General features: G+C 33.3%; 4 protein-coding genes and 1 long non-coding RNA gene across 6 annotated transcripts; 2 read left to right on the top strand and 3 right to left on the bottom strand.

Annotated features, from left to right (window-relative positions):
• Positions 1-4040: 4040 nt before the first annotated feature.
• LOC132713878 (deacetylase EF_0837-like) lies at positions 4041-24669 on the bottom strand. Of its 2 annotated transcripts, none has more exons than XM_060696584.1 (6): positions 24169-24669; positions 23345-23461; positions 22039-22189; positions 5730-5809; positions 5019-5252; positions 4041-4460 (listed from the first exon to the last, which is right to left on the bottom strand). In XM_060696584.1, the coding sequence occupies exons 1-6, from the start codon at positions 24443-24445 to the stop codon at positions 4078-4080; spliced, it is 1242 nt and encodes a 413-aa protein (XP_060552567.1). In that variant the 5' UTR covers positions 24446-24669; the 3' UTR covers positions 4041-4077. The 2 variants fall into 2 exon arrangements, with proteins under 2 accessions (XP_060552567.1, XP_060552566.1); XM_060696583.1 differs by lacking the exons at positions 4041-4460; positions 5019-5252; positions 5730-5809 and adding exons at positions 19334-20007; positions 20518-20751; positions 21252-21331 and having other exon boundaries at positions 24169-24663.
• Positions 24670-37652: 12983 nt separating this feature from the next.
• On the bottom strand, positions 37653-39736 carry LOC132713884 (uncharacterized). Its single transcript, XM_060696588.1, has 3 exons — positions 38869-39736; positions 38269-38374; positions 37653-37860 (listed from the first exon to the last, which is right to left on the bottom strand). The coding sequence occupies exons 1-3, from the start codon at positions 39734-39736 to the stop codon at positions 37653-37655; spliced, it is 1182 nt and encodes a 393-aa protein (XP_060552571.1).
• A 4668-nt stretch (positions 39737-44404) lies between these two features.
• On the top strand, positions 44405-46821 carry LOC132713879 (uncharacterized). Its single transcript, XR_009623500.1, has 3 exons — positions 44405-44699; positions 45355-45471; positions 46731-46821. It is a non-coding gene; the product is annotated as an uncharacterized LOC132713879 (long non-coding RNA).
• A 4430-nt stretch (positions 46822-51251) lies between these two features.
• On the top strand, positions 51252-52623 carry LOC132713885 (uncharacterized). Its single transcript, XM_060696589.1, has 3 exons — positions 51252-51395; positions 51916-52148; positions 52478-52623. The coding sequence occupies exons 1-3, from the start codon at positions 51252-51254 to the stop codon at positions 52602-52604; spliced, it is 504 nt and encodes a 167-aa protein (XP_060552572.1). The 3' UTR covers positions 52605-52623.
• Positions 52624-58922: 6299 nt separating this feature from the next.
• On the bottom strand, positions 58923-68714 carry LOC132713886 (deacetylase EF_0837-like). Its single transcript, XM_060696590.1, has 7 exons — positions 68569-68714; positions 66392-66684; positions 65599-65715; positions 61785-61935; positions 61091-61203; positions 60060-60293; positions 58923-59565 (listed from the first exon to the last, which is right to left on the bottom strand). The coding sequence occupies exons 1-7, from the start codon at positions 68712-68714 to the stop codon at positions 59183-59185; spliced, it is 1437 nt and encodes a 478-aa protein (XP_060552573.1). The 3' UTR covers positions 58923-59182.
• Positions 68715-72089: the final 3375 nt, after the last annotated feature.

Below are 72089 nucleotides of genomic sequence, written 5' to 3' on the forward strand. Positions count from 1 at the left end.
AGACTATCAAGACGATGACCTAGTAGACATGGTATTATAAGGTAACAAAGCACATTGTTCCAAAAATATTTTAAGTACTAATGACCCTGGATATTTCATTATATTTAACCAGTATTTAAGAGCACAATCTTTACATATAACAGATAAAGGAAAGCGACCAAGCTCACCAAACACAGCGGCATTGGAAGTCGGAGGACGAACACCAAGGACTATTTTACAAAAACGGAGATGCAATTTGTCGATTTCTCTGCAGTTATATATTCCCCAGACTTCAGAGCCATACAATAGTATTGGAACAACGCGAGAGTCGAATAGGGACAATTTAGTTTTAATGTCTAGTTTTATTCTACTAAACATGGACAACAAATTGTTATATGCCTCCAGAGCTTGATCGCTTAAAGTTTTTACAGCATTAACCATAGAACCAGTATAAAAGAATTGTATAACAAGATAACAAAATGAATCAACTATTTCAATAGGCTCATTATCAACAAACCAGGTATAGTTATGTCTAGATTTTCTCTTTTCAAAAATACATATTTTGGTTTTATTTAAATTAATTTTCAAACCCAATTTTCGTGAATACTCATATACCTGGTTGAGCTGGAGTTGTAGACTTTCAGGATTGGTAGTAAATAGTATTTATGATAAGGCATTTTTTCAAATTGTTTTCGCTGCCGCAAAAAAAAAAGATATACAAAGACATCCAATGTTAGAGGCGGATTGTAGATTTCATTTCATTAATTATCTTTGTTTATATTTTTCATTGTATTTATTTATTTAGTTTATTTTATTTTATTGATTCCATTTTTTTGCTACTGGGAATGTTCGTTACCACTGCCCATTGGAGCCTATGTGAAAAAGAAACTACATTGATATATACAAGGTGTGAAAAAACTCCAACCGCTATATAGCAGTCGAGTTTTTGTTCCTTTATGAAACAATGAAAAAAATATACTGCTATATATCAATACAGTTTTTAAATGCTCATTGAAGTGTACTGAGTATAATGGGTTAGTAAGAACAAAGAAAAAGTTCCAAACCATGCGATAATGCACTTGAATGCCCTATATGTTTGATAGGGAAATAGTATAATATATAATAGAAATAAAACAAACTAATAGTTGACAAAATGTTTGACAATGTAAAATTTGTCATCTCACTTTGACATAATAATGACCCTAAATTACATCATGTAAGATAATGTGTATTTTCTGTTTAACAACATTACCATGTACGTGTATAAATCAATACATTATTATATATAAGCAATGTGGTGTATGAAAACAATTAAAAACAATCAGCATTTTCTTCTTTACAAGGTCAAATACTGGTCACGCCGGGCGTTTCTTGTTTTTTTTTCTTTTTGTATAATTTGTATTGTAAATTAGGTCAAAGTTCAAATTGTGTACTTTTTTATTAAAGTTTGTAGCAACTTGAGCGATTTACCTTGATGACGCGATAATTAATGTCCTCTTTCATATGTATATGTATATTTTCAGTCAATTGCAACTTACATTTGTTCCCTTTCAGAAAAAAACAACAACAACAGATAAAGAGGTTTTAATTTTATTATACTATCAAAAGTATGGTTCGAAACGTGTTTATGTTTGATTTTGGATTTTGTCATTAAGTTTCGTGATGTATATTTAGTGTAAAAAATATCAAAAGAGCTTAAGAAAAATGGAATCCCTATAGAACGACGCCCAAAATGGCAAAATTTAAATGGTACATTTTTGGTTTGAATAAGCCAGTGTTAACTTTATTGTACCGTCCATCTCCCCCTAGTACCGTCTCAAATGAAAATGGTGAAATAAACAATTTTAAAAGATGTGTTCAAGTTACTATAACAAAAGTAATCAGGTGTTCAGAGCTGTATTACGAAAATTAATTTTACAAAAGCATCATTAAATCGACGATGTATTGGTACGTTATGACTGATTTTTATTGCTAAAATGAAACAAATTTTGACAGATAGAAATCGCGTAAAAATAGACATTATCATTGCTTAATATGATAAAGATTATTTAAAATAATTGATATTTATAGCAGTTTTTATGTGTATGTGTAGGACTCTTCGTTTATTTTCCTGACTTACCTTTATAAATAATTGTTTTTGAACGCTCGTTCTTTGATTAATTCTGACCACCGTTAACGCGTGGGATGTTATAACAATGATAATTATAACAACAACAACAACAACAACAACAATAATTACAATAATAAAGTGAATTGGATAGTAATAGTGAAAACAACATTCGAAATATTACTATTTATACATGACGTATATGAAACGTTTTTTTTTTTTTTGTTTCGAATAGAATTTTACTTTTTATTAGTTTAATTATAACTCAATAGGAAATGCTTCGAAAAGGAAATACATGGTGAGGCGTGGTTACTCAGTGATAATTGATTTCGGACATTTGAGTGAAATGGTCACTTGTCACACGGTGTTATTAGTCGGTCACTTTGGGAAAAAAAATGTTTTTAACCAAATATACTTAAATGTTATTTCATAGATCTTATTGTAAATGTTTTATTGAAAATACAGATTATATCAATAGTCTTAAACATTACTAATATGTGATTAAAAACCGCGGTTTTAATCACAACTGTTTTTCTTTGCATATAACTCTTATGGGATGATAATATATGGCTAAGTGTAGATAAAATAAAACACATTTGTTTTACTTTATATTTATTGATTTAAAATTAAACAATCATCTGGAATAAAAACTTTTAACATCATTAAATTAAAAATTGAAAAAGACATTACTACTTAGAGGGTATTCCAAATTGTTTTTTTTTTTTTTTTAAATATGAAAATTAACATATCTTATACCACTTGAAAATATTGAAAATAAATCCCGTATTGATAGAAGAGAAACCTTGGATTTCTGGTCATTGTATTTTTCTTTATTTTTATTTATTTACTTTTTTTATTTTTTCTTATCTTTTTATTTTTCGTTTATTAATTTATTTTTTGCAGGCTTACTGCGGAAGATATGTTTTACTGCAGTGAAGAAAGTGCTTACAGTGAAAATACGGAAAATGAAATAAGCATTTCATAAAAAATCATGAGTAAATACAAACAAGAGCAATCAGTAATCACATGTGTCGCCTCATGATGGCCAATTTCATGTTGGGACAAAATTTGTGACTGACAGACAGACAGACAGACGGACAGTGCACAACTAGACTTGGTACTGGTCATTCCTGTTAAGTTTGGATAAAATTGCACCAGTAGTTTATGAGGAGTAGTCCGGACAAACTTTTGTGTATCTGGCAACACACAGAAAAAAACACCTTTTTATCAAAGGGCTATAACTCGGCCAAAAATCATTTAACCAGAAAACCCGTGCAATATGCGCAAGGACTTGAGCTACAGATCAATCCTGTAAAGTTTCATTGAAATTGCATTAGTGGTATAAGAGAAGTAGTCCGGACAAACTTTATTATTAAAAAATATATAAAAGGGCCTAAACTCTGACAAAATCACTGAACCGAAAAATGCTGACAATATGCACAACTAGACTTGGTACTGATCATTCCTGTAAAGTTTGGATGAAATTGCACCAGTAGTTTATGAGGAGTAGTCCGGACAAACTTTTGTGTATCTGGCAACACACAGAAAAAAACACCTTTTTATCAAAGGGCTATAACTCGGCCAAAAATCATTCAACCGGAAAACCCGTGCAATATGCGCAAGGACTTGAGCTACAGATCAATCCTGTAAAGTTTCATTGAAATTGCATTAGTGGTATAAGAGAAGTAGTCAGGACAAACTTTAAAGTTAAAAATTATTAAAGGGCCATAACTCTTACAAAAATCATTGAACCGAAAAATGCTGACAATATGCACAACTAGACTTGGTACTGATCATTCCTGTAAAGTTTGGATGAAATTGCAACAGTAGTTTATGAGGAGTAGTCCGGACAAGTTTTGTGACGGACGGACGGACAGACGGACAGACAGACAGACAGACGACGGAGAAGTGATCCCTATATGTCGCCACTACTCCGTAGAGGCGACACAAACAGATCAGCTTGGTTGAAAACATTTCCGTCGAGGTATATCTTAATCTTTAATCAATGCCCTCTCTAAGTTCCCTAGACTGATTTGTGTAGTAACTGGTTTCGAACCAAATCCTGCTATGACAACAGGGTGTTCCTTACCCCCACGCCATACTGAAACAGGGACTATCCGCTTCTTAACGTGTCTCATTTGTCCGATACAATCTTCAATACTGACGTCACAGTCATCAATTCTTAAAATAGAAACGTCTGCGTCGTTTCCTTTCAATAATGATCCAATGGAGTTTAGCATGTATGCGCGCGCAGGTGATGACGTCACACTTTTTATGATTTCGTTCAGTGGCATACCGAGGTGAAGAAACTTTGTCATTATCATGGGAAGGTCGTATGCAGGTCCTTCTTGGTTCTGAGTGTGAAGATCACTGCCTGAAAATTAAAAAAAAGTGAATATTAGAATAATGATTAGATTTCTCTAAATAAAATCCATCGGCAAAAAGTTTTGTAGAGTAAAGCATGACTAAAGTATCCATATTTCGACACCTTAAGGTAAATTTTCGTTTTTTATTGTATAATTTTATACACATCCTAATTTCGACTGTCCTACATTTTGGGGGCTTTTGAATACAACTACTTAAACAACACCTAAAGTATGCCATGTAACACATTACACATCTAATTCCTTCTGAATCCGTTATTCCGACATGGTGACCCTAACTTCGACACCCTTATTGTGTTTAAAAAAAAAAACAGAAAAAAAAGGAATTTCAACACTTTTGTTAAAATTTTACGGCCCTACCATATGAACGAATAATTAAACTTATTTGCTTGACCAGACGAATATTACTAGCTGATTTTTTTCTGCCATAAATGTGCATGCTACAATATATCCTATAAACAGACTTCACAGTGAAATAAAAATAGACGTTTGTAATGAAACCTGTAATGAAATACTTAAAACGTTACAAACGTCCTAAAATCTTATACCCAAAAGATCTGGCCAGAAATTCTGTTTTGTAGCCATTTCAGCCACAGTCCAGTTGAAAGCACCCGCACCATGCCCGCAGTCAAATAATACACCACGTGACCTAGCATCTATGACGTCACTATGAATTGTTTTAGTTTTAGAATCCAAGATAGTGCTTTCATATCCGTGGTATGTATGTGTGAAAATGTCGCCAGCCTGGAGGTCCTTGGGGCAGCCTAGTTTGCCGGGAGATGCTGTCAAATTTAAATAACAGATTTCATCGACAATTCATCGTCGGTTACCCATGGTATATATTCCGTACATGTAGTATGTACGGAATATAATTATACCTTGGCTTAAGTATGTCCGGAATATTCACCGTAGGTAAAACCAATTATGCTTTTATCTGATTTAAGACAGGCATCAAAGAAAGAATTTCTATGAAAATGTATTTAGATTTTAAGAAGAGTGAAAAGATTCAAGTAACTTTGTACATTTTATGTGCGAATAAGGAGTAGTTTTGTATGTTTATCACAATATCTCTTCTGTGTTACTAACGCAGTATGTTAATTGCAAGTGTTGTTTATGTAAAATGTGTAAAACTTTCTTTTTCTTTCTTTTACTTCACAAAATTTTACTTTTAATAATAAGCATGAATATGGTGTCGTGCTGCTTTAGGGAACAGCGATAACTATATAATTAGTATTCTTATGAAATTAGAAGTAGTTTACTTGTTTGTGTGGGTACTGTTGAGTCACAATGATGCACCATCAGTGGTAACCCGCAACGTTTGGCTGCCGATAACGCCCTTCTGTATATACCAATAAAACAAAAAATAATATTATAAGCCGGGTTATACGGTACACCAACATAGTTCATGTCCCATGGCGAGTTTGCAGCTTTACTGGTTGAGGAAGACCTCAGTTGTCTCTATGTATATTATTTCAGGCACAAGCGGGCGCCCGAGTAAAAGAACATTACAGAAGTCTCTTAACTGGTCATATTCTGAATAATTATCTAAAAAGAACGGGAAACGCCGAAATGAAATACCAAATACTTCGGCTCGTCGGGACTTGCAGAACATTTCGTTTGCAAATGGAACGGGCTCGTTTGGTTTCTCGTTTGTTCACGTTACATAAAATGTGCGTTTAAGAAAAGTTCGAACTTTGCAAGTATTCGTAAATGTAAAGATTAAACAACAATATTGCTTTTTAATATAAAAATGACATAATTGTCAGTAAAGGGAGGTAAATATATATAGAATTTTAATTTTTTTAGCCGCTTATGTCTCCCTTTTTCTTTCTTTCTTTTTTTTTAGGGAAGGGTTTTCCGTTTCAAACAAATAGGTTTTGTAATTTATTTGACAATAGAAAATAACAATTTTACTTCTTGCTTCATGTAAATCATAAAAGTCCATTTTTTTCACGAAATATATGACTTTTTTATTTTCAAGTTATTAAGAAGAAATTTCAATATCAGAAGGCATACCTATATGCTTCTTCTTCTAATTTCGTCCCTTATCACATACCGAAGACTGTAATCTGACCTTGACACCAACGATGACGTCACGATTGGCTTCTATACACTCAACGCAAGCGTCCTGGTTAAGAATTGCGAGTGTGTCCGACTCTCCTCCGGGCGCTGTAGTAAATACATAGAGGATATTGAATGAGTGTAAGTTCAATACTGAATTTATTGCACGAGTTGAATAAAATTATATTATGCGAGCCTCTGGCGAGCATAATATTATTTTATTCAACGAGTGCAATAAATTCAGTATTGAACTTACACGAATTTAATATTCTATTTATCACATACCCAAAATAAAGACCGTTTAAAGTAAAATAAGAGTCATTTTTCATTGACGCGCCCATAGTATAACGCTATCATTTAGCTTGTCTTTACACTATGTTTGTTAACGCTAATGACGTCACGTCAAAATATATGCACGACCGTTCAATACCATATTTACGGAGTCGCAAAATCGGCACGGGTGTGTGATAAAAGATTTTACTAACACTGATGAGCTTGAATATGGCATGTGAAAAACGCCATCTCTCGTGCAAAAAGGTGTCCGAAAACTACGGAGAAAAGGCAAGAGCGGTTTTGTTTTTTTATTGGGGGCGGGGGAGGGTTGCTTATCTTTTTTTTCTAGAAAATGGTCTAACTAAGAAAATGAATCCGAACACCAATATCTTTAATTCAGTCGTTAACGCTTTACAGACGTTTAAAGTGTTGTTTACGTGACGTCACAATGTAGCGCCAAACAGCACGTGCAAAACAATCAAATCAAGTACGCTATTTAAATGTCACAATCGAGTTAAGTTTTACATCTATTTCACTTTTTATAATTTGTATTTCGCTTGAAATATTTTAGAGTGAAATATATAAACAAACACAAACAAAGTTTTATCAACGTTTTCAAAATTCGTTATTCTCAAAATGTTTTTACACACGGTAGATTTAACGACAGTTTTTTCAACCCACTTGAACAGCCTATAAAGAACGTTTCTATGGGAAACTCTGAGGCGAAAACAAATTTAACCACCAAACATGAAGTCCAACTTTATAATAATAATTATATTTTTCTTGACGTGTTAGAATGGAAATAGATACTAATTATTCGTGCATAATTGTATAATAATGCACATTTTTCGTTCAAATGTTTTGTAGTTAATCACTCAGGCCTGTTTCTTCTTTTGTTCGGATCTTTAGTCTCACTAACACTTGAAAGGTGAAGGTCATATAGCGTGACCTTCCCGGCAGGGCCGACAAAATTTAATTTTGACTTACTTGTCCGTTCTTATTTGAAATATATCTTAACTAGTCTAGTCCTTATGATATCTATATGAGCCGCGTCACGACAAAACCAACATAATGGGTTTGCGACCAGCATGGATCCAGACCAGCCTGCGCATCCGCGCAGTCTGATCAGGATCCATGCTGTTCGCTTACAAACCCAATAACAAGTAAAGAAACTTATAGCGAACAGCATGGATCCTGATCAGACTGCGCGGATGCGCAGGCTGGTCTGGATCCATGCTGGTCGCAAACCCACTATGTTGGTTTTGTCGTGACGCGGCTCAAATAGTAAATTTTTGAAATGTTACACTTGTGCGTGCAGTCTGTGGGACAACCTTGGCACTACGACAATTGATTTGTGCCGTCTCTGATTCCTTGCATTGTTTCGGGGTCGGGCGAATGAACTACTTAGTTGAGCCACCGACCTCCCTAGTGTTATTCAAGTTTGCTTCCTCACGTGTGAGAATCCAAAGTCCTAAGTTAGTTTCATAGCAACAGCGGCTAGTGACAATTGATAGTCAAAGTCAGCGACTCTAACCAATCGACCGAGAGGCCTTTGTTACAAAGAATATTGGTAAGAATCAAAGCACTGAATGTACTGATGGGGAGGCTATGACAGAATGTTTCAGACTTATAGTTTCTTTTCTTTTTGCTTTAAATGTGCTGTTATTTCAATTATTACCAAAATAAGAAGATATGCACATTGTGTCATTTATCCATACTGTTGTGTTCAACCATTCATATATATGGTTAATATGGTTGACTATTCATTTTGTTAATATTCCAGAACATTTCATTGAGGTCTACATTCGGACTGCTAATCCTGCAAATTTTGAAAACCTAAACTGTCAATAATAAATGACATACCAGAAAGTATGACGACTGTTCATTATAAGATAACAATAACATTTTACAACTGACTGTTCCTTATCAAAATATTCTAGGACTGTTCATCATAAATACTTAATTTCATTTTAATATCATTGAATGATAATAACAACTGCAAGTTATGCAACATTTTTTATTGAACATAAAAATTATACATATTTACATGTCATGTACCATAATTGAGATCAATAAGATACTGTCTTGTGATGAGTATTAATATCCATGCTCTACGGACAGAAAGATGTCTTCTTCCGAAGCAAATCTGGAATAGAATCACGTGTTTCAGAAAATTATTCCCATTTCATTACTCGTCGCTGACTTTGACGGCTTCGGATATTTATTAAAACTAAATATTTCTTGAAAAAATACATATCTGCAAAGCTTATTCAAAGTTGAATCAACCTAAGTGAAAAAATTGATCAGGAAGTTATTATCTTCTCTTTTTTACCGCCAACACTCAACCAACTTATGGCAGTTAATAAGATAGATTCTACATGTATTTTATTAAACCTCACTAGCTTGAAATATAACTGCGGAAAATCTATTGTTAACAGGGTGTGCGGTTATTACGTAGGTTTTCCCTGTCGACCATTTTCCGCAAATAGATGAGAACATCGAAGCGTCAGTGCTATGAATGGTGTTATAAATAGCGTGTTTTGGAAGTTTTTTTTGTTGATAAACTTCTCCATAATCCCTCCAGAGGCGTGCACGTCGCGGAGAATGCACACGGCAGGTCAAGGTCAAGTCATCTCAAGTACCAGAGGTGATTGTTGTCCTTTTTCGTGACTTACTCTGGAGGTTTGGCGCTAAATGAATGCCGTTTTTGTTGTCGTCAGTCAGAAAGTTTGATGCCTTGCCAGTATTGTCCGTCTCCTTTACCACCAACGAACGAAGAATGGGCTACCAGGAAGATTCGGCTTGAATAAGACGTCCTCAATTCTATAATCTCGGACATATGGTTATTCCGGCCCCGAGTATAAATAAACTTAAAACACACACACTTTTGTTGAAAACAAAACAAAAAAAAACAACACATTTCTGTAGTATTTTTTCAAGTGTTTGTAAAATGAATACGAAATTCCTCTTATGTCGCCGATTATTTTTAGAAACATAAACATATAAGTTTTTTATTTGATTTATTCAAATAAACATTAATCACTTCAGCGCCCGCAAATATCGTTTTCAAATTAAAGTTTCGTAAGATATTGTTGATGAATTCCCGATGCTAAACTGTAAGTCATTCGTATATATATATATATATATATATTATATATATATATATATATTATATATATATTATATATATATATATGCGTTTTTTTGTTTGTTTTTTAAGCCTCTTATTTTTTAATTTTTTATGTATCTCATAATCTGTATTTGAAAAATTTGAATTTTATTACACATGGACTAGCAAAATTATTAGATGCGTTGCCCTAGAATTGAATAAACTTTCTAATTAACACAATACGGATCATTCATTGATTGAAGACTGATCTTTGCGTCTTTCTTTGAAATAAATAATTTCCTTGTAAAAACATATTTGACCACATATTTCTGTCATTTAACTGTTCACTTTACAGCTATATGATATGGCGGTTTTATGAAGCGTTTTCCGCGTACAGCCTCCTAGGGTGTACTAATAATTTTAGTTTTCCTTAGTTATCACGCAAGCACGATCCATGTCTCTGATGTAAGCGACAATTACCATTATTTGTCTTTTAAAAAATATTAAGGACTATAATGGTTAATATCAACAAAAGAACATGCATGATATTGAGGACTACGGTGTTGCAACGTTTCTAGTTAATGACCCGTCATAAACAGTTTGGTCGCTGCGTAGTAATTGGAAAATTGTTATCAAAAATAATAAAAATATTTGCAAACCTAATAAAAGCATTTACTTATTAATTTTCATTTATGCTTTTGTTAAAAAATTATTGATAAAATTATTATGTAGAAGGGTTTTCATACCAGAACTATTTATTACAGACGTACGTATGCCTTAAACCTGATTACCGCGGCAGTATGACGTCACGGATAGTTGATTTTTGAAAAATAACAAACAAAAATCAAAGAATTTTTCAGAGAATTTATTATCTGATATGAAATTAAATGAATGAAAATATTTCATATTGTAAATGTCTGTGATGAGTGAACAGTCAGCTTAGAAAAAATCAAGGTACTATTTTTTGACCTGATTACCGCGGCAGTAAGATTTGACAGATGGTATTAACATTGGGTCGGCATAGCCTCCCCAAAAACGTATAACTCGGATGTAAATTATCACTTAACTGTTCTTAAACACATATAAACACACATATAACAATAATTAGTACCTGCCCCTGCGCATCCTGCCGCAGCAAGGCCGTGCATGGCGATGTGTAACAGGCATCGAACCCGCGTCTTTGACCGATCAATAATGAACTTCCGTAGCCCAAGAAATGTCGTGGCCCCTAATTGAGAAAAAAACAAGACACAACCTGTCTTTTTTAAATCCTCTCCTCTTTTGTTAACGTTATGAATTGAAATCGGATTAAGCAAATGAAAGTAACGTTTCTCTTTGTGACTGACGTGAATTTAAATAAGTATAGTAAGAATAAGTCGATATTTTAATAAAATAGAGAATACGTATGACTGTAACATTGGTTCTATATACATCAACTCATTGCATAAAGAATACAGATCTTAACTAAAATTTACTTATCCTCAAATAAAATATGTTAATAACAGAAATTTATTGACATCTAAGCAATTCTTACTGAATATGTCTAATTTGAATAAACGAATGAATAATCTATTTATGGGAGGCTGCGTTCCCTATTACGAATCAAGTAAAATTGGTCTTTTATTTACAAAAAAACTGACAATATATATTCATGTTATGACCACATATAGTGTGTAGAATTTTGAATATAACATTATTTGCTTTGTGTTAAGTCAAAACATGTTTATTCTATATTTAAAAGAGACTGTGGATTTTAAAGCACATCTTTAAATATAGAAAGAGAGCCATATGTTGATTAATACATATACTATGTTAAATATGTTATGAGTTATAATAATTTATTAAATTCCAATACATTTCAATTTTTCAAAAATACATTAAAACCTATCTATACCTGAACTTCCAGCGTCAATTATAGTCGTCACACCACGTGACAAACACGCTTCATCCGGGTTAATTCCTAATGGCGTAGCGTACTGGTAACAGTGCACGTGCGCGTCTATTAAGCCTGACGTCACTATAAGACCAGTTGCATCATACGTTGATTTAGAATCCAGCTTAAGGTTTCGCCCCACATCAAATATCTTACCATCTTTAATAGCCACGTCGAGAATGTCATCTATTTGATTTCCAGGATCGATAACTCGTCCGTTCTTTATTATAATATCCATGATATTTAATGTATACCTAAATTAACACTACCACTGTGTAGACACTAGGCGTGTTTAAACGTGAATTTGTTGTCTTATCTCTACACGGTCATATCAAACGAGATTAGAATCGTTACAAATTTGAAATTTAACTGACCTCTGTGCTTAAAATCAAAATAGATCAATTCATGAACATGATTTAAAGTTAAAAACTTTACAATGTTTAAAGTATGAACTTTGTAACTTACGTTTACTGCACACACATAAACACATTAAATGCCTAGATTTAGTTTTGTAAACATGTTGGTTTGAATGTTTATAAACAGGGCAAGTAGTCATAGTTATTTATAGTTATAGTATACAGATATGTTTGTTTTTTGATATGTGTATGTTTCTCGATATGTAAAACAGGTAGAGATAAAAATAAAATGTATTAAAGATACATTAAGAATTTAAAGTGAAATAAATTCCAAAGTTGACTTTGTGTTTTCGTATTGACAAAGTTAACTTTATCACATACATGTAAGGTACTGTATATTATAATTATAGTTTATTAAGCTTTAGAAATCAAGGGCCGTCATACATAATCATTCCTTTTGCTTGATATATTAATTGTACCTAGATTGATGTTAAATGTGTAAATAAACTTATCTTTCGGTGTGAATATTGATATTGTGTTTCGTTTCGACAAGATGAAGATATTATTATAGTTAATTAATGTTAATATGATAACGTTGTCGAAGGACATACAGTTTTATAACTAAAACTAAAAGAATAATATATGAAACATTGTTATATTTTGAATCCATTTTAAGTTCAAATGATACTTTTGATAAATATAAAGACGATTCATCATAGGAAAATCAAAAGGGAATATAAACACGTTCTTTGATACAAAACCAAATCAATGTTTGATTATTTTTATAAGTGATCAGTAAATTAATGGGACAACATTAACCTGAGATTTAATCTACCAACTGATTCATAGTGTGCCCTTCGATTTTAAATTGATGTTTGTACTATGTTTTGTTATATATATTAATTAAGAGGGCGGTAACCTAGTGGCTAAGGAGTCTTTTTTTCTCCCAACCACCATATAGGTCACTACAATAATATACAAAATATACAAAAACTTTTATCACAGTCCATGCTTTAGATAAATATGTTTAACTTATCTGTATATTAAAGATCCTGTAACACAATTTGTATGGTTTTATATCATAAATATAATGCTCAAATGAAGATTTTATCATACTGTAAGTTCAAAAAAAAAACAAATATTTGTTAAGATATTACCGAATTTGCATTTTCTTGGTTAATAAAGGGAGGTAATTAGAAAACGTCAAGTCAAATTTTTCAATAAGAAATAAATGCATATATTTTAATGATTACATTTAATGTGGACAAATTACTTAAACATATATAACCTGTAGTATAAAACATGCAGGTAATATTAGAACCAACATTAATAACTTTCTTTCTTACCCCTTACTTTATTGTTGATTATAATATTTCATATTTCATTTGCAAATGTTAAGAACTTATTTCGAGATTTAACATTTAAATGAATATATATTTTATTATGAAATGATCTCTCTGGTAAAGAAAAGTTACAACTTATATATGTAATTTTGTTTTTGTTGTTACCAATGAGTAAGACGTGTGTTGTGACAACAATACTTTGTTATTGACTGACCGGTTGTTTACATTTACAATTTACAAAGATAGCAACACCCATAAAATGAGTAACAACTAATAAAAACGTTATTGTACTACAGTTATTGTTGATTTGTTACTGTTACAGTCGCATGTTTAGTTATCATTACCGAATATGCTCGGAGCGACACCATAAAAATATTTAACTCTTAAAACCTTAAGATTATACCCACGAGACCGGGTGCAGACCAAGAACGTGCTTTCTGATCATGGTCTACATTGTACGCTATTCAGTAAGTTTTTTCGTATTTTTTTAAGGCAAATTAAAAAGTTGAATGGTTTTATCTAGATTGAAAGATGGACGAGTCTATTTATTGGTATTTACGGGTAGTCTCTTATCTGGATAGGGGGGGGGGGGGGGGGGGGGGGGGGGGGGGGGGGGGGGGGGGGGATTGATTTAACGGGAGAAAAAAGACGTATTTTCTCACAAAAGTTACCAATATCATATAAAATTCATTACCATGTATCAGTTTTCAATTAGTTTTCTCTTCTGCAAGTGTGGGCGTCGGTGGCCAAGTGGTTAAGGTCGTTGACTTTAAATCACTTGCCTCTCACCGCTGTAGGGGTTCGAGCCGGCCAAGTGCCGTCGGATTATTCATGAGAGAAAGCTGTCCAGCTAGCTTTACGGAACGTCGGGGGTTCTACTCATGTGCACGTTTGTGTCTAAAATAATGTACAGAGGGGCACCTGAGATCTTCCCCCCCTCCCACCAGTAAAGCTGGAATGTCGACAAAAACCCCAGTGTTTACATAAAAGATATATTCTAAAACAAAAATAATTTAAACAAAAACTTTTTTACGAACATTTAGTTCCAAGGGACGTTGAAAATTGTTTTTCATAATGATAGGTATGTATAATTTAATATCGGCACATTGATAAGAAATAAAACAATTTGTTAACAAAACAATAACCGATATCATCTATTTATGTCTTTAAGATTAGATTTTCTGCTTAAGCCGGTGCTAAGGGGGGGGGGGGGGGGGTGTTAGAAAAATATTGTTTGCACTCTCATTGTCTCATACGAACAGTCTCAATCCAACTGAAACTTAAATTTTCATTTTTTTCTTTGCCTTCAAGGGATCTCCAATTTTATTTTACATTTTTACATTTCGCTGCATATCATGTATTATTCTGATATATCTTAAGTATGACGGAGAGAAAATACGACATGGCACAAGCCAGCCATTATACTTCAGAAAAGTGTTCCAGACAGATGCTACAATTATACCTACTATTGTACTTGTAACATTACGTTCATATCTCAACAATAATTTGTTGAAGATTGAGTACCGCTCAAGCCGGTGCGTGGGGCCGTGAGGGTTTGACAAAGTGATAATATAACGATCACATCTCAAAAATATTTTGTGACAATTAAGAAGCCCGTTTCAAACAAAATATGCGATACGTTATAAACAATGCTCTTCCTCATAAAAATAAGTTTTCTTGCCATAAGACAAAATTTAAATGTCATTTAAAATAAGGGGGTGTTTAAACATATGGATTTAATGCATTTATAAAACAATTAAAAGTGTACTCTAGTCGGTAATTTTAGAAATTGTAAATTATTCTAATTGGTTATGATAACAAAATGTAATTCATCAAGGAAGATTTCATGCATTAAAATGTGGCTGTATATAATTGAATGACATCGTGTTAGACGTCAAAAAATAAACACATCATGACAATAACTGTTATATGCATGTTTGCGGGAAATTTTATATATAAAAAATAATAATTAGCAATAAAATTGTGAGGTCTAATGTAATTTTGATGACTCAGCATTTTTTGTGAGTTAATGTGATATTTCTGTACATGTCAACTTTTATAATTGATTTATAAATTATTTCAAAATGTTGTACAGACAGACTAAAACATTTAAACCTGTTGTTATTTTTTTCTACAGTGAATGTTTTATAAAGGTAGTAATTGGTTAAAAAAATCGACTTTGTCAATGTTCGCAACTAACTTTGTCATGTTTTCGGATTTTTTTTCGTGAAATGATATGATCTTATTTCTTTATGCAGAAAGGATTTTTTCTTACACTTCGTGTTAGTGGTATGCCAAGTGTTACTAAATATACAGAAGTATAAATAAAATGATTGATGAACTAATTTTTTACTGTCTTGTTCATGCTTTTAAAAATAAGGTATTGCCTTTACTCCTACTAAAAATAAAAACTAAGGACGTCGTATGAGAGAAACCGAACTTTCACAAAGACATATTTTCTATAATTTAAATGAGGTTTGTTGTTTTTTTTTGTTTTTTTTTTTGTTTTTAATCTGTTTTTATTAACTAAATTTATAAGGGAATATGCTACAGTCATAATATATATTTCCCTTGCATAATCATGTTCTGAACCAACTTAAATGTTTCCATTATGCATAAGATGAATGTTTTACAGCAGCTTTTTACAAGGTACGCAACAATATTCAAGATAAATTTGGTGAAGATAAAAATGAAAAAAAAACTGTGAATGACTTATTAATGTTATAACTGTACGGTAGCTTTCCGTGGCAAAATAAAAAAGCAATACACATATCTATTTCCATTGTAACTTGTTTACAACAAAAAACAACAAAAAACAAATAATTGATAAAAATAAATACGTTAAACCACATTGAGCGAAGAAGTAATAGTCCTGACGTCATCTGATTTATATCAGACGTCATAGATACTTTTCATATTTAAACTCACATTTGAATTTTCTATAATAATATAACTTAGATTGATTTATTATTGTATCATTCCATGTTTGAACGTACTGATCACGCAGCCTTTATTTTAACATTGACATATAATTCATATCAAGGTTTAGAGAATTCCATACGTAGCTATATCCAAGACTATCAAGACGATGACCTAGTAGACATGGTATTATAAGGTAACAAAGCACATTGTTCCAAAAAATATTTTATGTACTAATGACCCTGGATATTTCATTATATTTAACCAGTATTTAAGAGCACGTTCTTTACATATAACAGATAAAGGAAAGCGACCAAGCTCACAAAGCACAGCAGCATTGGAAGTCGGAGGACGAACACCAAGGACTATTTTACAAAAACGGAGATGCAATTTGTCCATTTCTCTGCAGTTATATATTCCCCCAGACTTCAGAGCCATACAATAGTATTGGAACAACGCGAGAGTCGAATAGGGACAATTTAGTTTTAATGTCTAGTTTTATTCTACTAAACATGGACAACAAATTGTTATATGCCTCCAGAGCTTGGTCGCTTAAAGTTTTTACAGCATTAACCAATAGAACCAGTATAAAAGAATTGTATAACAAGATAACAAAATGAATCAACTATTTCAATAGGCCTCATTATCAACAAAACCAGGTATAGTTATGTCTAGATTTTTCTCTTTTCAAAAAATAACATATTTTGGTTTTATTTAAATTAATTTTCAAACCCAATTTTCGTGAATACTCATATACCTGGTTGAGCTGGAGTTGTAGACTTTTCAAAGGATTGGTAGTAAATAGTATTTATGATAAGGCATTTTTTCAAATTGTTTTCGCTGCCGCAAAAAAAAAGATATACAAAGACATCCAATGTTTGAGGCGGATTGTAAATTTCATTTCATTAATTATCTTTGTTTATATTTTTCATTGTATTTATTTATTTTATTTTATTTTATTGATTCCAATTTTTTGCTACTGGGAATGTTCGTAACCACTGCCCCATTGGAGCCTATGTGAAAAAAAAACTGCATTGATATATACAAGGTGTGAAAAAAACTCGACCGATATACAACAGTCGAGTTTTTTTTCATATATGAATCAATAAAAAGACTGTACTGCTATATATCAATACAGTCTTCAAATGCATGCTCATTGAAGTGTACTGAGTATAATGGGTTAGTAAGAACAAAGGAAAAGTTCCAAACCATGCGATAATGCACTTGAATGCCCTATATGTTTGATAGGGAAATAGTATAATATATAAAATAAATAAAACAAACTAATACTTGACAAAATGTTTGACAATGTAAAATTTGTCATCTCACTTTGACATAATAATGACCCTAAATTACATCATGTAAGATAATGTGTATTTTCTGTTTAACAACATTACCATGTACGTGTATAAATCAATACATTATTATATATAAGCAATGTGGTGTATGAAAACAATTAAAAACAATCAGCATTTTCTACTTAACAAGGTCAAATACTGGTCACACAGCTGGGCATTTCTTGATTTTTTTTTCTTTTTGTATAATTTTTATCAAAGTTCAAATTCTGTACTTTTTTATTTTAGTTTGTAACAACTTGAGCGATTGACCTTGATGACGCGATAATTAATGTCCTCTTTCATATATGTATATTTTCAGTCAATTGCAACTTTCATTTGTTCCCTTTCAGAAAAAAACAACAGATAAAGAGGTTTTCATTTTCAGATACTATCAAAAGTATAGTTTGAAACGAGTTAATGTTTGATTTTGGAATTTGTCATTAAGTTTCGTGATGTATTTTTAGTATAAAAAATATCAAAAGAGCTAAAGATAAAACAAATTCTTAAAAAAACGACGCTCAAAATGGCAAAATCTTAAATGGTACATTTTAGGTTTGAATAAGCCAGTGTTAACTTTATTGTACCGTCTATCTCCCCCTAGTACCGTCTCAAATGAAAATGGTGAAATAAACAATTTTAAAAGATGTGTTCAAGTTAATGTAACAAATGTATTCACTCAGGTGTTCAGAGCTGTATTACGAAAATTAATTTTACAAAAGCATCATTAAATCGGCGATGTATTGGTACGTTATGACTGATTTTTATTGCTAAAATGAAACAAATTTTGACAGATAGAAATCGCGTAAAAATAGACATTATCATTGCTTAATATGATTAAGATTATTTAAAATAATTGATATTTATAGCAGTTTTTATGTGTATGTGTAGGACTCTTCCCTGACTTACCTTTATAAATAATTGTTTTTGAACGCTCGTTCTTTAATTAATTCTGACCACCGTTAACGCGTGGGATGTTATAACAATGATAATTATAACAACAACAACAACAAAACAAAACAACAACAATAATTACAATAATAAAGTAAATTGGATAGTAATAGTGAAAACAACATCCGAAAGATTACTATTTATACATGGCGTATATGAAACGTTTTTTTTATTTGTTGTTTTGAATAGAATTTTACTTTTTATTAGTTTAATTATAACTCAATAGGAAATGCTTCGAATTAGAAATACATGGTGAGGCGTGGTTACTCAGTGATAATTGATCTCGGACATTTGATGTGTAATGGTCACTTGTCACATGGTATTATAAAACGGGCACTTTTGGCAAAAAAATGTTTTTAATCAAAAAAACATAAATGTTATTTCATAGATCTTATTGCAAATGTTTTATTGAAAATACAGATTGATATATCAATAGTCTTAAACATTACTAATATGTGATTAAAAAACCGCGGTTTTAATCACAACTGATTTTCTTATCTCTTATGGGATGAAAGTATATGGCTAAGTGTAGATAAAATGAAACACATTTGTTTTACTTTATATTTTTTGTGGTATGAAAATTATCATATCTTATACCACTTGAAAATATTGAAAATAAATCCCGCATTGATAGAATAGAGACCTTGGATTTCCGTTAATTGCATAATTATTTCTTTTTATTTATTTACTTTTTTTGCTTTTTATTGATTCATTTTTTGCAAGCTTAATACGGAATATATGTTTTAATGCAGTGAAGAAAGTGCTTACAGTCAAAATACGGAAATTGAAATAAACATTTCATAAAACAATCATGAGCAATACAAAAAAAAATCAAGTTGGTTGATAACATTTCCTGTTTTCCATCGAGGTATATCTTAATCTTTAATCAATGCCCTCTCTAAGTTCCCTCGACTGATTTTTGTAGTAACTGGTTTCGAACCAAATCCTGCTATGACAACAGGGTGTTCCTTACCCCCACGCCATACTGCAACAGGGACTATCCGCTTCTTAACGTGTCTTGTTTGCCCGATACAATCTTCAATACTGACGTCGCAGTCATCAATTCTTAAAATAGAAACATCTGCGTCGTTTCCTTTCGATAATGATCCAATGGAGTTTAGCCTGTATGCACGCGCAGGTGATGACGTTACACTTTTTATGATTTCGTTCAGTGGCATACCAAGGTAAAGAAACTTTGTCATTATCATGGGTAGGTCGTATGCAGGTCCTTCTTGGTTCTGAGTGTGAAGGTCACTGCCTGAAAATAAAAAAAATGTGACTATTAGAATAATGATTAAATAGAATATATGGGCAAAAAAATTGTAGAGTAAAGTATCCATATTTCGACACCTTAAGATAAATTTTCGTTTTTAATTGTATAATTTTATACATATTCTACGCAGTGTAAAGTGTCCTACATTTTGGGGGCTTTTCAATACAACTATTTAAATAATACCTAAAGTATGCGACGTAACACATTACAAATCGAATTCCTTCTGAATCCGTTATTCCGACATGGTGAAGCTAAATTCGACACTTTGAAAAAATACATAAAATGAATTCCAACATCTTTGTTAAACTTTTACGACTCTACCATATGAACGAATCATTAAAGTTATTTGCTTGATCAGACGAGCATTGCTAGCTGATTTTTTTCTGCCTACAATTTATCCTATAAACAGACTTCACAGTGAAATAAAATAGACGTTTGTAATAAAATCTGTTATGAAATACTAAAAACGTTACAAACGTCCTAAAAATCTTATACCCAAAAGATCTGGCCAGAAATTCTGTTTTGTAGCCATTTCAGCCACAGTCCAGTTGAAAGCACCCGCACCATGCCCGCAGTCAAATAATACACCACGTGACCGAGCATCTATGACGTCACTATGAATTGTTTTAGTCTTTGAATCCAAGATGGTGCTTTCATATCCATGGTATGTATGTGTGTAAATGTCGCCAGCCTGGAGGTCCTTAGGACAGCCTAGTTTGCCCGGAGATGCTGTCAAATTTAAATAACAGATTTCATGATCTATACGCAACGACAATTTTAATGACAAATTCATCGTCGGTTACCCATCATGCATTGTATATATTCCGTACATGTAGTATGTACGGAATATATACCGTGGCTGAAGTATGTCCGGAACATTCACAGTGGGTAAAACCGACGATGTGACAAATTAAAAAAAATGCTTTTATCAGATTAAAGACAGGTATCAAAGAAAGAGTGTTTATGAATAAGTACTCAGATTTTAAGAAGAGTGAAAATATTCAAGTAATAATGTGCATTTTATGTGCGAATAAGGACTGGTTTTGATGTTTATCACCATGTCTCTACTGTTACGTTAATTGCAAGTGCTGTTTACAATGTGTAAAACTTTCTTTCTTTTACTTCAGAAAATTTTACTCTTAATAATAAGCATGAATATGGTGGCGTGCTGCTTTAGGGAACAATGATAACTATATAATTAGTATTCTTATGTAAAAGAAGTAGTTTACTTGTTTGTGTGGGTACTGCTGAGTCACAATGATGCACCATCAGTGGTAGCCCGCAACGTTTGGCTGCCGATAACGCCCTTCTGTACATACAAATAAAACAAAAATAATATTATTAGCCGGGGTATACGTTACACCAACATAGTTCATGTCCCATGGCTTCCAGCTTTACGGGTTGAGGAAGCCCTCAGTTGTCTCTATGTATATTATTTCAGGGACAAGCGGGCGCCCGAATAAAACCACGGTCCGTTAAAGAACATTAAAGAAGTCTCTCAACAGGTCATATTCTGAATAATTATGTAAAAATGACCGAGAAACGGCGAAATGAAATACCAAATACTTCGGCTCGTCGGGACTTGCAGAAAATTTCGTTTGCAAATGGAACGTGCTCGTTTGGTTTCTCGTTTGTCCACGTTACATAAAATGTGCGTTTAAGAAAATTTCGAACTTTGCAAGTATTCGTAAATGTAAAGATTAAACAACAATATTGCTTTTTAATATAAAAATGACATAATTGTCAGTAAAGGGAGGTAAATATATATAGAATTTTAATTATTTTTTAGCCGCTTATGTCTGCCTTTTTCTTTCTTTTTTTTTTTAGGCAAGGGTTTTCCGTTTCAAACAAATAGGTTTTGTAATTTATTTGACAATAGAAAATAACAATTTTTTACTTCTTGCTTCATGTAAATCATACCATTTTTTTTTTTTTTTTTTTTTTTTTTGTTCACGAAATATATGACTTTTTTTCTTTTGAGTTATTATGAAGAAATTTAAATATCAGAAGGCGTACCTATATGCTTCTTCTTCTAATCGTCCCTTATCACACACCGAAGACTGTAATCTGACCTTGACACCAACGATGACGTCACGATTGGCTTCTACACACTCTACGCAAGCGTTCTCATCAAGAATGGCCAGTGTGTCCGACTCTCCTCCGGGCGCTGTAGTAAATACAAGATTTTACGAACCCCTGATGAAGCTTGAATATAAATAATCTTAACGTCATGTGAAAAAAAAGCCATCTCTCGTGCAAAAAGGTGTCCGAAAACTGCGGAGAAAAGGCAAGAGCGGTTTTTTTTTTTTTTTATTGGGGTGGGGGGGGGGGGGGGAGGGTTGCTTATCTTTTTGTTATTCGATAAGCTTTGGGTCAAACCTACATATTTAAAATAACGTCCGGAGTCCGGAGACAAATAAAACAGAAAAACAGAGGAATATCTGTGACATATTTCTACTTTCCTTCATAATTAAAATCGCCAAGCTGTTTTAATATGTACTAATATATAGAAATTCAAAATCTTGCAATTACCAACAAAGTACATAATTACATAATAAAATCAGTACAGAAATTAGATAACAAACATCTCACATGATCTGAATATTTTCATTAGCAGAACGTGACAATGCATAAACGAAAGTTGAAAACTGAATTGCAAATATTTTGATTAATAACACATTGAAAACTATGACACATAAAGGTGAGATAAGGCAGGTTCATGGCAGTGACTATGATGTATCAACTACTTATTGTGCTGACATATTTTAATAAACATCTCACAGTAGTAACTTACAAAGAAAAGTTTCATAATTATGTAAATAATTAAGATGATTTTGTTTCTTCTTTTATTTGGATCTTTAGCCTCACTCATACTTGAAAGGTGAAGGTCATTTGGTGTGACCTTTCCGGCAGGGCCGACAAAATCCAATTTTGACTTAATTGTCCGTTCTTATTTGAAGTATATCTTAACTAGTCTAGTACGTATAATATCTAAATAGGAAATTCTTGAATTCTTACACTTGTGCGTACAGGCTGTGGGACAACCTTGGCAATACGACAATTGATTTTTGCCCTCTCTGATTCCTTGCATTGTTTCGGGGTCAGGCGAATGGACAACTTAGTTGAGCCACCGACCTCCCTAGTCTTATTTAGGTTTGCTTCATCACGTGTAGAATCCAAAGTCCTAAATTAGTTTCATACCTACAGCGGCTAGTGATAATTGATATTCAAAGTCAGCGACTCTAACCGTATCACTCGGATGTAAATTATCCATTAACTGTCCTTAAACACATATAAACACAAATATAACAATAATTAGTACCTGCCCCTGCGCATCCTGCTGCAGCAAGGCCGTGCATGGCGATGTGTAACAGGCATCGAACCCGCGTCTTTGATTGATCAATAATGAACTTCCGTAGCCCAAGAAATGTCGTGGCCCCTAATTGAGAAAAAACAAGACACACCGATTCATTTTAAAACCTCTCCTCCTTTTTTAACGTTATGAATTGAAATCGGATTAAGCTAATGAAAGTAAAGTTTTACTTTGTTACTGACGTGAAATTTAATAAGTATAATAAGAATAAGTCGAGACTTTAATAAAATAGAGAATATGTATGACTGTAAGATTGGTCCTATAAACATTAAATCATTGCATAAAACAATACAGATCTTCATTTAAATTACAGATATACTATACTTATCCTTAAATTAAATATATTTATAACATAAATTTATTGACATCTAAGCAGTTCTTACTGAATATGACTAATTTGAATAAAAGAATGAATAAATTATGTAAGTGAAGCTGCGTTCCCTATTACAAGTCAAGTAAAGTTGGTCTTTTATTTACAAAAACTGACACTATATATTCATATTGTGACCACCTATAGTGTGTAGAATTTTAAATATAACATATCAACTTTGTGTGAAGTCAAAACTTGTTTAGTTCATATTTACGAAGAGACTGTGTAGCAGTTATCAATATTTTCTAATTTTTAAGCATATCTTTAAAATATAGAAAGAGAACCATATACATGTATTTATTTATGTATGTACTATATTAAATATATAATAAGTTATAATATTTTATCGAAATATTCCTATACATTTTATTTTTTTCCAAAATACATTTAAACATTTCTATACCTGAACTTCCAGCGTCAATTATAGTTGTCACACCACGTGACAAGCACGCATCATCCGGGTTAATTCCTAATGGCGTAGCGTACTGGTAACAATGCACGTGCGCGTCTATCAAGCCTGGCGTAACTATAAGACCAGTTGCATCATACGTTGATTGAGTATCCAGCTTAAGTTTTCTCCCCACATCAAATATCTTACCATCTTTAATAGCCACGTCGAGAATGTCATCTATTTGATTTCCAGGATCGATAACTCGTCCGTTCTTTATTATAATATCCATGATATTTAACGTATACCTAAATTTACACTACAACTATTTAGACACAAGGCGTGTTTAAACGTGACATAGTTGTCTTATCTCTACACAGGCCTACCAAACGAGATTAAAATCGTCACAAATTTGAAATTTAACTGACCTCTGTGCAGGCTTTAAAATCAAAATAGATAAATTCATGAACATGATTTAAAGTTAAAACTTTTCAATGTTTAACGTATGAACTTTGTAACTTACGTTTACTGCACACACATAAACATATAAAATGCCTAGATTAGTTGTAAACATGTTGGTTTGAAAGTTTAACAGAGAAAGTAGTCATAGTTATTTTTAGTTAGTATACAGATACTGTGTATCTTTCTTGATGTGTGTATGTTTCTTCATATATGTATGTTTCTTGATTTGTGTATGTTTCTTGATATGTAAAACAGGTACAGATAAAATATAAATGTATTAAAGATACATTAAGAATTATTTAAAGTGAAATAAATTCCATAAGTTGACTTTGTGTTTTCGTATTGACAAGGTCAACTTTATCATACATATCAGGTACTTTATGTTACCAATCTCATTAAAATCAAATCATCGTTTTCGCTCCGTTACTCTCAACAGACGGTAGGATTTTGAAGTACAACACCAATTAAAACTAAGATGTACAGACAAATCTTAATGTGTGAAGGCTACTATTTCTTGATTTCGGAAACCTTATGTCGAGATGTAAGGGATAGGACATGTTCTATTTTGAAAATCTTGTCGTACCGATTTTTACAGACCTCCCACAATGACAAGTAACAGATAAGCAAATTATCTCCTGATAATGGATGTAATGAATGAAATTCCAGAACAATTAGGGCTAAAAGGTAAACATAGTAGTAAGATGGGGTAAAAATGATGTTGAAAAACTCTTCAGGAGACCCAAAGTTGTGTTATGTTCGAATCCCAAATTATTCCGAAAATGATTATGTCACGGTATTGAGTTGTTCTCTAATTACATGAATTTGGGGAGGGAGGTAGTTTGTAGGCGGCCACATAGCTTAGTCAGTAGAGCCGCAGTACGGTATTCCGAGGGTCCCAGGTTTAAGTCTCGGTCAGGCTTCACATTAAAAATATATATATATATATTTTTTTTTAATGTAGGTGTTTCAATCATTACTCATGGCGAAAAAAAGTATTAAGTGAGTAAAGTATGTAAAGGATCAATGTAAAGGGATTCTTTTCAGGGGAAACCTCAGAAGATTCTTATAGTATAGAATTACCGTCTGAATGCAAGTGTTGTATAGCTTTTAAAATTGTACATCCTATCTCTAATTAGTGCTGTACAACTAAATCCTACCGTCTGTTAAGGCCTTTAATTTACATTCTATCAATTTCTATTATCTTCATTGAGTATCACACTATTGGATAATATTGGATAATAAACTAATCGTTCTTGTTTTTTACTGGTTTGTTTTAAAATTACAACTTACATTAGTGTTTTATCTCTTATGAAAATGTTAAATAGATGTATTTTGGTTACTTTTAACTTTTTGTTTTCAAAACATCATTTCTAAATATGTTAAGTTCACTTAAGCTTAAGTTTTAGGAATCCAAATGTTAGTACTGAGTTTTATATTTCGCTTTTATAAAATAATAGGTAAAAATATGATTTAAAAGTTATCTTGCGGTACAAGTATGGGTAAGAGTTTGTATCAAGACGACCGTCTGTTGAGGCCTTTGAAGTACAACACCAATTAAAACTAAGATGTACAGACAAATCTTAATGTGTGAAGGCTACTATTTCTTGATTTCGGAAACCTTATGCCGAGATGTCAGGAATAGGACATGTTCTATTTTGAAAATCTTGTCGTACCGATTTTTACAGACCTCCCACAATGACAAGTAACAGATAAGCAAATTATCTCCTGATAATGGATGTAATGAATGAAATTCCAGAACAATTAGGGTTAAAAGGTAAACATAGTAGTAAGATGGGGTAAAAATGATGTTGAAAAACTCTTCAGGAGACCAAAAGTTGTGTTGTGTTCGAATCCCAAATTATTCCGAAAATGATTATGTCACGGTATTGGGTTGTTCTCTAATTACATGAATTTGGGGAGGGGAGGTAGTTTGTAGGCGGCCACATAGCTTAGTCAGTAGAGCCGCAGTACCGTATTCAGAGGGTCCCAGGTTTGAGTCTCGGTCAGGCTTCACATAAAAAAAAAAATATATATATATTTTTATTTGTTTGGGTCGCCAGACCAAACAAATAATGGTAGCGAAATTTCAGAGTCTAATGTTCTTAATTGCAAATGCCGAAAGTAGTCCACTTTTTTGAAGCGGTTACTTCCCTTTTGTATGTACACTAAAGCCGAAAAATTCAGGGGAGATCACTGCGTAAAGATGGTCAAAGACAGGCGCACCAATTTTCAAGCAAAGTAATTCCCGAATGGTCGAAGATTTCTAATATTGTTTTATTGTATTTTCTGATCGAAAATAACTAAATACAAAGCGGACATTCAATCTCTGACACAGAAGTTTACGACAAACCTAACAACAAGTAGTTCTCAAAACAGCTTAAAACTAGCGATTTAAAAGAAAGAAATATTTTATTTTGTTACAAGTATCCAACAAATTACAACGCATTTAAAGTTAAACAATAGCGTTGGCTTATCGAATTGTCAATAAATGCACAATCACAAATTACGCGGATGAATATGATTTTATCAATGAAAATACTATTTTTAGCCATGTAGATTACCGAATACTACACAAACCGAGTAGTGGAATATATAGATTCTACATGTCGGACTGTTTAGGCGAGAGGATTTTCGCTAAAATATTTACTTCAATTTTAAACAACAGGTTTACCCTGAACAAAATACCTCGAAATTAATAAGGATTACAAACCTGAATGCAATGGAAGTTCTAAATTTAGAATGACTTGATATTATTCAGACATTCTTCGTATAACTTCTCCGTGGTACAGTGGTAACGCGCTCGCGTAGAGAGTGAGAGGTCTCGAGTTCGAATCCCAGTCGAGGAAATTTTTTTTTTTTTTGTTAAATTCTTTTTTTAAGTGTTTTTGTTAAGGAAGTAGTCATGATTTACAAGGATAAAGTGTGGCTGTCGTAAAAAAAGTACATAAATGATTTTTTGATGCAACTCTAGTTATGCAGAATTCCGTATGTGCCTTACAAAATGAATTATAATACATAAAAATAAACTTATACAGGAAAATGCATACAGATATGCAGTACGATTAAGATTGCAAAGATCAGAAAATATCACAGAACTTGCAGCCCTTTGATTCTTTATAAATATACATGCTTATAGTAAGCTTCAGGATTATTTACATCGGTGTTAAACAACAGTTAAAAGTCGTTACAAGCCCTAATTTAGAATAATATGGTTTTCTTCAGGCCGTTCACATATAAATTTAACCGTGGCTGAAGGGTTTTCGGGCTCGCTTAGGAAGCGAGAGGTCTGGAGTTCAAATCCCAGTAAAGGTAACTCATTTTTTTAAATTGTTAAAGTCAAATAAACATTGGATTGAATATCAGTGTTGCAATTAGTCTTATAGCCAATTTACTACAATTAAAACGTTGGAAAGCATTGGTGGCACTAAACATATAATCTCACAACCTGCACCTTTCTTACATTCTGAGACCCAAACAAATTCAGCGCCTTGTGTGCTTTGATTTTTTAATGTAGGTGTTTCAATCATTACTCATGGCGAAAAAAGGTATTAAGTGAGTAAAGTATGTAAAGGATCAATGTAAAGGGATCCTTTTCAGGGGAAACTTCAGAAGATTTTTACAGTATAGAATTACCGTTTGAATGCAAGTGTTGTATAGCTTTGAAAATTGTACATCTTATCTCTAATTAGTGCTGTACAACTAAATCCTACCGTCTGTTGAGGCCTTTACTCTTCGCTACGAGCGTAGGGTAGTGAAGCGACAGTTAGGATATGATTTTAATGAGATTGTGTATGTTATAAGCTTTTAGAAATCAAGGCCTGGATTGATGTTAAATGTGTAAATAAAATTATCTTTCGGTGTGAATATAAAAGTAATATGTTGATCTTGTGTTTCGTTTCGACAAGATCAAGATATTATTATAGTGAAATATCCCTCACTTATTTTGATGAACTATCTTCGAGAGTTAAGTATACACAGTATAGGCGCAGTTGCGAGTACTCATAGTAGATATTTTTTAATGGGTTAAGTTGATATGCGATATATTGCATGTCATTATCAGATGCATTTATAATTAAGCCTAAATGTACTTTAAAGAAAAGAGTTTCGGTTTTCATGTTGTTGGATGGGTATATGTTACATTTTCCTCGGAATTAACATTGTATGCGGTATAACATGATTTAATTTCGATTGAAAAGAAGCGTAGATATCTTTTTCTAAAAACCACTGAACAATTTCTCATTGTAAAATTAAAATTATACCCAAGTGGAATTCGGTAAGAGTATCTGATGTCATATACTAATTAGGAAGACATGTAATTATTTGTAAACCTTCTCCGCTGTTTAAATTGTTTTGTACATTTATGCTAGACACTGTCTTGCTATATATTTAATGCATTACAGGTATATCCTCATGGGCTATATGGCCTGATGGAATACTGAAAATAAACTTATCAAAGTTATCATTATGTACCTCGCCCGGAATGACCCGTATGGGCGAGCATTAGTATCTTTATACATATAATTATATTATACGAGCTAAAGTCCGTGGCCGAGTGGTAAATGTCGTTGACTTCAAACCCCTTGCTTCTCACAAAACTATCCAGTATCCAGCTTGCTTACGGAATGTCGGTGGTACTACGCATGTGCCCGTCTATGTTTAATATAATGTTTAAAGGGGCTTCTGAGGTCTTCCTCCGCCAGTAAAGCTTGAAAGTCGCCATATGACAAATACTGTGTTGATGCGACGTTAAACCCAATCAAAATAAAATGTTGTGCAGGGCAAAATTATATTACGTAGAAATTCGACAAATTCAAACTAAAAAAAAATGATCTGCATTGTTTGCTATTCAGTCTGTACATATTTTTAATTAGCTTTTTTAGCGAGGTAACGCCTCATACAGATTCTCCTTATGACATATATTTACATATAACTACAGGTTTATAATTGTGGTCGTTAAATATAACCATATTAAAGCATTAAATTAAATGTAAATATATCCCTAGAAATTTGGAATTATAAACAGATACATATATCCATAAATATCCACAGGTTATCGGCGTGGGACCAAGCCTACCCAAATATACTTCAATACATTCAAAATACATGTCAATACAAAATCAAACAATTCTATCAAAAAATATAATACTGATACTATAAACTATGTAAAGGTATGTAACTCTCCCTTTAAAATCTATGAGAAAACGTACATGGTTGTATTCTGACCTTCGTAGCTGACATATTTTTCAGCCGATTTCAGGTAACCCGGGCTTAACCGATGCAGAAATAATATACCTTTTCGTTCCCGAGTTGATTTACTATCAAACACTAAGACTAAAGGCAGTACGAGTCTCAAAACTGCCTGAAATTCAAACCCCGACACGATGTGACCGAAGTATTGAATTTCGCTGTCAATGTACATTTCAACGGCAACTATGTCAGACATGCACTTTTCTTAATAAATACCTATTGTAATCAATAGAAAATGTATTTATGCAATACTCACAAGTGATGTCTTGTCCTATTTATCGTTAATTTCGGCGAATTCCGCCTTCATTCAGCAGCACTATTTTGTTTTGGTTAGGCGCTTCCATATTGAATCGGTGACCCGGAAACGGAAACTGTATCACTAATTTTCTCATTGGTCAATAATGGAGGTGTGTCTTTCCGTAGCGCTGGTTCCCCAACTTCACGATATTACACGCACTGAAGCCGGTGGTCATTTTCGCGAATTTTTTACATACGAAATAGTGAACATTGGCGCATTATTTAAAAAAAAGATTTTTCGCTGTATAAATTACACAACAGTTATTTTGAGAATCAAAATGACAATCCTTACATGGTAATCTATTAGCCTGATATTGTTTACATTGTCACAATATATAGAATTTTAGCAAATTTGTGTGTTTAAATTAATTGCCAGTTTGCCACACTTGATATACTGTCCTGACATAAGGCTTAGTGTTTATGTCAAACGTTAAACATCCTAGAATTTCATCATTCTTTGTGTAAATATTGCATTTCAAAACACAACTCCAAGAATTAAAAAAAAAACAATAGCAAATTAGCTATTTAGAATGTCAATACAAGCAAGATTTCAATAAGTGATATCAGTAAAAAGTCTAACATGAGAATTTACTCGCATTCTTTACAATGAAAGTGTGAATCTTTTCTCTGATATTTTTTCCATTTCATATGATGCTTTAGACCTGCACAATTTCTGTTCAACAATGCATTACAACTGTCACATTGTATCCATTGTGTCTCCTTGTCATGTGTATCACAAACCTTGCAATTCACATCTGAATCATTTTCTGAATGCTGTTCAGGTTCAGAATGAGATGGACCTGGCTCTGAGTCTATATGAATGCTTGTGCTTTCAACAGAAGGGGTTAACTGTTCTGAAGATAATGCTTTTTGAGATTTTTTTGAACTTTTAACTGCTTTGGTTGAAGCTGATTGTTTTCCCAATGTAACATTTTTACCACTTGAAACTCTTATCTGCTTTCTGTGAGCCATTTTTTTCTCCACTTTATAGCTGTCTAATACATCCTTCCTGAATTGATTCAGCATAACCATTAAAAAGTATTTAATGATATGTCTGTAAATGTTTTCAATCTGAACAACTTGCAAGGTCATAGAGCTCATAAGTTCACCCACATCTGTTCCAGAATCACTCAACTGGTCAGCTTGATCTTTTTCTGTACAACATTTATTTACAAATTCTTCATACAGAGAAAGAGATGATAGTATTTCATTCTGGCACTTAGTAAATAACTCACTCCCCATTTTATTAAAATTTTTTCCACTAAGTAAATTCAAACATTTATCTGTTAACTTAATGAAGAAATGAAACAGACTGTCAGAAATATTTGTAAGTCCTCTGTTCATATTTTGCCTTCTTGATACATCCAAAAGGGAGTCAGGTTCTACTGTGCAAGCTAGAATATTCTGTTCCTCTTGTTTTAGAGAGTTAAGTATTTTCAAAGCACACTTTGCATTTTCATAAGTTTCTTTATCAACCATTTTACTAGAGTACCTATAAGAAGATTTTTTTGTGACATACTTATGCCTGACTTTTGCTATGCAATACCCTCCAACATACCTTACTCTAGCTCTTGATGCTTGTGTGATTGTCCTTTGAGAAACCTGCCTAGCAGTTGCTTGAACTTTTTTTGCCTTTTCATTGATAATGTAATTCCTAAGTCCCATTACAATGTTGAAACAAATATGCTGGTGAGCAACATCATAACTTGATTCACTTTCAAACAATTTTAAGCAATTCATCCTAAATTCTAAACTTGCACCATGCTCATGTACCTTTAAATAAAAATCTCCCAGGTCTTTAGAGTTGATCTGGCCTGTTTCATAACTGGGACATTCTTCAATTAAAGAAGAAAGTTTCTTGTACTCTATTTTTGCAAAATGCTCTACTTTTGCAAAGTCCATTCTTGATAATATTTCATTATTCTCATATTGAATTGGTGTCTTCACTATTTCAGATCTGATTTTCTCAAGAATATCTTTCAAATTGATATCTTCTGGTAGTGTAATATTTTCACTTTCAACATCCTCTAAATTAGCAATAACTTGGTTAAAATCATCATCAAGTTCATCTATAGTTGCTTCAACATCAGCCTCAGTGTTCTGGAGTCTGTCTATGTCAATCAATTGACTTGTGTCAAAAAATCCAGATGCACTATGGTGTTTTCTGAAACATCAGAACAACAAAGTTACTGGTAACATTCCTTTACAATTTAAGTCTAGATATTATACAAATAACTGCTGCAACAAAAATATTAAAATATAACTATGACACCAGCAATGGCTCTGATTGGTGCACTTTTACATTTAGAATAAATAATGAGAACCTACATTAGTTCCAGTAATTTGAATTATATAGCACATTCTACCCTTTAAAGCAGCATGCCTCCAGACTCATGCTAATTTTCATGAAAATTTTGAAAATGTATTTGAATGTATAATATTGTTAAGAAACCAAAAGGAAGCAACTGTTTAGTCTTCACAAATACAGTATATAAAATAAAATTATGTTTTATGTTAACATTTTCAATGACCTCTGAATATTAAATTCAATGTTTAAACTAGCCATAACAAGGGTGCCATAGTCACAAAATACGCCCGTTTACGTAAGCTTTAGATGGAGATGGGGGCATTATGGATAAGTGTTATCTAGCAAGCAAGTTTTTATTCTTGGCACTGTGTTGTTAAATGAACCTTAAAACAAATCAGTAGGGAAGATATGCACAGGATGTGTGACCTTGACCTTGGTCGCAGGGACCTGAATTTTATGCACGGCACTCAGCCTCACAATGATGAACATTTGTGCCAAATTATATTGAAATCCCTTTATGCATGTAGAAGTTTTGCTCCAGACAAGCGTTTTTCTATGAGCTCTAACTGTGACCTTCACCTTTGACCTAGAGACTTGGTTCATGTGCAGGGCACTACGTCTCATGGTGGTGAACAATTCTATAAAAGTAACATTAAAATTCCTCCATGCATGTAGAAAATATGCTCCGGACAACATCTGGATATTTAATCATCTCCAGTGACCTTGACCTTGCAAATATTAACCTAAATTAAATGTGTCACACCTGTAGTCATGATAGTTACCATTTGTGCTACAATCCCTCAATAAATGATGACTAAATGGTCCATATACACATCTTCATATTTTTATCTGAACTTTGACCTCTATGTGTGACCTTGACCTTGGCCGCAAGGACCTGAATCTTGCGCGCGACACTCCGCCTCACAATGGTGAACATTTGTGCCAAGTAATATTGAAATCCCTCTATACATGTGGAAGTTTTGCTCCGGACAAGCATTTTTCAATGAGCTCTAAGTGTGACCTTGACCTTTGACCTAGAGGCCTGGTTCATGTGCGCGACACTGCTCCTTATAGTGGTGAACATTTCTATGAAGTTTCATTAAAATCCCTCCATACATGTAGGAGATATGCTCCGGACAAAATTGGACGCCGCCCGCCCGCCCGCCAGGGGCGTTCCCATAATACGTCCCGTTTTTCAAACGGGCGTATAAAAAGGGAGGGAAGTGACATTCTTTCAGACATATCCCTGTAATAGATAAATATTTGCACAAGACAAGGAGACATGGTTTTTTTAAACTGTATTGATATTCTAAATTGTTAATCATTTTGAATCAAATTCTGACTAATTAAAGGCACATTATGTCCCAGAAGCAGTAATTTTTTCCTTCTTTAGAAAAGGCAATAATGAGTTTTACATTGTTAAAATAATGATTTTAAAGAATGTCAGATACTTTAATATCACATGAAGAAAGAACTTTGAAATGTTGAAATGGAAATTATTTGTATTTTGACTTCCATACCCCTACAAATACTATACCATCATAACTGTACTCATTGTTTATAACAGGCAAAATTAGCAAAAGATGGTTTAGGACATTGTCCAATAAATCCAATAGGGCATCAATAATAAAAAGCTTTCAAGAAATAAAATGTAAACATTTCTGGGGCATAATGGGCCTTTAATATGCATGATGTACAGATGTGATAGTTTGTGCTACCCATGGCTATCAACTCTGACATAACTTGGCTAAGCATTTTGACATAAATAGTCCTAATGTCTAAGCATTTAATATTTGTGACAAACTATCAGACATTTTTAAAGTGTTCAGTCATTAGAAAATGCAACATGTAAATTTAAAATATAAAGTAGTTAAAACTAAAACAGGGGGAGGGGACAACAACATGTTCTTGAATATAAAACCATTAAACATAAATGCATAAAAAGATGTATTAGGAATAATTTTTGACTGTCAAACATGTAAATACCAAACATGTAATCCATAATTTTATGTATAAACAGAAAATCAAAGTTCAATTTATAACAAGGGCTGGAATCCATAGTTTTTATTTAAAAAAGAAAAGAAAAATTATATAATTATACCTATATATTATTATCAATTTTCGCTACCTAACGATGTCATGAATATTATATTATAATAATTAAATGCACTTTATAATTTCCATAGGTTACTTAGTAGAGTTGAAGAAGATGTTAACTCAGAAATTGAAGTGAATAAGCTTCTTCAAATGTATGAATTTGAAATGAAAGCAGCTGGAATAATTCAAAGTGGTGAAAAACGGGTTTTCTTTGAACACATAAGGAATGTTTTTCCATCTGCTATAAAAGAAAGGAAAAAATCATCTCATGAAACAAAAACAATATACAGATGTATCAAAATAAAACCACCTCATCTACAGCAAGAAACAGGATTTTCAAGTTTCCCTGAATTAAAACATTATTTGTATAAGGACTTTGTAATAAGTAAAGAAAACTCTAAGTCAATATCATGCACCATTACAACAGGTACTACAATCAATGATGTCCCTCTTTGTAAAACTTTGGAATTCCTACATAATAAATCATGGGTGCTGAGTGTAAATGGAAAAGAGATAGACCTAAGTAAACTGCATGTGTCCAACTCATATATCTTCACAAAGGAGAGCATACATTTAGTATGTGAGACAGTTCTTAAACTTAAACTGTGTATTGGTGTGCAGATAACTAGGTCAGTTATCATAACAAGATATCATAATGTTGAGTGTATGAAGGTAGGCAGTGAGACTAGGAGAATAGTGAGGTCTATGCTATGTGACAAATTGGTTGTAATGAACAGTATTACTGAAATCTGTAGAAAGTGCCAAAAATTGACTTTAACGGTACCAGACACCAATAAAGAAAATAAAAATGTAGATAATACAGTTAAAATTGACAGCAAAAGTAAAACACAGGCTATATCAAAGAAAAAATTAACAGTTGAAGACCTAAGAACCCTGATTCCTGACATTACAAATGAAATGGCAGAATTGATTCTCAGTCAGGCTGAAAACGTTGGTCGTGATCCCCGCGGTAGAAGATGGTCCCAGAAGATGATTTCTGTTTGTTTACAGTGGTACTGTAGAAGCCCTATTTCCTATGAATCTTTTAGGGCAACCAACATGTTAGTTATGCCATGTCCATCTACTCTGATTATTTATAAAAATACAGTAAAGCATGAAACAGGTTTTGATAGTAAAATTTTAAACTGGATGCATTCTGAAGCCGTACAAAAAGAAATACATCCTGATGGCTGGATTGGTGGTATAGTAATTGACGAAATGGCAATCCAATCAGACCTGCAAATAAGTAAGAATGGAGATGTTGTTGAGCTATGTGGTTTATCTGACCTAGGAGAGGAGGCCAATGCATCTGCTATTCTTCGCACCGGTAAAAATGAAAGAAGTGTAGGGACATATGCATTACAATTTGTCTTCCTTGGACTCACTGGATTTCGGTTTCCCTTTGCTCATTTCATTACAAATGGTATTCAGGGCACTGAACTATATCTATTATTTTGGGAAGCAGTAGATAAACTACAAATGTTTGGATTCCATGTAGTCTATACAAGTTTAGATGGAGCGCAAAGCAACAGAAACTTCATGAAATATAACCTGAGTAAAACTTCAACTGACAGACCATTTCAAACTTCAATACCATGTAATTTTGGAGAGTTAGTTTTTATCATGGATGTTTCCCATGTCATAAAAAAGATAAGAAACAATGTTTTTTCTAGTGGAACAGAAGGTAAAATCAAGCACCAAACTAGACTTTTGACTTTGCCCTCAACATATACCATTCAGTGGCAAATGTTATGTGACTGTTTCAACTGGGACAAACAAAACTGCCTACAACTGCATAGAAAATTAACAAGTGAACATATAAATTTGACATCACAATCCAAAATGAGGAATCATCTAGCAGAGGACATTTTAAACTCAGAAATGTTAAACACAATGACACAGTTTAAAGCATCATTGGGTGTAAAAGGGGATGTGCTAAATGGTATAATTGAATTTCTTAAATACACATCAAAATTAATTGACATTTTTCGAGATATGCGGCCCATTATTCACATGGATGATACAAGAATATCTGAACTTCTTGATATAAGTGCATGGTTCAAGACATGGAGAGATTTTGCTGAAGATAACAAGGCATCTAAAAAGGAAAAACAAGAACAGTTTTTATCATATCAGTGTTATGATGACATTCAATCATGCATTTTGGGTTTTGTAGGACTTTGCAGAATTGTAACAAAATTATCAAAAGAAATCTATGTAACACCCGGTCTAATAAATTCAGATGTAGTGGAAAACATATTTAATCAACAAAGATCCACCTATCATGGGGCCAACTCAAACCCAAATGCCCTACAGTACAAGCGTGCTTTGAATAGTATTATAGTTGGACAGAACATTGTTTCCCGAAAAGCAAATGCTGGAAAGGGAAGAGATGCTGCTATGCCTTTTAACATTTCCATACAAAATTATCCATCCAAAAGACAAAAGTTATCAGGTAAATATTATTGTATGCTAACATTAACAATTTTGTCATATTTCCTTAAAAATGTACAAGACAGTATTTATAAAAAAAAATACTTATCCCTTATCTGCTAAAAACAAATGATTTCTGTTTTATCTTGCCATAAAACTATCATTTTAATGTTATTTGCAAAGAAATAAGTCCCACAGTAATAACTATTATACATGTGTCACTATGAAATTTATATTCTGATAAGTATTCTACTTTGTTATTTCATTTCAAGTGATATGAATTATACTGATGAATTCATTTATATTTTAACAAAATACAGTTCACCCTATTAAGCAGATAGGGCAGTCTAGTGCACTTACCAATAAATATATATGCATCAATGTAATGACAAAATGTGCCTGATATAATGAAGATTTTTTCTGGCCAAATCTGAATCAATACTGTCAAACCTGTTTTAAAGACAACCTCTGATTACCTTGCAAATAAAGACCATTTTTCAACAACCATTTATTAATTTTAATTGTTCATTTATTTAAGAGAACAGAGTACCCCAACCAATAATTACCACTTGTCTATAGTGGCTGTGTTTATTCTCTTCTTTAGGCTGCCTTTAATAACTGGTTTGACTGTATATTTTCCCTAACTATACTTGTCTCACCTAACAAAAGAATTACAACAGCTTCTGTCCTGTTCTGTTTTAAGACTATCTTCGGCATTCACAAATCGTAGGATCTTTTCAGGTTGCTGTATACATACTTTACTTGTAAAATTTATTACCCTCAGGCCCTCCAGTGTGCATGCTCTTCCCATTGCTACACCAAGTTGACCTGGTTTGAATATGTCCCGGCAGTCAACTTCAACTCTGAAAGCAATAAAGGATGAAAAATTAAGAGACAAAAAACAACAGACATAAAATATTGTTTATTAATGCTTCTTAATATTAAACTTACAATACTAGCATATATCAAATTCCTTTTATCACAATGAACATTCATTGATTATATGTTTAGTATCTGCTTATGTCATATTTATATGCAACTATTTGTTGAACAGTTGTAAAAGGTGTAATGTTATAAATGCTACAATTAACAAACAAGAGAACTTTTACAAAATTAATTTTACACTAACAATATTTTTGGCAATCTCCTATTTATCTATTTTATCTTTTTACTTTAATGCACTCACACTTATTAACAACATAACATATCCATGCTTAATAAGAATGATATTTACAAGTTGTGTGTAGATGTAAAGAATTTTATAAATTTACCTTTCCAAAGTCATACCCTGGCTTTTATGAATAGTAAGTGCATAGGCTGGTTTCAGTGGATATTGTTCCCTGACTGCAACAACAGCATTTTTTCTTGGATCAAATACTAAAATGAAAGAAACAATGGAGTTCAAATAGCACTGCATGTTATTATAAACATAATAATCCAAAAACAAATCATTGTGAACAAAATACATATGTCTGAGTACATCACTACAATAACACAAAGTATATACTGAGGTTTGGTATGTTGTTCATTGAAATTCTATTATTATTAATAAAGGGTTTACATTTTATGTACTAAAATAAAGTCAGACAAAACATTTCATAGTAAACGCATTAATATTTCTAGATAATATATCAATGGCACATATGCCTTTATGGTATAATTTTATTCAATTAGCCATGTTATATAAGAGTTTACATTTTATTTTAATGATTGTAAATTATTGCTGACTGTTATAATGAGTTTTTTATTTGTACTTGCCTTCAAACCTAACTTTTTCTATATATGTTGCCTCTGTCATATTTGGAAACTCCTCTAGTACTTTTCCATTTTGTTGTATATTATACACTGTTCCCCTCAGTCCATTTACCAACCGATTTGATAATTTTTTATGAGCATCACAGGATATCCAATTTTAAGCCAAAGGTTTCTAGGTGTAGTCTGTCCTTTCAAGTATTTTTTATCACCAGTGTCTATTGAAATTGTTTCATGTATTGGGCCCGGAAAATCAAGTATTCTATCACGATTATAGTCGTCAACTAAATCGTTTGTAGAAAAAAGTTTAATGGTTTCATCTTGTAATGGTCTTTGAAGTTCTTTTAATAATTTGATTGTTTCATCAGACACCACTCCAATGGATATCTCCCTGATTGCCTTTATCATGTCCCTTTCATTCTGTCTCACAACCTCTGTAAGAATTGTAACATGAGGGAAAGCTTGGTTGAAAACATCACTTTCAAAACAATAACATCCATCTTCATTATAACGGGCACAAGGTACTGGTGCTAACTGAAGAAAGTCCCCAACTAAAATTACTTGTAGACCTCCAAAAAATAATGTCTCATTCTTTAATGAACAAACCTCATTTAGAGATTCCAGGAATCTCTTGCTCATCATTGACACTTCATCAACTACTAAAACGTCAGTATTCTTCACTCTAGTTAACACATCTGTAAATTTAACATTGTTTGAAACAATACGTTTTATTTCAGAGGGCCCATATCTACCATCACCAATACCAGACCACCGATGAATGGTCATCGGGTTAAGTTGAGGGGGATACACACTACAAGCAATTCCTGTTGTCGCTGTTACTGCACACGTTTTCCCAAGCTGTTTACACATTTCTACAATACTGTTAATTAAGAACGATTTCCCAGTACCTGCTGAGCCTAGAATTAGCAGATTGTGACCTTGGCCCACAAAATTCAGAGCTTGATTCTGTTTCACGTTCAACGACATTATTATGTTGCGATGCGTTCATTAAAGTTCGCGAAAATGACCACCGGCTTCAGTGTGTGTAATATCGTGAAGTTGGGGAACCAGCGCTACGGAAAGACACACCTCCATTATAGACCAATGAGAAAATAGTGATACAGATTCCGTTTCCGGGTCACCAATTCAATATGGAAGCGGCTAACCAAAACAAAATAGTGCTGCTGAATGAAGGCGGAATTCGCCGATATTAACAATAAATAGGACAAGACATCACTTGTGAGTATTACATAAATACATTTTCTATTGATTACAATAGGTATTTATTAAGAAAAGTGCATGTCTGACATAGTTGCCGTTGAAATGTACATTGACAGCGAAATTCAATACTTCGGTCACATCGTGTCGGGGTTTGTATTTCAGGCAGTTTTGAGACTCGTACTGCCTTTAGTCTTAGTGTTTGATAGTAAATCAACTCGGGAACGAAAAGGTATATTATTTCTGCATCGATTAAGCCCGGGTTACCTGAAATCGGCTGAAAAATATGTCAGCTACGCAGGTCAGAATACAACCATGTACGTTTTCTCATAGATTTTAAAGGGAGAGTTACATACCTTTACATAGTTTATAGTATCAGTATCATATTTTTTGATAGAATTGTTTGATTTTGTATTGACATGTATTTTGAATGTATTGAAGTATATTTGGGTAGTATTGTGGGTCCTGGGGGGTGGTACCTTAGGGGTAGGGCTTGGTCCCACGCCGATAACCTGTGTAAATATCTAGAATTATACGTCTACTGCAGATGATCATAGGTCTGGTTGACCGGGTGTCTCGTGTGACGAGATTAATTAAATGCATGATGGCGACCGTCGTATGTCAGTGCGAGAAATAGCGGAAAAGTGTGAAAAGTGTCAGTAAAACAACAATTCACAAGATAATAACTGAAAACATGTAAATGAACAAAGTGTGCGCTAGATGGGTATCGAAACTATTAACGGATGTGCAGATGAAAACTTAATTCAGTGTTTCTAGGGGATTTATGCAACAGTATCGGTACATGGTTTGGCTCTAACGTAACAGTAAATATCCAAAACTTCATCTTATACATGCACGGAACAACTGTAAGTTGTTGTTAAAAACAAAAAATCTCCATGTGACCTACATTGCCATAATTTGCATTTTTCTATACTCAACGCGTCATATTTGTAGTGGTTACATAGCATGTCTAATGGTTACGTCACATGTCTAAAAATAGAGCATCAACAGTGATTTCATTTCATTATATTTAAATAACCCACAATGTCGGTCCTTCTTTGTTCAATAGAGATAAATGCGGTTGTGTTAGAATATTCTATTTATCACATATCCAAATAAAAGTGTTTACAGTAAAAATGAATCATCTTTTCATTGCTGCAATGCCACAAAAGTAGCACGTGTTTATGATAAATGTATTTATTACATTAAAAACTCGCCATGACCTGTATTAATGAACATTTTTTAATATCCATTTCATTTGTATAGAATGGGTACATTACTGTAAAATAACATGATTGCAGATAACATCAACATGTACATGTATATGCAAGCTAATTTAGTTTTTCATATCCTATGAACTTTGCATATATTGATTTAAGATAAAACCATTCCCTGGAATAAAAACTTTTTTTTAACAATATAATAAAATTGAAAATTGAAAAGACATTAATACTAAGAGGGTAATCCAGTTCTTTTTTGTGGTATAAAAATTATCATATCTACTACCACTTGAAAATATTGGAAATAAATCCCGTATTGATAAAAAAGAAACCTTGGATTTCTGTTCATTATCTTCTTCTTTATTTTCATTTATTTTCATTTATTTACTTTTTTATTTATTCTATTTTTTTTGAGACTGAAATTATAAGACAATGGTCCGACAAGACAACAGTAAATATACTTTACTGCAATAAAGAAAGAACTTACAGTGAAAATACGGACCATGAAATAAGCATTTTATTTCACCAAAAGTCATGAGCAAACATAAAAAGAAATCAAGTTGGTTGATAATATTTCCTATTTTCCGTCGAGGTATTTCTTAATCTTTAATCAATGCCTTCTCTAAGTTCCCTCGACTGATTTTTGTAGTAACTGGTTTCGAACCAAATCCTGCTATGACAACAGGGTGTTCCTTACCCCCACGCCATACTGCAACAGGGACTATACGCTTCTAAACGTGTCTCATTTGTCCGATACAATCTTCAATACTGACGTCACAGTCATCAATTCTTAAAATAGAAACGTCTGCGTCGTTTCCTTTCGATAATGATCCAATGAAATTCAGCCTGAATGCGCGCGCAGGTGATGGCGTCACACTTTTTATGATTTCGTTCAGTGGCATACAGAGGTAAAGAAACTTTGTCATTATCATGGGTAGGTCGTATGCAGGTCCTTCTTGATTCTCGATGTGAAGGTCACTGCCTGAACATGAAAAAAAATGTGAAAATTAGAAAGATGAAATAAATTGACTATTAGCAGAAGAGTATTCGTATTATGTTTGCTTTGTTTGGTTTTACGGCTCACCAACACAATTTAGGTCTTGTGGCGCTGAAACAGAAAAGGCTAATTGTTAACTGTCTATGAGTAGTAAGCGCCTATGATTTCTAATAAATACTGATATTTTTCTGATTCACTTTCAAACCTATAAAAATAACAATAAACAGACGACAAAGTGATAACTTATAATTTACGAAACTGTTTTTTCAAGATGTTTTCATAATATTTCAAAGTTTTATTACATTTTAAATGAAATTGTACTGTAGTTAAATAAGATATTATATTAAAAAAGGCATTACAAACATCCTTAAGATTTTATACCCAAAAGATCAGGCCAGAACTTCTGTTTTATTGCCATTTCAGCCACAGTCCAGTTGAAAGCACCCACACCATGCCCGCAGTCAAATAATACACCACGTGATCTGGCATCTATTACGTCACTATGAATTGTTTTAGTCTCTGAATCCAAAAAATCCGTGGTATGTATGTGTATGTCGGACAGCCTAGCGTGCTCGTAGATGCTGTCAAATTGATCAACATATTTCATTATCTATGTGCAACGACATTTTTAATGACAAATTTTGCTTTTATTAGATTAAAGGAATGTTTTAAGAAAACAATATTAACACCAAAGTAGCCCCTCACTGCAAAATTTAAGATACTCGTGAGCGGAACCACCGAAGTTCTATAAAATATCTGGATTGTCTTTCGGGAAAATATGGTGGCTGGTTTGTACCGTGTCATATTTTCGTTCCGCGTGGCACTAGTCTCAAACACGAAAATACGACAAAGTACTACTTTGTCGTACTTTTGCTCCGCTCCGCAGGATGCGAGGCGAAAACATGATAATGCGGCAAAGTAGTGACTTTTTGTGTTATTTTCGTGTTTTTGACTGGCGCCCCGCGAAACGAAAGTACGACATGATACAAAACAGCCATCATAGAAGATCACAAAACAGTTTCTTTTTAAATAATACTATCATCTTGAAAAGTGATCATTACATTTTATTTGTATAAGATAATATTAGACAATGAAGTAGACTCTTGTGATAATATATCTATTAGAAAATGCTATGTAATAATCATTTTAAAAATATGAAATGAAAAACGGTTGGAGAGTTTTCCAAATCTACTAAGACAGAAAATATATATAACATTCCCCGAAGAAAGTACAAGTATATGACGTTAATGATAGCATCTTAAATAGTGTGTAAAATCTGCGTTTTATTATTGCATAATCTCTCAGATTTGAGAACCAACGATAAAAATACAAATAGTATCTCAGTAAAAGAGTGTTTATTGTTTTTGTGGGTAGTTTAGTTTTGAATGGCCCATCAGTGGTAGCCCGCAACGTTTGGCTGCCGATAACGCCCTTCTGTACATACAAATAAAACAAAAATGACCATTATTATTTATTTTATTTTTTTAGGTTGGGTTTTCCGTTACAATAACATAGTACAAGTCACATGGCGACTTTCTACCTTTACTGGTTGAGGAAGACCTCAGGTGACTCTCTGTATATCATTTCGGGCACAAGCGGGCGCCCGAGTAAAACCACGTTCCGTTAAAGGATATTCAAAATTGTCTATTAACTGCCCAAGCTTGCCAAGAATTGAAGAAAATTTCGTTTGCAAATGGAACGTGCTCGAGGAATTTTTGAGTTTCTCGTTTTTTTCATGAAACATAATGTGCGTTGAAGAAAATTTCGAACTGTGTTCAAGTATTCGTATACATGAATGCTGCTTTCTATTTTACATTCAGTAAAGGGAGGTAATCATATTTTGAAAATTTACTTAAGATAAGCCTTGTTTGTTTCCCTTTAATGAAGTAAAGCGGCATAACATCGAGCTTTCCGTTATAAACAAAAAATTAATTCTTGCTTTATGCATAACTTACCATTCCATGTATTTTTATATTAATTCATATTTTTTGCTCATTAGATATATAGTGTATTTACGTTTAAAACAAAATTTCAATATCAGAATGTATACCTATAGGCTTCCGAAGACTGTAATCTGACCTTGACACCAACGATGACGTCACGATTGGCTTCTACACACTCTACGCAAGCGTCCTCGTCAAGAATGGCCAGCGTGTCTGACTCTCCTACAGGCGCTGTAATAATCAATTATAGGATTACACGAACCCTGGCGAGCTGGAGTAAGAATCTTCATACCGGCATGATATTATAATAAAGAACGGACGAGTTATCGATCCTGGAAATCAAATAGATGACATTCTCGACGTTGCTTTAAAAGATGGTAAGATATTTGATGTGGGGAGAAACCTTAAGCTGGATTCTAAATCATCGTACGATGCATCTGGCCTAATAGTTACGCCAGGTTTGATAGATGCGCACGTGCATTGTTACCAGTACGCTACGCCGTTAGGAATTAACCAGGATGAAGCGTGTTTGTCACGTGGTGTGACGACTATAATTGACGCTGGGAGTTCAGGTAAAGATAGGTTTTAATATATTTTGGAAAACATTAAAATATATAGGAATATTTTGATGAATTATTATAACTCATTATATATTTAATATAGTACATGCATAAATAAATACATGTATGTGGTTCTCTTTCTATATGTTAAAGATATGCTTAAAAATTAGAAAATATTGATAACTGCTACACAGTCTTTTCGTAAATATGAACGTAACAAGTTTTGACTTCACTCAAAGTTGATATGTTATGTTTAAAATTCTACTCATATATGAATATATAGTGTCAGTTTTTGTAAATAAAAGACCAACTTTACTTGATTCGTAATAGGGAACGCAGCCTCCCTTAAATAGTTTATTCATTCTTTTATTCAAATTAGACACATTCAGTAAGAATTGCTTAGATGTCAATAAATTTCTGTTATAAATATATTTTATTTAAGGATAAGTATAGTATATCTTTTATTTAAATGAGATCTGTATTGTTTTATGAAATGCTTTAATGTATATAGGACCAATTTTACAGTCATACGTATTCTCTATTTTATTAATGTCTCGACTTATTCTTACTATACTTATCAAACTTCACGGCACTTCAATTCACAACGTTAAAAAAGGAGGAGAGGTTTTAAAAAAAGAAACGGTGTGTTTTGTTTTTTCTCAATTAGGGGCCACGACATTTCTTGGGCTACGGAAGTTCATTATTGATCAATCAAAGACGCGGGTTCGATGCCTGTTACACATCGCCATGCACGGCCTTGCTGCGGCAGGATGCGCAGGGGCAGGTACTAATTATTGTTATATTTGTATTTATATGTGTTTAAGGACAGTTAAGTGATAATTTACACCCGAGTGATACATTTTTCTTACCAATATTCTTTGTAACAAGTGCCTCTCGGTCGATTGGTTAGAGTCGCTGACTTTGACTATCAATTGTCACTAGCCGCTGTAGGTATAAAACTTATTTGAGACTTTGGATTCTAACACGTGAGGAAGCAAACCTAAATAATACCAGGGAGGTCGCGGGCTCAACTAAATTGTCCGTTCGCCCGACCCCGAAACAATGCAAGGAATCTGAGACGGCAAAAATCAATTGTCGTATTGCCAAGGTTGTCCCACAGCCTGTACGAACAAGTGTAACATTTCAAGAATTTACTATTTAGATATCATACGGACAAGACTAGTTTAGATATACTTCAAATAAGAACGGACAATTAAGTCAACATTGGATTTTGTCGGCCCTGCCGGGAAGGTCACACCATATGACCTTCACCTTTCAAGTGTGAGTGAGACTAAAGATCCGAACAAAAGAAAAAACAAAATCATCATAATTATTTACATAATTATGAAACTTTTCTTTGTAAGTTACTATTGTGAGATGTTTATTAAAATATGTCAGCCATATAAACAATAAGTAGTTGATACACCATAGTCACTGACATAAACATGCCTTATCTAACTTTTAATGTGTCAACGTTTTCAATATGTTATTGATCAACATATTATCAATTCATTTTACAACATTCGTTTATGCATTGTCACGATTTGCTAATGAAAATATTAAGATAATGTGAGATGTTTTGTTGTCTAATTTCTGTACTGATTTTAACAAAATTAATGTTATTATATGTACTCTGTTGGTAATTGCAAGATTTTGAATTTCTATATATTAGTACAATGTCATATTAAAACAGCTTGGCGGTTTTAATTATGAAGGAAAGTAGAAATATGTCACAAATGTTCCTCTGTTTTACTGATTTGTTTGTCTCCGGACTCCGGACGTTATTTGAAATGTGTAGGTTTTGATTGACTAATTGACCCAAAGCTTGTGGAATAACAAAAAAAGATAAGCAAACCTTTTTACCCCCCCCCCCCCCCATTCAAAGCTTGTGGGAAAAAAAGATAAGCAACCCTCCCCCCAATAAAAAACAAAACCGCTCTTGCCTATTCACACCTTTTGCCGATAGATGGCGTTTTCCACTGTGACGTCATGCCGTTATGGTTATTCATATTCAGGGTTCGTAAAATCTTGTTTTTATTACAGCGCCCGGAGGAGAGTCGGACACACTCGCAATTCTTAACCAGGACGCTTGCGTTGAGTGTATAGAAGCCAATCGTGACGTCATCGTTGGCGTTTTGGGGTCCCCCCCCAACCGGGGTCCCCAGATTACAGTACCCCCCCCTTCGGTATGGGGTGTGGGAATAAACAGGGAAAACCCCGATTAAAAAAAAAGAAAAAAGAAAAAGCCATTATAGGTACGCTTCCTTTCTGACATTTAAAACGTTTCTTCTTAATAAACTTAAAAATAAAAAAGTCATATATTTAGTGAACAACAAATAAATAAATAAATAATAAAATAAATAAAATAAAACAACCAAAAAATTGGACGGGTATGATTTACATGAAGCAAGAAGTAAAATGGTTATTTTCTATAGTGAAATAAATTACAAAACCTATTTGTTTAAAACGGAACCCTTGCCTAAAAAAGAAAGGAGGAAAGAAAAAGGAAGACATACTCGGCTAAAATAAAATTAAAATTCTATATATATTTACCTCCCTTTACTGACAATATGTCATTTTTATATTAGAAAGCAACATTGTTGTTTAATCATTACATGTACGAATACTTGCACAGTTCGAAATTTTCTTAAACGCACATTTTATGTTACGTGAACAAACGAGAAACCAAACGAGCACGTTCAATTTGCAAACGAAATTTTCTTCAAGTCCTGACGAGCCGAAGTATTTGATATTTCATTTCGCCGTTTCTCGGTCATTTTTACATAATTATTCAGAATATGACCTGTTGAGAGACTTCTTTAATGTTCTTTTACTCGGGCGCCCGCTTGTGCCTGAAATAATATACATAGAGACAACCGAGGTCTTCCTCAACCTGTAAAGCTGGAAAGTGACCTGTCATATGTTGGTGTAACGAAATGAAAATAAAAAAGGCAATTTTTGTTTTATTGGTATATACAGAAGGGCGTTATCGGCAGCCAAACGTTGCGGGCTACCATCGATGGTGCATCATTGTGACTCAACAGTACCCACACAAACAAGTAAACTACTTCTTATTTCATAGGAATACTAATTATATAGTTATCATTGTTCCCTAAAGCAGCACGCCACCATATTCATGCACAATTTTGTGAAGTAAAAGAAAGAAAGTTTTACACATTGTACATAAACAACACTTGCAATTAACGTACTGCGTTAGTAACGCAGTAGAGATATGTAACTGATTAATCATTATTTAGGTAATTGTACATAAAGAAATTCAATAAATCACAGTTTTGGGTATCTAATGTGCTGCAAAAAATGCAAATCATCATGTTAAATCGCTTAATTGCAGACCAAATTTTTGTTTGTGACTTTTGTGCATAGTTTATATTGACATTTTTTGTCGTTTTTATTTACGGTGTAAAAAGTTAATGGTTGGTATAGAGGAATACTAGTTTACTTGTTAGCGTTGAATGCAGCAATGTTTCATTGTTGAGAAATGTCATTGTCAAATTAATTTCAAACACAACACACTCACATACAACTTTTAGGAGCGAATGTGGTCCAATCACTTTGTATGAATATTCATTTATTTTTTCAATCCATTGTTTAAAAAAATTCATCAACGTCAAAAATCATATGGCCATGAACTTTCAGCTTAAATTTCCTGTTGACATAGCTGTTCTGAATTCTTTTAAAAGTACATAATTTATTCCTTAGAAGTATGCCTACTCTTGATGTAATTTACGACTTTTTGATTATTAGGAAGCTGTCCTTGTTAGTAATAAATGAACATGAAATGATATAAAACAAAACACATCTATTTACCATAGATTTCACGAGATGTTTCATCGGGCAATGACAGCGCAGAACTTTCAATAGGAACATGAACAAATGTGCTTTCAGTTGTTGTTTTAAGGTATATTTCCATTTATATATACATAAAGAAACATATAAATATCATTTTTTATTCCGTATTTAATTCATTTGTTCGTTTATTTTGTTGTTGTTTTTTGCTGTTTTTCTTTGGGTTACCAAACTCAAATCAAGAAAACTTTTATATGAAAATACATTATTCTTTTATATATATATATTGTCTTTTTTATTAACACACGGTTGAATATAAAGTGATAAGTAAAAAGTGATATGCCAACCTCGGCGTTTTTGTTTTCTTTGCTTGTTTTTTGTTGGTTTCCATGTTTTGCGGGTTTTTTTGTTGTTTTTTTTTAATTACCTATTATACTGTGTGATAAAAACAGTGTTATATTTTCGTCCATTATTTGTTGAAGCCATTCTAACGAGTCCAATTACTTTGGTTTAGGCCTCATTATTTTCATGATCTAGATATATATCCAGTCCAGATTATCTATCAATTCATGTTTAAAATCCTGTTTACGTATATCACAATATACACGGCGTTTAAATGAAACAAGGAGAAGTATCTCTAGGAAAAACAGAGGATATTTGAGGGTTTTTTTTTCTATAAATACAGGACTTATTTTCATTTAGTGGTATGAAAATCAATATTTCATGAGTGACGGTAGCCTCAGGTGAAATATGATAATTTTCATACTACAAGATGAAAACAAATCCTGTATTTAAAGACAAAAATCTGTTTATCATATAATTCTACTTTTATGACATTACAATTTGAAAGTATTTCACACAAATTTTGTGTATTGGCTGAATTAAGAAGAAAGAAGTCCGGCAATACATAAGTGAAAATACGGAAAATGTGTATCACAGCAGTGAAAAAAAATTAGAATTTTACAGTAAATAAGGAAAATGAAAATAAGCATTTTTTTTTTTCATCAATATTTCTCAACATTTCATTTATAGAATAATATATATTTTATATAATAATCGTGTTTATATCAAGTTTTTTGTTGCCAGTATATCATTGCTATGTCACGATTGATATGAGTGAGATATATTGTGTACTTCCACTTCAAAAAGTCCTTCACAAAAAAAACACTAAACCGCTACACTTACTAGCTCATTTCTTTTACCTTTGTTGTCACTTTGCGATTACTGATCCTTGAAAGTTATAGCCCCTTTTTAAAATTTCTCTCAATGATCATTATTATGTTTTTACATTAAAAATTGTTGGTTTTGTTTTAGAAATCTATATAAATGAGATATCATTGGTGGTAAATTATTTCAGATGTTAAAAAGAAAATTTTTGTTCTATTTATTTTTATTTCCTTTTCGTGTATCCTAAAGGAATATTAATGGTTTGTTTAATGTATAACTCAAATTTTGTATATTACCCCCCATAATACAAATATTACATTCTTAACAGCAATAAATATAGTTCAATCCGAAGTACGGTCTTGCAAAAGCAATGGTTAAAGGAAAATCAGTCCATAAAATTGTTTTTCGTAAAGAACCTTTTGAAATAAAAATTCAACATCAATATATTATGGTAAACTGTATATGCCTTAAACCAGTCTCACTACAGAATAGATCTATGTATCCAAAACGGTCTTACACCGGTTACTTGTGGGGATTTTATTAATAAAGTCATACATTTAACTTTAAGTCAGGCATTTTTTGTCACTTTAAACCGATCACGTCAACGCCAGCGTTCGATAAAAACTCATTAATGTGGAATTAAGAGTGATGAATTAGACACTTTCAATTTGTTTAATAGCTATATAACCTTTTTGACGCAATCCAATTTCAATTCAGACAGTGTGCTCAAACATATAAATAGACGCTTGTCTTACAGCATCTTCAGTCAGTGCTAAGCAAGCGTCTGCTCCAACATGAATACCAAAAGCATTTCCGTAATTCTTCTCGCGTGCATTATTGGTGCTCTGCTTATCGACAGCACCGAAGGTAAGTTTGTTTTTTATTATTCATTTCTTTTTTACTTGCTTTAAGTACAAACTCTTTATTTTTGGCCTTTTTTCTTCAACTTGATGACATTTCTTTGTAAATTCTCATATGTAATCTATTTTCGCGATTTCTGACTGTTGTTCATATTTTATTAATGAACATTCACTTGAAATTTGTCACGGCTTTAGATTGGCTAATGTACAATGATTTACACTTGGTAATGTCGGAATATTAAGAAAACGTTTATTTTATCATACTTTAACTGCGTATGTTTCTTCAATGTACTAAAACTGTTGTGACAAAACTGTAGGACACACTGTGTGACGCCAAACATATACTGTTTATTTCTATAAACATCATGGTGTACTTGCAAAACTGTTGACATTAATTCACTGATTTACAAAATCACCAACGGAAAGAAATATATATTTTTCATTAACAGAGAATAAAAATCCATTTTCAATGTTGAGAAATTTTGAGTCTAAATATGCAGGGTTTAATATAGTTACTTTGCTTTTTTTTAACCACTTATTTATGATATCATATCGGGGAAAAAGCATTACCGTTTTCTAAAATTAAGCTTTCAATCTTTTCGTGAATACTGCATCAAATGTTCGTGAATAAATTAGCTTCACTATGTCTCTGAATATAGCTATTATGCTATTGTATTTAAAGTGTGAATTCTATATTTTGGTGCCAAGCATTAGCAAAGCCCGGCTAACGATGCAGATGCGCCAAAGAACGCTGTTATTGAAAGTGGGAGAAAATTACAAACGCAGGGCGGATGGTGCGGCGGTAAATGGCAAAGAAAAGCTGTTTGCTGTAGCCGAGGTGGTTGGGGATACGGCGGATACGGCGGTGGATACGGTGAGAAACTTGTCTTAAATTATTGAACTTGTTTTTGCTAGCGTTAATAACATTAACGTATCACCTTTGCGATGGAGATTCTGATTAAATGTTATCATTTTAAAAGCTATTCTTACAGTTCTTCCATGGTACCTTGTGAGTTATAAATTGTTGCTGAAATAAAGCAAAATGTATGACTGAAATATATACATAACAGAGATCATGAAAAAGTTATGCATACGTAGCATATGTCATGGCTGCTTTTCATTGAAAATAAGTTTATGAAACGTTTTAGAATCTTGTGTTATGACAACGTTTGTGATTTATTATAAAACATTAAAATAAGAGCGTTTGCTTTTATTGAACTGATTGTATATATTATAAAATATGCAAAACTTTAAAGTACAATATTACATGAAACTGTTTGATCCTCTTAACTAATACGTTATCAAAAGGGACTAAGCAATAAATATGGATGCTTTACGTTTAAGACAAATTTTAACGATGCAGGAATAAAATAACTGTCTTCCATTTTTGAAAGGCGGCTATGGAGGTTACGGAGGCTACGGTGGTATGGGAGGCTACGGTGGTATGGGAGGCTATGGTGGCATGGGAGGCTATGGTGGTTACGGAGGTTGGGGAGGATACGGCGGTTACGGTGGAGGTTACGGAGGATATGGCGGTTACGGCGGTGGATACGGAGGATATGGTGGTTACAGAGGCTGGGGTGGTTACGGAAGAGGATATGGATATCATGGCAAGAAATACTGAACGGTTCGTGTTTTTTCCTCCCACTGATATTTAATATGACTTTATTTAAATAATATTTACACTCGTTATATACTAATAAAACCAAAATAGTTTTTGCATTACAGTCTCGGTCCTATTTTATTCCACTTCTGTTTAACTTTGAAATTAGAATGATGATTACTTTCGAAGAAAATAAAGTGGTAAGCACTTTTGATCCCAGTAATTGCGTACTTACAACCGGCCGGTGCCAAACTGATCGACTTGCTAAAACGAGAAATATAAAACATGGTAAATGATTGATAATCTTCAAAACATAAAGTTTTATAATGAATATCTTTTTATTTAACTTTCAGATGTCTGGACTACCATAGATGCCTTTATAAAAACGACTGGAATCAAATGGACTTGAACCTTCTTAATCATTCATATTATGCTCATGTTGAAAAAAAGAATAAAAAAAATAAATATCAAGTAAAATAAATACAATGTATTTATCGCATTATTCTTTGTCTTTCTTTGTATATTCTGATGTAAAGGAAATTGGTTAAAACGTTTTATTATGAATTAATTTTTTTGAGATATTGAAATAAAACTCTCCTCTCTTTTGCATACGTTTTGTCAATTCGAGGTACACACATATGTTTAATGTCGACAACAAAGAACGAAAGCATCAAAACTTTTGAATGGCCCTTTCAAAAAGCCTCTTCAAATCTAATACAGACCAACAGTTCACATTGTCATAAACCAAAACCAAGTATTATAACATCGACATACACATTGAGGGCCTTGTATGATTTTATCTCTTTGTCCATTGTCACCTAAATTGCTAGTACGCCAGCAAAATCGAGCGTTTTGAATTTTTCTATTTTTAAAATATCATCAGTGAGTCCTCGCTCGAATATTGCTTTACTAAGCTCAATGTCATCAACGCCTTCCCTGCTGAAACCCAAAGTGATAAATGTTTGCCAACAGGAAAGAGCAAGGTGAGCAAGCAGAAAGATTTGTCGAAACTCGTACCTCTTACTACTTATGCTAATTTAAGTTTTAAGCAGTGCTGTTCAAACAATTTATAATGATAAATTAGAGGAGCAAATAATTTGTTAAATTCATACATGTATAAGCATGAAGAAATTTATTTCAGCAACATGTGTATGACAAAATCAACGTCTCATGACAACTAAATATATATATAAGAAATTATAAAGTCATAGCAAATATATTTCATAACCTAAGATTCATACACGGGACACGTTTGTCCACTTTACAGCTTCACACCTGGCTATTGGACATTGGAATCGAACAATCTATAGAACCCCTCACTCTTCGTATGGCTGAACACTGTATCGTTTTGGCGGCACGGAGCTATACCGCTCATCTCGGTACACATTAACAACAGTGCGAAGTGCCGTTAAGTGCTATAAATTGCTTTTACAATATTTTTTGCAAGAAACAAGAAAATTAGCAGTATCCTATTTAGAAGTTTAGTATCATTGGCAAAGTAAAAATCTCGTTATATCGATTCCAAAACGCATTTTCCTCCACTGGTTGCTTTGTAACAATACAGCACGGTAAATGTATAACTGTATTTGTTCTAGGTTCACAAGCAGGTAGAAGAAACACAACAACTTTATTTCCAAATCAAATTGCTTTTAACAATGTGTAATAACATGACTAGTTCCAATTACTTGGTGAGGAATCAGGTATGAAATTTACCTTAAATGGAAATTAGATAAGAGTCATTAGACAACCAAAAATAGAGAAATCAATAAAGAAAAACAACACGGTATTATACTGAATTGTCCTCATGAAAATTAAAGCTATATATTACAGCATAGAATATGGCTGCTAGTTGTAAAATAATACTTTTGTCAACGCACATGCTGCTTGCACGTGCTTATTAGTGCGTATTGGTAGACCCTATAATCAAAATAATGTTTCCACAACTTGCCCTAGAAATTCGCGTCTAAACTCACCATTTTTTAGCAATATTTGCATGGAAATTCTTTACCGTTTCTGTGTCTACTTTGTTCAACTTCTAACTTTTAAATAGTTTTACATTTTTTTCCCGATTTCAAAAAGATAAAAAATTTTTTCTCTTTCAAATTTTCTTTTGGCTTTTAACAAATTTTTTAGCCAGAGTTCAATCACCCACCCTTGGGGCACGAGTCATAAACTCAATAAATTCAGATCAATTTAGTCGCCTCTTATGATTACGTAGGAAATAGCGGGGGCTGCATTTCCGATGCCTAAACACTTACAGGCAACTCCTTAGCCACAGGGTAATGTTTATAAATAACATTTACAAATTAGCAATGATACTATTTCTACATTCAATATCACTTCCATAACTCAAACAAAGAAGAAGAAGAAGAGAAAGTAGAAGAAGAAGTAGTAGAAGAAAAAGAAGAAGAAGCAGCAGAAGAAAAAGAAGAAGAAGAAGCAGCAGAAGAAAAAGAAGAAGAGAAGCAGCAAAAGAAAAAGAAGAAGAGAAGCAGCAAAAGAAAAAGAAGAAGCAGCAGAAGAAAAAGAAAAAGAAGAAGCAGCAGAAGAGAAAGAAGAAGAAGCAGCAGAAGAGAAAGAAGAAGAAGAAGCAGTAGAAGAAAAAGAAGAAGAAGCAGCAGAAGAAAAAGAAAAAGAAGAACCAGCAGAAGAGAAAGAAGAAGAAGAAGCAGTAGAAGAAAAAGAAGAAGTAGAAGCAGCAGAAAAAAAAGAAGAAGAAGAAGCAGCAAAAGAAAAAGAAAAAGAAGAAGCAGCAGAAGAGAAAGAAGAAGCAGTAGAAGAAAAAGAAGAAGAAGCAGCAGAAGAAAAAGAAAAAGAAGAAGCAGCAAAAGAAAAAGAAGAAGCAGCAGAAGAGAAAGAAGAAGAAGAAGCAGTAGAAGAAAAAGAAGAAGAAGAAGCAGCAGAAGAAAAAGAAGAAGCAGCAAAAGAAAAAGAAGAAGCAGCAGAAGAGAAAGAAGAAGAAGAAGCAGTAGAAGTAAAAGAAGAAGAAGAAGCAGCAGAAGAAAAAGAAGAAGAAGAAGCAGCAAAAGAAAAAGAAGAAGCAGCAGAAGAGAAAGAAGAAGAAGAAGCAGCAGAAGAAAAGCAGTCAAGCTAGATTTACAACGGCTGATCTTATTATTTTAACCTCAATTTGATATTAACCATTTTGAATCGTTAAGAATTAACGTAAGTTTTGCTTCCAGCAAAATTCTATGACTACTGTTCATGTAGTGGTTGGTGTAGTAGTGTTTTATTTTCGCAAACGTATTGAACACGATCTTTTTTAAATGAAAACATGTTTTTATAACTGGATGTTAATAACTGGTTGCTCTTCTATAAAAGATTGAGTACAAGCACACGAAGTCAATAGTTTAAAGGCACAGTAAGCCCCAGAAATTATTTTTTTCATTCCGTAGAAAGGGCAAACATGTATTTATAATGTTGTAATAATTGATTACGGACTTGCAAGATTTCTTCCTCCTGAAGAAATTGCACTGACTGAAAACGATACGTGTTAAAGGTAACAAATTGTAAACAAAGCAGCTTTTTTTATTTTGATACGTAAAACTAAATTATTATAACTGTGGTTAATTCCAAAATGTAACGTAGGCAAAAGATGGCTCAACTACATGTATATGGCAAATAATTGAAGTTTTGCAAATAGTAACAGGACACCAAAATAAAAAGCTCTTGAAAAAATAAAAATAACAGCATTTATTAAGGATCAATGGGCCTTTAATATGTGCGACAAAGCTTAACTATATGGCCCATGAGTTAAGTTTAGGAAACGTAAAAATGACCCCTAAAATAAAAAAAATTGAAAAAGTAAAAAAAATGCAAGTTTTGAACTTATTGTGCCTTAATTTTTGGTCATTTAGTTTATACCGTTTCTGATGATACAAATTGATTGTATAATGATATCACCGATGTGATGGCCTCGTTAATGAAAACAACATAAATGTGACATATTTCTAGCGAAATATATTGTGTTAAATATTATACTGAATTATAATAATAAATGAAAATATGCCTATACATTTTTAAATACATTTAAACATTTTTATACCTGAACTTCCAGCGTCAATTATAGTTGTCACACCACGTGGCAAACACGCTTCATCCGGGTTAATTCCTAACGGCGTAGCGTACTGGTAACAATGCACGTGCGCGTCTATTAAGCCTGGCGTCACTATAAGACCAGTTGCATCATACGTTGATTTAGAATCCAGCTCAAGGTTTCTCCCCACATCAAATATCTTACCATCTTTAATAGCCACGTCGAGAATGTCATCTATTTGATTTCCAGGATCGATAACTCGTCCGTTCTTTATTTTAATATCCATGATATTTAATGTATACCTAAATTAACACTACCACTGTGTAGACACTAGGCGTGTTTAAACGTGACATAGTTGTCTTATCTCTCTACAAACGAGATTAGAATCGTTACAAATTTGAAATTTAACTGACCTCTGTGCAGGCTTAAAATTAAAATAGATAAATTCATGAACATGATTTAAAGTTAAAAACTTTTCAATGTTTAAAGTATGAACTTTGTAACTTACGTTTACTGCACACACATAAACACATTAAATGCCTAGATTAGTTGTAAACATGTTGGTTTGAATGTTTATATAAACAGGGCAAGTAGTCATAGTTATTTATAGTTATAGTATACAGATATGTATGTTTTTTGATATGTGTATGTTTCTCGATATGTAAAACAGGTACAGATAAAATATAAATGTATTAAAGATACATTAAGAATTTAAAGTGAAATAAATTCCATAAGTTGACTTTGTGTTTTCGTATTGACAAAGTCAACTTTATCATACATGTAAGGTACTGTATATTATAATTATGATGTTTTATTAAGCTTTTAGAAATCAAGGGCCGTCATACATAATCATTCCTTTTGCTTTATATATTGATTGTGCCTAGATTGATGTTAAGTGAATATTGATCTTGTGTTTCGTTTCGACAAGATGAAGATATTATTATAGTCAAGAATCCCTAACTTATTTTTGATGAAATATCTTTAAGAGCTAAGTATAGGTGCAGTTGCAAGTACTCATAGTAGATATTTTTTAATGGGTTGAGTTGATATGCTATTTATTGCATGTCATTATTAGATGCATTTATAATTAAGCTTTATAATGTACTTTAAACAAAAGAGTTTCGGTTTTCATATTGTTGGATGGGTATATGTTACATTTTCCTCGGAGTTAACATTATATGCTGTATAACATGATTTAATTTCGATTGGTAAGAAGCGTAGATATCTTGTTCTAAAAACCACTGAACCATTTTTCATTGTAAAATTAAAATTATACCCAAGTGGAATTCGGCAAGAATATCTGATGTCATGTGCTAATTAGGAAGACATGTAATTATTTGTAAACCTTCTCCGCTGTTTAAATTGTTTTGTAAATTTATGCTATGTACAGTCTTGCTATATATAATGCATTACATGTATATCCTCATGGGCTTACATGTATATGGCTCGATGGAATATTGAAAACTTATCATAATGTACCTCGCCCCGGAATGACCCGTATGGAGAGCATTATTATCTTTATACGTATAATTATACTATACGAGCTAAAGTCCGAGGCCGAGTGGTAAATGTCGTTGACTTCAAACCACTTGCTTCTCACGAAACTATCCAACTAGCTTACGGAATGTCGGTGGTTCTTCGCATGTGCCCGTCTATGTTAAATATAATGTTTAAAGGGGCTTCTGAGGTACATATATCCCTAGAAGTTTGGAATTATAAACAGATATATATATATCCATAAACATCTAGAATTATACGTCTACCGCAGATGACCATAGGTCTGGAAGACCGAGCGTCTCTTGTGACGAGATTAATGAAATGCATGATGGCGACCGTCGTATATCAGTGCGAGAAATAGTGGAAAAGTGTGAAAAGTGTCAGTAAAACAACAATTCACAAGATAATAACTGAAAATATGTAAATGAACAAAGTGTGCGCTAGATGGGTATTGAAACTATTAACGGATGTGCAGATGTAAACTTAATTCAGTGTTTCTTGGGGATTTCTGCAACGGTATCGGTAAATGGTTTGGCTCTAACGTAACAGTAAATATCCAAAACTTCAACTTGTACATGCACGGAACAACTGTTAGTTGTTGTTAAAAATCAGTGACCTACATTGCCATAACTTACATTGTTCCATACTCAACGCGTCATATTTGTAGTGGTTACATAGCATGTCTAACGGTTACGTCACATGTCTAAAAATAGAGCATCAACAGTGATTTCATTTCATTATATTTAAATAACCCACAATGTCGGCCCTTCTTTGTTAAATAGAGATAAATGCGGTTGTGTTAGAATATTCTATTTATCACATATCCAAATAAAATTATTTACAGTAAAAATGAATCATCTTATCATTGATGCAATGCCACATAAGTAGCACGTGTTTATGATAAATGTATTTATTACATTAAAAACACGCCATGACCTGTATTAATGAAAATTTGTATACTTGTATATCCATTTCATTTGTATAGAATGGGTACATTACTGTAAAATAACATGATTGCAGATAACATCAACATGTATATGCAAGCTAATTTAGTTCTCAATATTATATGAACTTTGCATATATTGATTAAAAAAAAAACATTCCCTGGAATAAAAACTTTTTTAATAGAATTGAAAAGACATTAATACTAAGAGGGTAATGATTTTTTTTGTGGTGTGAAAATTATCATATCTAATATCACTTGAAAATATTGGAAATAAATCCCGTATTGATAGAAATGAAACCATGGATTTCTGTTCATTATATACTTCTTTATTTTCATTTATTTACTTTTTTATTTACTTTTTTATTTATTCTATTTTTTTTTGAGACTGAAATTATGAGACAATGCTCCGGCAAGACAACAGTAAATATACGGAAAATATACTTCACTGCAGTAAAGAAAGAACTTACAGTGAAAATACGGAAAATGAAATAAGCATTTTGTTTCATCAAAAGTCATGAGCAAATATAAAAAGAAATCAAGTTGGTTGATAATATTTCCTATTTTCCATCGAGGTATTTCTTAATCTTTTATCAATGCCTTCTCTAAGTTCCCTAGACTGATTTGTGTAGTAACTGGTTTCGAACCAAATCCTGCTATGACAACAGGGTGTTCCTTACCCCCACGCCATATGGCAACAGGGACTATTCGCTTCTTAACGTGCCTCATTTGTCCGATACAATCTTCAATACTGACGTCACAGTCATCAATTCTTAAAATAGACACGTCTGCGTCGTTTTCTTTGGATAATGATCCAATGGAATTCAGCCTGAATGCGCGCGCAGGTGATGACGTCACACTTTTTATGATTTCGTTCAGTGGCATACCGAGGTAAAGAAACTTTGTCATTATCATGGGTAGGTCGTATGCAGGTCCTTCTTGATTCTCGGTATGAAGGTCACTGCCTGAACATGAAAAAAATGTGAAAATTAGAAAAATGAAATAAATTGACTATTAGCAGAAGGGTATTCGTTTTATGTTTGCTTTGTTTGGTTTTATGGCTCACCAACACAATTTAGGTTTTGTGGCGCTGAAACAGGAAAGGCTAATGTTGGGTGTTATAATCTTAAAGCAACACCAGGGGACATAACCCCACACCTGCTGGAGCTAATAGATGTGTAGACCTCGAGAGTATGTGTATAAAGCAAAAAAAAAGATAAAAAAAAACTTCTCTATGAGTAGTAAGCGCCTATGATTTCTAATAAATACGGATATTATTCTGTTTTTAAAAATAACAATAAATAGACGACAAAGTGATAACTTATAATTTACGAAACTGTTTTTTCAAGATGTTTTCATAATATTTCAAAGTTTTATTACATTTTAAATGACATTGTACTGTAGTTAAATAAGATATTATATTAAAAAAGGCATTACAAACGTCCTAAAAATTTTATACCCAAAAGATCAGGCCAGAAATTCTGTTTTGTTGCCATTTCAGCCACAGTCCAGTTGAAAGCACCCACACCATGCCCGCAGTCAAATAATACACCACGTGATCTGGCATCTATTACGTCACTATGAATTGTTTTAGTCTTTGAATCCAAAATGGTGCTTTCAAATCCGTGGTATGTATGTGTGTAAATGTCGCCAGTACGTAGATCCTTAGGACAGCCTAGCGCGCTCGTAGATGCTGTCAAATTAAACAACATATTTCATTATCTATGTGCAACGACATTTTTAATGACAAATTTTGCTTTTATTAGATTAAAGGAATGTTTTTATGAAAACAATATTAACACCAAAGTAGCCCCTTCCTGCAAAATTTAAGATACTCGTGAGCGAAAGTCCGTAGGAAACCACCGAAGTTCTATTAAACATCTGGATTGTCTTTCGAGGAAATATGGTGGCTGCTTTGTACCGTGTCATATTTTCGTTCCGCGTGGCAATAGTCTCAAACACGAAAATACGACAAAGTACTACTTTGTCGTACTTTTGCGCCGCTCCGCGGGTTGCGAGGCGAAAACATGATAATGCGACAAAGTAGTGACTTTTTGTGTTCTTTTCGTGTTTTCGACTGGCGCGCCGCGAAACGAAAGTACGACATGGTACAAAACAGCCATCGTAGAAAAAGCACATTGACAGCTTCTTTTTAAAACTATACTATCTTATTGAAAAGTGATCATTACATTTGTACAAGATAATATTAGACAATGAAGTAGAATATTGTGGTAATAAATCTATTTGAAAACTGCTATGTAATAAGCATGTTCAACAAATGAAATTATTAACGGTTGGAGAGTTTCTCAAATCTACTAAGACAGAAAATACGTATACCATTCCTCGACGAAAGTACAAGTATATGACGTTTATGATAGCATCTTAAATAGTGTGTAAAATCTGTGTTTTGTTTAACATAAATTCTCAGATTTGATTTTGAGAACCAACAATAACTATAATAAGTATGCTCATGTAAAAGACGTAGTTTACTTGTTTGTGTGGGTACTGTTGAGTTAGAATGATGCACCATCAGTGATAGCCCGCAACGTTTGGATGCCGATAACGCCCTTCTGTTCGTACAAATAAAACAAAAATAACCATTATTTTTATTTTATTTTTTTAGGTTGGGTTTTCCGTTACACTAACGTAGTACAAGTCACATGGCGACTTTCTACCTTTACTGGTTGAGGAAGACCTCAGGTGACTCTCTGTATATCATTTCGGGCACAAACGGGCGCCCGAGTGAAACCACGTTCCGTTAAAGAATATTCAAAATTGTCTATTAACTGCCCAGTAGATCTACCAAAGCTTGCCAAGAATTGAAGAAAATTTCGTTTGCAAATGGAACGTGCTCGCGGAATATTTGAGTTTCTCGTTTTTTTCATGAAACATAATGTGCGTTGAAGAAAATTTCGAACTGTGTTCCAAGTATTCGTATACATGAATGCTGCTCAGTAAAGGGAGGTAATCATATTTTGAAAATTTACTGAAGATAAGCCTTGTTTTTTCCCTTTAATAAAGTAAAGCGGCATAACATCGAGCTTTCCGTTATAAACAAAAAATTAATTCTTGCTTTATGCATAACTTACCATTCCATGTATTTTTATATTAATTCATATTTTTTGCTCATTAGATATATAGTGTATTTACGTTTAAAACAAAATTTCAATATCAGAATGTATACCTATAGGCTTCTTGTTCTAACCGTCCCTTATCACACACCGAAGACTGTAATCTGACCTTGACACCAACAATGACGTCACGATTGGCTCCTACACACTCTACGCAAGCGTCTTCGTCAAGAATGGCCAGCGTGTCTGACTCTCCTACAGGCGCTGTAATAATCAAATAAAGGATTTTACGAACCCTGGCGAGCTGGAGTAAGAATCGTCATACCGGCATGACGTCCCAGTGGAAAGCGCCCCCTCTCTTGACAAAAATGTACTTCAAACAGGCGTACAAAATTTTCGGAGAAAAGGTGGAATCGACGTCGGTTTTATGGTGATATCTACGGTGGCACAAAGGTGACGAGTTACTAAGTCGTGGCCACGAGATAGTTAAGTCGTGATCACGAGATACTATGTCGTGGCCACGAGATAGTTAAGTCGTGGGCACGAGATACTATGTCGTGGCCGCGAGTTATTAAGTCGTGGCCACGAGTTACTTAGTCGTGGGAACGAGATACTATGTCGTGGCCACGAGTTACTAAGTCGTGACCACGAGATACTATGTCGTGGCAACGAGATAATATGTCGTAGCCACGAGTTACAAAGTCGTGGGAACGAGATAACTAAGTCGTTCGCACGAGATAATAACCAATCAGAATTCACTATATATATTATGAATTTTTTAAACTTAACAGCTTACTTTTACATGCAACATTAATCTTTGAAAATACTGAATTTTTATATTCACTTTAAACTTGTCTTTAGGATCATATTAGAAAGTCACCTTCCAAGGCCCATCTGACATTAATTTTGACTTTAGCCCTTTGTTGGGACAATTTTGTGATCGAATTGGTCAGTTTGTACATACTACGGCCTGTTAACCTTGTTTATACGATAACATGAGAAGGAATAAGTCCTGGTTTATTTTATTTGGTAGGGACATTGCCCATGGACAGTAGATAGCCTATAAGGATATTTGAGGTCAAGGTAACCATGATACTTCATGTAAAATCCTTGTCTGATGAATAATTTAGAAGGGATAAGCCATGGTTTAGTGAACCCAGAAAGATCATTGCACCTGATCAGTAGATGAAATCTAATAATTTCGAGGTCATTGGGTCAAAAATCAAGGCCACAGTGACGCTTAATGTAAAATTATTGACCAGTTATTAACTTGTATCAATGTCACTTTTACAGGCAGGTGAAGTAGGGCCATACTTGTACTATAGCACATGTCCAGTAAAATAGAAAAATTCATTTAAATGGTGTAATCTGATTGGTTATTTATCTCGTGGCCACGAGTTAGTAACTCGTGGCCACCACATAGTATCTCGTTCCCACGACTTAACTATCTCGTGGCCACGACTTAACTTTCTCGTGGCCACGACTTAACTTTCTCGTGGCCACGACTTAACTATCTCGTGGCCACGACCTAGTAACTGGTGGCCACGACATAGTATCTCGTTCCCACGACTTAACTATCTCGTGGCCACGACTTAACTATCTCGTGGCCACGACTTAATAACTCGTGGCCACGACATAGTATCTCGTGACCACGACAAAGTATCTCGTGGCCACGAGATAAATAAAAACACACACATGTCACCTTTGTGCCACCGTAGATTTCTGTTTCTTTTTTCTTTCTTTTTTTTTGCTAGTCCACAAGCTTTGGGTCAACTTAACCTACAAATTTTAAATCAAAATGATTGTCCGTTATATTTACCTTGTTTCTTTTTTAACTGTTTTAATACTGAAATCCCTTTTAATAAATTACTAATGAATGGTTAAAACTATGAAGCATTGATTGTACATCTTTAAGGGTTCAGCACTGTAAAGTGTTAATCTATAGACAATTTAACGCATGAATTGAATTCAAAGAATACAGAAAGTTCATTTTTCTTCCTTAATTTATAGAAAATAAATATTTTGGATTATCCAATTACTATAAATGAACAGCAATATCCCGCAATATCTTGGATAAATAAATGACGTAATATTTACGCTTGACTTTAAATAGAGTTGCCAAAAGCAACAGCTCTAAAAAATAAATTTAAGATTGAATTGTAAAAAAAGAAAATGTTCACAGCAATATTTTGGAAAATCAGCGCTGCAGATATCTGTTTTCAATTCGCATCATAAACATTTAGCAAATGAATCATTCACAGTACTTTCCATGTTTTGTTGAATTATTTTAATTATTTTATTCATTTATAAAACAGTCGGCTCATTGGTCTATCAAAGAAATGTTTCGGGATTCATTTCCTTCGTAAGATAAAAAAAGTGCATTGTTATGCCCCTTCTTAGCGAGATGGAGCGGGGACGCATGTAGATTTGCTTTTGCCCGTCCATTCCACTGCCCCGTTGTCCCACTACTCTGATGTCAGGATGTCTGTCTTCCATTCCACTGCCCCGTTGTCCCACTACTCTGATGTCAGGCTGTCTGTCCATTCCACTGCCCCGTTGTCCCACTACTCTGATGTCAGGCTGTCTGTCCATTCCACTGCCCCGTTGTCCACTACTCTGATGTCAGGCTGTCTGTCCATTCCACTGCCCCGTTGTCCCACTACTCTGATGTCAGGCTGTCTGTCCATTCCACCGCCCTGTTTTCCCACTACTCTGATGTCAGGTTGTCTGTCCATTCCACTGCCCCGTTGTCCCACTACTCTGATGTCAGGCTGTCTGTCCATTCCACTGCCCCGTTGTCCACTACTCTGATGTCAGGCTGTCTGTCCATTCCACTGCCCCGTTGTCCCACTACTCTGATGTCAGGCTGTCTGTCCATTCCACCGCCCTGTTTTCCCACTACTCTGATGTCAGGTTGTCTGTCCATTCCACTGCCCCGTTGTCCCACTACTCTGATGTCAGGCTGTCTGTCCATTCCACTGCCCCGTTGTCCCACTACTCTGATGTCAGGCTATCTGTCCATTCCACTGCCCCGTTGTCCCACTACTCTGATGTCAGGCTGTCTGTCCATTCCACTGCCCCGTTGTCCCACTACTCTGATGTCAGGCTGTCTGTCCATTCCACCGCCCTGTTTCCCCACTACTCTGATGTCAGGCTGTCCGTCCGGAGACTTACAAACCAGAGGAATGTCTGGTACAATGGACATATTTCTACTTTCCTTCATAACTTAAAACGCTAGCTGTTTTAATATTTACAGAACATGTATATAGATATTCGAAATCATGTATGACCAAAAAAGTACATACTAACTTATAATAAAACCTGTACAGAAATAAGATAACAAACATTTAATATTGTGTCATTTTCATTAGCAAAACGTAACAATGCATGAACGAAAGTTTAAAGTTGAAAACTGATTTGATAATATGTTGACTAATAACATATTGAAAACTTTGACACATAAAAGTTAGATAAGGCAGGTTCATGGCAGTGACTATGATGAATCAGCTACTAATTATTTATATGGCTGACATATTTTAATAAATTCCTCACAGTAGTAACTTACAAAGAAAAAAAAATCACATGTTAATAATTATAATGATATTGTTTCTTCATTTTTATTTGAACACCGATATTGTAAAAGGTCATATGGTGTATAGTTTCGTGCACTAGCGAATAGACAACTGAATTGGGTCACATACCTCTCGTGTTTGAAAGCTTTAAAACTCCAAAGTCCCTAGAAGGTGTGATACCTACAGCGACGAGAGACACTTGATTGTCAAAGTCAGAGTCTCTAACTAACCATTGACGAGAGACTCTTGTTACAAAGAATATAGTATAGAAAACGTATCATTCAGACTAAAAAATTCGCTAAACCTACCCACTGAACATATAAACACAAATATACAATACATCAATAATAAGTACCTCCCCCAGCGCATCCTGCCGCAGCAAGGCCGTGCATGGCAATGTGTAACAGGCATCGAACCCGCGTATTTGATTGATCAATAATGAACTTCCGTAGCCCGAGAAATGTCGTGGCCCCTAATTGAGAGAGAAAAAAAAACAAACAAGACACACGGTTTCTTTTTCAAAATGATTCTTCTTTTTTATTTTTATTTATAAATTCAATGTGGACTTAACTAATAAAGTAACAGTTAAATTGTGACTGCCGTGAATTTAGAGAGAATAGTGTGATGTTTTATTAAAATTAACTATGTCTGTGAAATTGTTTCAATGCATTAAGTTATTGCATAAAATATGGCAGATCTTCATTTAAATTAAAAATATATTATGCTCAACCCTTGAGTAAAATATTTCATAATCACATCTAAGGAATTCCTATTTGAATACAAAAATGAATAAACTAAAATAAGTATGGGACGCTACGTTACCTATTACAAGTCAAGTAAAGTTAGTCTTTTCTTTAAAAAAAACACACCAAAAAAAAGTCAATTTTTTTATAACACTATATATTCATATAGTGTGTAGTATTAAAAAACATAACCACTTTGTGTGAAGTCAAAACATGTTTATTATATATTCACGAAAAAGCCTGTAGCAGTTTTCAATATTTTCTTATTTTTTAAGCATATCTTTAAAATATAGAAAGAGCGCCACATGTTTATTTATACATGTATTGTGTTAAATGTAATGAATTATAATAATTAATGAAAATATTCCTATACATTTTTTTAAATACATTTAAACATTTCTATACCTGAACTTCCAGCGTCAATTATAGTTGTCACACCACGTGACAAGCACGCTTCATCCGGGTTAATTCCTAACGGCGTGGCGTACTGGTAACAATGCACGTGCGCATCTATCAAGCCTGGCGTAACTATTAGGCCAGTTGCATCGTACGATGATTTAGAATCCAGCTTAAGGTTTCTCCCCACATCAAATATTTTACCATCTTTTAAAGCCACGTCGAGAATGTCATCTATTTGATTTCCAGGATCGATAACTCGTCCGTTCTTTATTATAACATCCATGATATTTAACGTATACCTAAATTAACACAACAACTATTTAGACACTAGGCGTGTTTAAACGTGACATAGTTGTCTTATCTCTACACAGGCCTACCAAACGAGATTAAAATCGTTACAAATTTGTAATTCAACTGACCTTTGTGCAGGCTTAAACTCAAAATAGATAAATTCATGAACATGATTTAAAGTTAAATTTTTTCAATGTTTAAAGCATGAACTTTGTAACTTACGTTTACTGCACACACATGGAATGACCCGTATGGGCGAGAATTTGTATCTTTATACATATATAATACTATAGCTCATATATATACTATAGCTAAAGTCCGTGGCCGAGTGGTAAATGTCGATGACTTCAAACCATTTGCATCTCATCTCTGTAGGTTTGAAGAAATTATCAGGCTAGCTTACGGTTCTACACATGTGCCCGTTTATGCTTGGTATAATGTTTAGAGGGGCGCCTGAGGTCTTGCTTCACAAGTAAAGCTGGATAATCGCAATATGACTTATACTGTGTTTATGCGACGTTAAACCCAATCAAAACAAAATGTAGTGCAGGACAAAAGTATAATATTACGCAAAAAAAATCGACAATCTCAAACTTAAAAAACATGGTCTGGATTGTTTGCTATTCACTATGTACATATTTTCACTAAAAAATTAAATACTTTTGTCCAGAATAAAAGATGGATAGGTCGATTTTTAATTAAATATTTAGCGGTGTAACGCCTCATACAGATAAAAATGTTTATATTTAAGTAATAGAAAGAGCATCGAAACACGAGGCTATCTGATTTGTACATGGGGGCGTAGCCCCCGAGTATAAATCAGATTGCCGAGTGTTTTGGTGTTCTTTCTCTTTTGTATCATAGTCAAACATAAAAACACGTTCTCTGTTGTCACAATTTTAAACCCCGGGAAAAAGTAACCAATGATCGAGCATCTGAATATGATATTTCTGCCGCTTTCCCTTTCTCTGCCGTCACAATATGTAAACCCCAGCAAAAATGAGCAAATCAACGGGCATGATCTGGAGTGCGGGTAACTGATACCTGCACTCCAGTTACCGCACTGTGCATGTATATGTATACGATTTAACGCTGGCACTTTTTCAACAGAAAGGTCCCCAAACTATGATACAACTACGGGTTTATAAATGTGGTCGTTTATAGTAACGAGGCTATCTGATTTGTACGAGGGGGTGTAGCCCCCGAGTGTAAATCAGATTGCCGAGTGTGTTAATGTTTTTTCTCTTTTGTATCATGGTCAAAGATAAAAACACGTTTCCTGTTGTCACAATATGAAACCCCAGAAAACGGAGCCAATGAACGAGCATCTGAATATGGTATTTCTATCGCTATCCCTTTCTCTATCGTCACAATATGTAAACCCCAGACAAAATGAACCAATCAATAGGCATGCTCTGGAGTGCGGGTAACTAATACCTGCACTCCAGTTAATGCACTGGACACATTTTCACAGAAAGGTCCCCAAACTATGATACAACAAAGGATTAGTGTAAATATATCCCTAGAAATCTAAATATATATATAGATAAACAATCTATAAATATCTAGAATTATACGTCTACTGCAGATGACCATAGGTCTGGAAGACCAAGCGTCTTTTGTGACGAGATTAAGGAAATGTTTGATGGCGACAGTCGTATGTTAGTGCGAGATATAGCACTGTCACATCAGTAAAACAACAATTCACAAGATAATAAACAACTGAAAATATGTCAATGATCCAAGTGTGCGCTAGATAGGTACCGAAACTGTTATTGGATTAGCAGATGAAAACTAGAGTCCGTGTTTCGAGGGGATTTTTGTAACGGTATCGGCGCAGTGGCCAACATTTCATGAAGCCCATTGTGACAACTGACGAAACCTGGTTTCACCTGTACGAGCTAGAGACAAAACAAGAGAGAATGTGTACTTCGTCCCCACCTCCAAAGAAAGCAAAAGTTGCTAAACCAGTGGGAAAACAGATGTTTATCATCTTCATGGATGCCGAGGGTGTGATCTTGACACACGCTGTTCCCATCGCAGTGACGGTCAACTCGGAGTACTACTCATAGGTATCATCTATTCATTCAAAAAAGAGATATTTGAAATTTATTGACAAATAATTCAGCATAGATAAGAAAACACAATAGATGAATAAATTCGCTAGACAATGTTTTTTTTTCCCTGTACAATAGCGTATTGTTTGACACCAGGTATTGAAAATAACTGTTAACTCCCACCATGATTACAGTAGTTTCCTTAATTTTTACCTGAGCGGTCGACGCGAATTTATAATTTTCGGCAGTCAACTCCGCGAATTCAAAATAGCGCGAATAATTGTATAGAGACCCAAAATGGACCTTTCCGCGAAAAATTGCTTCCGCAAATTCAAATACACATACAGTATGTTAAATATTTTAGAAAGCTTTGTTATATTAGATGGTGTTTATTAATATTGTTTAACAATTTTGCTACATAATGCATAGAATTGAGCATGATAGTACAAATATGGAACGAAATTGAGCGGCTTGTTTTCTTTTTGAAAACTGTCAACAATTTTTTTTCCAATTAACAATCGTCCGGGAACGTTACGGACACACCTCGTATATAGATAAATATATCCCTTGAATTCGAGAATGCTTTGTCATAATATATATAATAAATAAAACCAGCATCCATCAATGCGCAAAAATAAATCATTAAAAAGTCATATGATTTGTTTTCATTATAAAATGCAAAGTATACCACTTTCCAAAATGCAAAGTATACCACTTTCCATTATTGTTTCTATTGGAATTAAATAAAAACGTCATGTTTGATTAATTTAAATGATATATAACATTACTATTATTTCCCGATTATTTTTATAATAGATAACAATACGCGTAGTTATAGCGAACTATTTTGTTGTTGTTCTTTTTATATAAACAGAAGAAAAACTCAAGTGCGATATCTAGCACTGACTTTTTTTTTGCTTTGATTTGTTAACTCACATCAAGATTTTGTAAAGAGATAATGTAGTAACAAGAGCCTGCAAATTCTGTTAATTTGTGTATCATTGATAACAACAACGACGACGACGACAACAACAACAACATCATCACAACAAACACATCTAAACAACAACAACAACAACATCTCAACAAAAACAAAAACAACAACAACAAAACTCCCAATGTTCAATTTATATCATTTTCTATAAATTACTCGTATGTGAATGTCGTGCCCATAATAACAGGCCATTAATTGTTGTTTACACAACTAGTGTCTTTATTGTTTCTAAATATAAAATAGTCTCATTAGCATGTTCATAAAACTACAAAAACAAAATATCGATCATAAATGTAAAATAAATGTCATATTATTTTTTTTACTTGACTTAATGAATAATGCAAACCAACCACAGCCTTTGTTTGTTGCTTTCAACAATAAATCATGTTATTTCGCTAGAAATATGTCACATTTATGTTGTTTTCATTAACGAGGCCATCACATCGGTGATATCATTATACAATCAATTTGTATCATCAGAAACGGTATAAACCAAATGACCAAATATTAAAGGCACAATAAGTTCAAAAATTGCATTTTTTTTACTTTTTCAAAAGTTTTTTATTTATTTTAGGAGTCATTTTAAGTGTTTTAAACTTAACTCATGGGCCATATAGTTGAGCCTCATTTTGCCTTTGTCGCACATATAAAAGGCCCAATAAGACTAAATAAATGCTGTAATTTTTATTTTTTCAAAATCTTTTTATTTTGGTGTCCTGTTACTGTTTACAAAACTTCAATTATTTGCCATATACATGTAATTGAGCCATTTTTGGTATAAATTGCAGTTATAATAATTTAGTTTTATGTATAGAGGTCAAAATACTACTTTGTTTACAATTTGTAACCTTAACACGTACCGTTTTACATTCAGTGCAATTTCTTCAGGAGAAAGAGATCTTGCTGGTTCTAAATCAATTACAAGAAAAGCATTGATGCAAAGCATCAAAGGGCGTCCAAGCAAGAAATGCAGCAGGTGAAGATGAACTAGTAGACATCTAATGACCAGATGTTCTTATTAACGTTTCAATGATTGTTTTTAACCATAATTATATATCATTTATGAATGGGGCAGACAAAAGACATTGTTCATCATGAACTTTGGTAGGCATGCTAGAAATTAGAATATTGAATTTTCTTTTCCACATGAACTTGAAATTCTATCAATAATTAACGATAATATCAAAAATATACGGGTCTATAATATCCAAAATATACCCCCGTATATGGTATAAGTTTATTTATATTATATAGGCGGTATTTTTGGAAATTATCATTAATATGAGTTATTTGATAGAATTTCAAGTTCATGTGGTATTTTCTTTGGAACATACAAAATAGTAGTCAAAATGAACAAAGTCTGTCCATTGATTTATTGGGAAGTCAATCTACTATTTTAATGAATTACTTCAAAAAACCTCATCTGACCCACCAGTGTGTTAACATTCCTATCAACAAACCCATAACAACTCATGTTAAAATTGCAGACGAAAGTTTCTGTTGTTAAAATGTCACAATATTTGGCAAATGAACACCATAAAATCGATTGCCTTCAAACAAAATACAGTAAAACCCCTCAATTCTTCCTTAGATCATTCCACGCCTTTTTTCAATATCGTGATCTTTATTTTTTAAGATGTTGAACTTTATCTTAACATAATTTTATTAAAACAACTACATGTACAATAGTCTTAGATTTTGGCTGGAAAAGCAAAACTTGCGTTAATTCTTAACAATTCAAAATGGTTAATATCAAATTAATGAAATTAAGGTAAAAAATATTATAAATAAGACGTGGTAATTTTAGCTTGACTGCTATTTTTCTTCTTTTTTTTTCAGTTACTGAAAGTGATATTGAATGAAGAAATAATCATTATTTATAAATGTTGTTTAGAAACAGTACAATTGTTAAGTTGTTAATGTCCTCTTTGTGGCTGAGGTGTTTAGGCATCTGAAATGCAGCCAGTGTTTCTTCCTACGTGATCGTAAGAGGCGACTTAATGGACCTGAATTACTGGAGTCTATGCATCTCTTAGCTCCAGCAGGTGATGAGGAGATTTGACCTCTAGTGTTGCTCAAAATTTGTTACACACAAAGATAGCCAAAATCATTATCTGATGGAAATCTGGTAAAAATGTAAAAATACTTTCTAGTTGGAAGTTGTACATAGTAGACATAGATATGGTAGTGTATTTTCATGCAAATGTCGCTGAAAAAATATGAGGTTAGATGCGAGTTTCTAGGGCAAGCTGTGGACACATCATTTTGATTATAGGGTCTACCAATACGCACTGATAAGCACGTGCATGCGTCATGTGCGTTGATAAAAGTATTATTTTACAACCCGCAGATATATTTTATG

Source organism: Ruditapes philippinarum, unplaced genomic scaffold, assembly GCF_026571515.1.
Source record: "Ruditapes philippinarum isolate M1 unplaced genomic scaffold, ASM2657151v2 ctg1913_1_1_1_1, whole genome shotgun sequence".
NCBI classification, from domain to species: domain Eukaryota; kingdom Metazoa; phylum Mollusca; class Bivalvia; order Venerida; family Veneridae; genus Ruditapes; species Ruditapes philippinarum.

Bases quoted from the DNA above. Each gene is read 5' to 3' on its own strand.
- LOC132713886 (XM_060696590.1), bottom strand. From the start codon at position 68,714: ATGGGAACAGCGTGTGTCAAGATCACACCCTCGGCATCCATGAAGATG. The intron at 66,685-68,568 runs GTGAAACCAGGT...GTGTTAATTTAG, and splicing joins TTTGTCTCTAGCTCGTACAG to GTATACGTTAAATATCATGG. The intron at 61,204-61,784 runs GTATACATTCTG...ATAAAATAAAAA, and splicing joins TTAGAACAAGAAGCCTATAG to TAATGGTTATTTTTGTTTTA.
- LOC132713884 (XM_060696588.1), bottom strand. From the start codon at position 39,736: ATGTCGTTGAACGTGAAACAGAATCAAGCTCTGAATTTTGTGGGCCAA. The intron at 38,375-38,868 runs GTTGGTAAATGG...CTTTCATTTTAG, and splicing joins CATAAAAAATTATCAAATCG to TATTTGATCCAAGAAAAAAT. The intron at 37,861-38,268 runs GTAAATTTATAA...TATTGCTTTCAG, and splicing joins CAGGGTATGACTTTGGAAAG to AGTTGAAGTTGACTGCCGGG.
- LOC132713885 (XM_060696589.1), top strand. From the start codon at position 51,252: ATGCAGATGCGCCAAAGAACGCTGTTATTGAAAGTGGGAGAAAATTAC. The intron at 51,396-51,915 runs GTGAGAAACTTG...CATTTTTGAAAG, and splicing joins CGGATACGGCGGTGGATACG to GCGGCTATGGAGGTTACGGA. The intron at 52,149-52,477 runs GTTCGTGTTTTT...TTTAACTTTCAG, and splicing joins ATGGCAAGAAATACTGAACG to ATGTCTGGACTACCATAGAT.
- LOC132713878 (XM_060696584.1), bottom strand. From the start codon at position 24,445: ATGGATATTATAATAAAGAACGGACGAGTTATCGATCCTGGAAATCAA. The intron at 5,810-22,038 runs GTACGCCTTCTG...TGGTATATACAG, and splicing joins TTAGAAGAAGAAGCATATAG to AAGGGCGTTATCGGCAGCCA. The intron at 5,253-5,729 runs GTAAACTACTTC...TAAATTTGACAG, and splicing joins AACAGTACCCACACAAACAA to CATCTCCCGGCAAACTAGGC.